At 40.6% G+C, this 72089-nt stretch overlaps 2 long non-coding RNA genes across 2 annotated transcripts; one reads left to right on the forward strand and one right to left on the reverse strand.

Moving 5' to 3' along the window:
- Positions 1 to 498: 498 nt before the first annotated feature.
- LOC148127097 (uncharacterized) lies at positions 499 to 25305 on the reverse strand. The gene is made up of 4 exons (XR_015741927.1): positions 25044 to 25305; positions 2055 to 2301; positions 1412 to 1637; positions 499 to 1315 (listed from the first exon to the last, which is right to left on the reverse strand). It is a non-coding gene; the product is annotated as an uncharacterized LOC148127097 (long non-coding RNA).
- LOC148127098 (uncharacterized) lies at positions 17583 to 35183 on the forward strand. Its single transcript, XR_015741928.1, has 3 exons — positions 17583 to 17653; positions 18872 to 19124; positions 34317 to 35183. It is a non-coding gene; the product is annotated as an uncharacterized LOC148127098 (long non-coding RNA).
- Positions 35184 to 72089: the final 36906 nt, after the last annotated feature.

The following is a 72089-nucleotide window of genomic DNA, read 5'->3' on the forward strand; positions in this document are numbered from 1 at the left end:
TTATGGAGCTGGCAAAAAGCACAATAGAAGGAGTATTTGCTTCATTTCTATGATATACTACTAACAGGCGGGGAGGCTCCACATTTTGCCCACTGTGGCACAAAGCTGTTAATATGCCTATATTTTTTTTTTTAAAAAATCTAAGTTCATGACTTTGTTGTGTCCTTTTCCCAAATCGTGGATGTGTATTTATTTATTTGATTTCTATATAGCTAACCCTCTCATTTTTATATGACTCTAGGTGGCTTACAGTGAAATAAATAAAATAACATAAACATAATGAGTAAAAAAATAAAACACATTAGTAACAGGGCATTATCTAACCAATCGTTTATACAGCCAAGAGATGGGCTCTATGCCATACTCCTAGACTCACGCACAAAACCCTCCATTGCTCTGTAGTATTTGTGTGACATGTGGAAATTCAACAGGAAAAATGTTGGGATGATGATGTACACAGCTCCCTTCTGGGAAATTTTGGCTAAGTTGCATGCTGGTTCAAGGGAAAGGAGCCCTGTGTGCAAGCCCAACTCGCATGTCTGCAAAATAAGTCTTTCTGTATGTGGAAGACCACAAAAAGAGACAGTTCGGTGTAGCGGTGAAGATATTAGCCTAGAAACCAGGAGGCTGAGTTCTAATCTAGCCTTGGGTGTGAAAGCTGGCTGGTTGACCTTGGGCCAGTCATTCTCTTTCAACCCAACCCACCTCACAGGGTTGTTGTTGTGGGGGAAAATAGGAGGAGGAAGAAGTATTAGGTATGTTTGCTGTCTTGAATTATTCCTACAGTAATAAAGATAGGATAAAAATCTAATAAATAAATAGTTACACAGTCCCGGACTTCTGCTGGGCAGCTCTTTCAAAAAAAAAAAAAAGAAAAAAATGCAACTGAGAGTTAATTCATATTTTGGCTCAGGAATCTACTCTGTATCTCCATAAAATTTAATTGTATTTGATTATTTATTTATTAAATCTGTTTGCCGCCCATCTTTTTGGGAAGCCTGTGACGTTTCTAAGAGAGAACCATCCTGCCAATTAAGGAATGATATACTAGACCTATATATCAGATGTAGAGACACAGCAGAAAGATCTGATTCCACATTGGAAGGAGACCTGGCCAGAACAATAACTCCCTCAGAGGTGCAGTAGGCAGCCTATTTTGCAGATAGCTAGGTCAGGCCCACAGAAACATTTAAATATTCTGAGGCTATGACCTCCCACGAGAGAACCACAGATCCTATTTCTTTTTTTCATTTCAAACTTCTTTATTGGGATAAATATGTCGACGCGTTGAAAGGAAGGTTCTGAGGTGCTGAATCTGGGCCTTCCCACCCGATAAAAGAAAATGGAAGAGCATAGATTATTATGAAATTAAAGCAAGTGATGCTTCAAATTTCTTGGAGGAAAGTAGTACATAGCTAGTCTTACTTGTAAGCATGTGGCAGAGTTCTTTATCTAGAATGCATTGGTCTAAAGTGAGAGGTGCCCTTTCCGCCTATTCAGACGTTGTCCTCTTCGGTGTAATCAATCAATCAATCAGAATAGAACTGGAAGGGACCTTGGAGGTGTTCTAGTCCAGCCCCCTGCTCAAACAGGAGACTCCTTAGTTGTTACTAAGTATATCTCTGGGGACGGTGGATCTGTAAATTAAATTAAATTAGCAATTAAAAAAACCCACTTGTGCTCTGTCTTAACAGTTGCCTGACATGTTTATAATTTCTGAGGAAATTTTCCTTCCAATAGAAGAGAAGAGAAAACTTTCCTTGTCAGCTTCTCTATTGTTTCATATAATCTATTGAGAATCATCTATTGAGTGGTCTTTATGTCTAGCCTTCTACATTTATTGCAAAATAAAAGCAGCTGAATTAAATGGGACTAATTTCCAGTTAAGTTCACAATACTGATTAACTAAGCTTCAGTTCTGTATCCACTATTAAATTTTATTATATATTTATTTCTGAGTAAAATTTCATATTGTACACACCTCTCCAAATTGAAATAAGAGTGGCCCTTATTTTATGAGTACAATAACTCTTACCAGAAGAGGGCGCCCTCACCTGTCAATGTTGGTAAAGATTCTTGTCCCTTCCATTGAACTGGAAGAACTCTATTTCCAGCCTGCCTTCTCAGCTTTGGGCTTTGTGTTATCAATCTTGCACAGGACTCCCAAAATTATATGCTATAAGGACGATCCAAATCTCATCCTTCAAGAGGTTTTGGGGATGTCATCCAAACTTAGGTGTAGTACTAGTTTTCACCAGCAGAGGGCGGGAATCCTCTTTTTTTTCTATCTGACTTGTTGCACTGCAGGACAAATAAAACAAGATAAAAAGAATATTCTGTATTGTGAATTATTGTATGATTATCTTGACAGGATAACCAAGATAACCATACAATAATTCACAATACAGAATATGAAGAAAAACCCAGAAAGTGCACATAAATTTGATGCTGAATCAGAAAGGATGAAAGGTAGGCTATTATTATTTTTTGGCTGGCTTCTCTCTATAATGGTTCCTGAGGCTATTTTAAATAGAGACTTTAACGCTATCATTTTTGAATGCTAGCAGCCAGCGGCTGTCAGATAGCCCAGTGCAAGGCTGCAGCATTTATCAGAAACAGATTTCTGCTCATTGGATCACCAGTTATAATTATTGTAGTACAGTGCATTATTTAGTCATCTCAGACGTTTACTAGACTGTTCCAGGTTAACCCATTTTTTTCAGCTTAAAAAATGAATTTTATATTTTCAAGAATGGGGACCAATCATTGTCATTCTTCAGTTGGCCCACTTAAATGTAATCTGAAATTGTTATGACACTCGTACAAAACCTACATTGGATATTGTCTATGCCACCTTAACATGATATATTTAGCTGAGTGTGTATCTGGAGCATAAGATAGCTTAATATGTATACTCCTTAGACACATTGGGTCATACGGTATGCTGCAGCTGCCAAAACAACCAATGTAATTCTAGGCTGCATCAGCTTGTTGCAGGAAATTACAAGACTCAGACCTTGGAATCCAAAAATAAGTTGGTTTTATTTGCGCAAACAGGTTCAGAGTATTTTAGCGAGAGTCACTTCTGAACAACTTTCTTATTGAACAGCACATGCCTATATGCTTCTTCAGAAGGGGCAAAACACAGACATATAACTTGTCAGTCATTCCTTGGTTACTTTAAACACAGCTTTCCACATCCCCTGTTGCTCGGCTAGGATGGCTGGATGTCACAAACCTATCTTGCTAAACTCCCTAGCTTGTGGTTTTGTTACAAGCGAGACAAGGTATCTTGGCAAATATGACTTTGTGACCGATAGATTATCCTTGTGGTTTGGCATTTCACAGTTCCTTGTTCTTTCTCTTGCTAATACCACATATTTCACTATCTATAAAACTTGTATCGTTATTTCTCTAAAATTAATATATTTTTATGTCCTGCCTTAAACTGAGGGGTAATATCAAGGCCATGTGAGAGGTTAGTGCCACTTTATACTGCTTTGGTAAGTCCACACTTGGACTTGCCTACTGGAATCACATACTGGATTCAGTTTTGGTCACCACAATACAAAAAAGATATTGAGACATTAGGAAAAATGCAGAGAAATGCAATTAAATATGATTAGGGAGCTGGAAGCTAAAATATATGATGAATGGTTGCAGGAACTAAGTATGTGACAGACTAGGACTGCTACAAATAGCAGTTCTCCAATATTTGGAGTATGTGTCAGACTAGGAGTGCTACAAATAGCAGTTCTCCAATATTTGAGGGTTTATTCTAATAGCCAGGTCATTTGAAGAACCACCTCTCTCCAATCACATCTAGCCACCCCATCAGGTCTGCAGGAAAGGTATGTTGCAAAGTCATGTCATCTAATAGGTTCCAGGAAGACAGCTGTTCTTTAGAATATCTTTCCTTTCCTCCCCCGTCAGGTTAGCCCCATCCCAACCACCTTTCTGAAAAAGACCTTAAAACACGGTTTTGCCATCTGATCTGGGGAACTGTTAACACAGAGGTCTCCAAACTTGGCAACCCTAAGCATGGCTGGCTGGAGAATTCTGAGAGTTGAAGTCCACAAGTCTTAAAGTTGCCAAGTTTGGAGAACTCTGTTGAACAAGTGGCTGCATTGCTAAGGGAATGGAACACACTGTCCCCAAGATTTTTAAAAAAAATGATTTTTGTTGTTATATTCATGGTTATTTTGTTGTGTTATTTTTGTGTTTTTAACTTTGTACGCTGGTCAGAGTCACATACGTGAGATGGGAGGCTATATAATTTTTTATATATATAATTCTATATAATTCTCTGAGAAGCACAAAGCCAAAGACACAAGCCTGAAGATGATGAATGAGACATCATCGAAACGTCGCCTAGATACTTCCAATTTTATGCAGGAGAAAACCTGAATAACCAAATATATGTGTGTATGTGTGTGTGTTTTCTTAAGTTTTCGCGGGTACTTACATGTATGGTATTCAGCTTTGTTCGGGTATTTTCCCACATCATTATAGTTGTGCTTTTAAAGTTGTAGCAACGTTTCGGCAGAGTCTCATCTGATGATGGCAGATAAGATTCTGCCAAAACGTTGCTACAACTTTAAAAGCACAACTATAATGACGTGGGAAAATACCCGAACAAAGCTGAATACCATATATACATACATACATACATTCATGAAAGCATGAATAGATGACTCCACCAGACTGTCAATTATTTGGAAGCCTGCACTCACAAACAAAAAAATCTCCACACAAGAAGCCAGGCAAACACCTGGGCACAAACAGACTCCCCCTGATACCTCCAGCTCAAACACACCCCAACCAGGCACCCAGATGAAACTTAGCTTCCTATTAAATGATAGCCGTCCATTTACCCGAAGCCAAGCTGCACTAAAAGCCTCCAATACAGGAAACACAATGTTGCCAGCCAATCAAGACAAAAAAAGCTACAAAACAGACAGAAGATATAAGAAACACCAATCAAGCAGAACACAGCAAACTCCAAGACCAATAAACACAGACCAAGACTCCCAATCAATCAGGATGAAGAAAAAACCATTGTGACTCTGACCATATAAATATATAAATTTATTTATGCAACCAAACTTTGTTTATGAATGCATCACTTATTGTGTGATGTGGGAATTGGTTCAGGCTATTTCCTCACTAGTGATTTGTATCATCTGTAGTGCCATACAACACAACTATTGTTGTGTCAGTTTCGCAGTAATGAAGACACACATTATATTGCCACGAAGGTGATTGGATCACACTCTAAATCACAATTCAGGAAACTGTTTTGTTTAATAAATGATTCACAGATGTGATTTTCCAATGATGCCAAGCCACAATTATGCCATGCATATTGCATAAACTCAGTCAATTCTGGCTTGTTTAAATAAACTCCAATTAAGCAAACCATGTTTTCATCGAACTATCCCCATCAACTTCAGCTGCTTTTCTATCACTATTATTTTATTTACAACTTCGTTTCTAGCACCCCACCTGTTTAAACAAACCTGCTGCTGAAGCATTCTGCAAAAGTTTATACCTTCTTTTTGACCTTCGATTTGGCCCGCAAAAGTGTTACTCTGATGGGATTTCGATAACATCTTTTCTTCATTATTTTGTATTCCTGTGGTGAAAAATCCCTTTGCTGGTGAATATATGATCTTGTCTAGTAAATAAAACTAAGCATTTATTTGGCAGTGCACATTAGCTCCTCTGCCAGACACTTGAATGACTTAAGAAAGGGAGTAAACGCCTTAGATGGTTGGGAACAGGGAGAGGACTGCTGCATTCCTGCTCTTTTCCAGACTATCTGAAGGCTGCAAGATGGATCCAACGTGGCACTTCTTTGTTCTGCTGGGCCAGATGTCTTTCTTCCCTCACGCAGATCTGCCCCACTTCATCTGGGGAGAGATGCCAGAGGCATATGCGAACAACCATGCTTGCAGCTGCATCTCACCTGTGGGGTTGGCAAGTGCCCTATGGGTTCCTGGCAGTATGTCTTGAGCTAGTCTGCAACCACACAAAGATGCTGAAGCTTGGGAAGATGCCAACACCTGGTTGGAGGATTATTTGGCCTCATTATATACCAGCTGCCTTGCCAGGAAAAGGATGTATTGGGCCTATCATTTGGACTGCGGGAACAATGGAAAACAGGCAAGAAGCACAGATGGCCCATTGCCAGTCTCTCGTTTTTCACATTCATACCAGCAAACGATTCAAGCCAGCCTGAAAGTACAGGTAGATCCAATCCAGACCAGACTAAGATGTTCCAGATTCAGCCTGGTCCAATATTTGAGCATAAGAAGGTCCAGTTCAGTCTTGTGATGATTTTTTTCCATCTTAACTTGGAAGTACTGAGGATTGAGCTTGGAATGTCTGCCTGGAAAGCAGAGGCTTTGTCATTGTTCTTATGGTCCTTTTTGCCTTTTTAGGCTGGAGGTTTTCCTTCCATCTTTGGATTAAAATTTGTGGCTGGACTCCCCCCGTTGAAAAGGCGGCTTTTCCCGCATGCACTGAGGTGGCACTGACTTACTGCCTTTGGGATAGTATCCTTACTTAGAATGGGAATTGATCTCTGGTTCTCATTTCTAAACTGTGAAAGGATTGCCTAATTTATGACTTATTTATGTTCGGTTCTTAGTATGGGCAATTCAATTGTGTTTCACATTAGCTTGCCCTAATGTGTATCAGAAGCATCAGTGGCTGCTGCTGTCTTCCAGATGTTTTCTACTGCAGCTTCCATTTCCTTGTCATTTGTTGGGGCTGATGAGAACTGCAGTCTTAAATACCCAGCACCTCCATCTCTCAGCATTAAAAATTCCCAAAATGTATGTATTTGGGAAGCATTCCATAGTCCTATAACTTATCCTCAAAAAGTAATGGCTGTTACTCACTCCTTCATTTTGGTCTCCATGTGTAACCATCATTGAATGAGAGGAAACTGAGCAAGTGGCTGGAAGAACTACGTCCTGAAGGCTCCTAAGTCCTATCACTTCTGCTCCAGTGACTATCATGTATTGTTGGTATTTAGCACAAACTTTAGGCTCTATAAACCTTGCTCTGTATGAGATGGCTAAAAACAATATGCCAGAGAATGAAACAGTGTGTGAAACATGCTTAGGACTTCTCAATCACTCTGCCTCCATTTGCAAATCTTATTCTACTTATGAGGTTTATTAAACACTAGACTTGATTATATAAAGCTGCTACATAAAATCCACCCAATTCTCTATTACAATATCAGCGGCTGAATAAAAGGAAAAAGAAGAGATTCCCAGGGTTTATATGACTTTTCCAACTGGGGAACAAATTCATCTTCAGGTGTGAGAGCCATTCACTTAACTCTAATTGCTTTAGACTAGGAGTGGCAACTTTCCTAGCTGGGATCTGCCATTTAAAAGAGATTGTTGGAATGCAGGATAATATGGACAGAACTGAACTGAATAAGCTATTGGCAGAGGCTCTTGAGTTAGGAACACTTAGCAGTACTTAGTTACTTGTTCACCATCACTCAGACCACCCACCAGGGCTGAAGTGCTGTGTTGCCAACATGATTTCAAGTTGCTGTAAAGGCTACATGTTTTCAAGGAATTGGTATTGGTTGGCTTTTTTGTTTTAGTTTGGAGTGTACTATTCACCAGTAGTATCAACTCTGTATCATTATTATATGTATAGCTTTACACAAATAAAGAAAACAGGTCTTTGCCCTGAGAAGTTTATAATCTGGCATCTAGCCCAACGTCAATGGTGGCTAGGGTAATTTTCTATTCATTTCCAAATTGATAAACAAGCAGGAATCCCATTCCTACCTCAAATCTTCTCGTGCATGTTTCTTGGCCAGATCCACGTGTACACAAGGAGGCAAAAGATCTATTGATTTCAGCCCAAGAATAGATATTTCAGGCCAATGTATTTACAGGCTCCTTATGGAAGAGGCAGAGGTCCTTTTGGGGTCAAGGGTAATTTTGAGAGCATTTCATGAGCATCCTCTTAACATGCTGCAATGGAGAATTTACTCTCATAAAATGGTGGGCAGGGTGAGCCTATCAAAACAGGCTCATACTCCATAAGATGAATGAGCATCTCAACGTATCTTTGACCATTTCAGTGAGTACAGGTAATCCTTGACTTACGACTGGTTTCTTAGTGATCATTCTGACCTACATGAAAAAGGCAATTTATGACTTGGATCTGAAGTTAGTCATCTCCTGACTGCACTTTGAGCACTTGGCAATGCAGTCACAATTGTAGCTGTTTGCAGCATCCCACTGTCACGTGATTGTGTTTTCCTTACTTCCATTTTATCATAAAACCATGCCAGGGTGAACGCTGGGTTTATTTAACAACCACAGAATTCACTCTTACAAGCACCGTGTTCATTTAATGACAGTAGCTCCATTACCGTAACTCAAGGACTATCTGTAGTACCTTAATAGGATTCAAAGGCATACGTTCTAAATAAAGAAGATGTAAGGTCAGTGTATTTTCCTCTTTGAAATTATATGAAGCATTATAAGAGCCTGAGGGAACCCCAAGGGAACTTTCTGGATGGCCTGTTACTGCTGGGGGGACATGATATTGTGTATTCCTTGCAGACCTGAAGAAGAACCAAGAGGCTACACGTCAGAGATTTCCCAACAAAGCAAGTTTAAAACGGGGTGGAGAAGCGAGAGTTTCAAGTATATAGATTAGCAAGGAGAAAGAGGAATCTTTTTGACAAGCAGGAAATCTCTAAATAAGGCTGAAGCCAATTATTCTCCTAGCAAAAGTGGATAGAAAGTAGACATTTCAAATAGGCCTCAGATTACGAAAGCAATACAGGTTACTGACAGGAAGTTATTCATACGAAAAGCCTAGCAAATTTTGCTGAGTTGTTAGATTGTTTCCATGCAAAGCTCCCCATAGATCTGCCTCTGAAGGATCCTCTATTTGAATTTTTAAAAAGTATTTTTCTTGTTGTAATCCTCTGTGATTGGTACTTGGATGAGTATAGGAAGATAGGGGCAACGAACTTATCCAGGATTTAGGAACAGAGAAAATTTTATTCAGTTTGGAGAAAATTTACTAGCATAAGTTGGTCTACCTCAGCTGCTGAGCCATGAAACACAGAAATGCTGTTCTTACTTTTATTTTTTGAATTATGAATAATTGCTTATTGTACCCTATGACTATCATTAAGTGTTGTACCTTACGATTCTTTAGTCTTGACGAATGTATCTTTTATTTTATGTATACTGTATACTCTAACCACACTTGGCCAATAAAGAATTCTATTCTATTTTATTATAAAAGTTCTAAGGAATAATGGTGATGGTTTCCTCTGATATCAAACCCCACTCCCACTTCTCAACATGAAATAGAAGTGACAGAAGTGGCAGGTGTTTAGGAAGGAGGAAAAAAACCCTTTTCAAGTGGCCCAAGTGACAGATTTCAGGCACAGAAGCCTTTTGCATTGGTAACGTGTCTTCTGACCACTTCTGCACGTGGATTTAGTGTTCTTCTGAAAAAGTGTTAGACTCTTATTGAGAAATAGCCCAACTAACATTTCACAGGTACAGAAACCCTTGTGAGAAGCATTCTGGATCGTGGTTTACCCTGCACCCTTCCTGTTGCTCTGTCAAATGGATTAACAGGCACAGAAAAAAGGCACAGGGTGAAATAGGAGGAAATTGTTTTATGGGCAAACTGCATCCTTGACTAGCACTGCAAAGGAAGGTGATTCTGGTTCCAAGTGGCTAAAGAAGGCAGCACCCAGAGGTAGTCCATGGAGTAGGTAAAACAGTGTGTGCAAAATAGTGTGTTTTAAACACCCATTGGTTGTTTTTTCAAAAGAACATTTAATCCATGTTTAAAGAATAGGACAAAATGCCAAGCTTATAATGTATATGAAGATCCTGCATAAGAGGTGCCAGTGTTAAAATGGTTAATTGTAACTTGGTTACAGAGGTACAATAACGAGCCGTTGCTTTTTTTTTTTCCGTTCACTATGAGTTGGATAAAAAAAAATAAGTGTGAGACATGGGAATACCTAATTAAAACAGCCTTCTCCAACCCAATGCCTTCCAGATGTGTGGAGGAAGGCTTAATGAGCTCCTGAATTAAAGGTGGGATATAAATCTAATAAATAAATAAAACTGTCCTAGCTAATGGTTGGTGATAGATCTATCTTCCATAATAAAATCCATGCGTTTGTCATTGGTTTGGTTAGTAGCTGTAGTATCACTTTCTACCAGCAGAGGGTGGGTTCATAGGTCCGAAGATCTGTGATTGAATATTTCTTTACTTGTCCATTTTCTTCACTCTTCCTTCACACCAGGGCCAAGGTTTTGTCATTGGCTGGAATTGCAAATAATTGCAGTAAATAAAATCCTGAGCCCTGCATCAGATGCTGCCTTATATGTTAGCAATAAAAAGAGGCACAGGCATTTTGCAAAGTCAGTTCATTTCAGTTTAGAAATATCAATGCATAGTAAAAAAAAAAAAAGATCTCTTACACTTTCAGGAGCTGCTTTTAGAAATGCATGCAGCGGATAGGAAAAACCTCTAGTTTATGAGCTGTCGTTTGCCCGTCCCATTTAGATCCACAGAGCTCTTTATTTACAACACAGCTGGTGCAGTTAGTGCGCTCAACCTAACTCATCGGTTTGTTTGCGGGACAAAACAGGAAAGTCTGGAAAAAACAATGTGTACCGAATTCTTTGAAGGAAGCGCATAATAAAAACAAGAGAAGAATTTAAGTCCTGCAAAATATCTTTCAGGCCTCCTGAGATGACATCTTGAAACACAAACAACAAATCGTGCGTCAGGAATGGAAAACTGTGTGCCTCCTCTTGCTAATTCTCACCGAGAGAGAGAAGCTATCTTAATAACAAATCAGACTAACGTTAAGTCTATGAAAACTACTTCCCCCCCCCCCTAGAACCTGATACAAAACAGAGGCTTCCTCAGACAATGCAAAACTACGGGACTAGCATTTCCAGAGCACAGGCTGAATGCAGAAATTATACTCCGTGTATCAGTTCTGAACTTGGACCCAGAATCCTTTTGCTCACAAACCTTCTCCTGTTTTCTCCCAAGCTTTCTTCATAACTTCAGCCAATTTCTGGAGGAGAAAAGATCTTCTGTTATTGTGGTTGCTAGACTATTGGAACTCGGAACTCTTGCCAGGGCCCTGGAAATCACCCAAGGAACTAACCAGGCCATTATGATTTATCTCCTGCTGATTTGGTCTTTGTGGTAGCAAAATTCTTCTTCTTCTTTTTTTTTTTTTTATGGGCCAGCGACTGAATAGCTCTACGTGACTTCAGCCAGCCAAGCTATAATCTGCAAAGGAAGCTAAAATAAATCCCTCCCTATTTTTACATGAAAGGGTTATATAATAAATGATTATTATGAATCATTTTAAATATAAATAATCTGCACAATGTAAAATAAAATATAAGCATAATAATGGATAATGAAAATTATAAGTACTCTCAAATCTAAACTCAAAATCCCATTCGTTTAATGAATATGCTGCAGGATAGCAATAGCAATAGCATTTAGGCTTATATACTGCCCCATTGTGCTTTGCAGCACTCTCCGTGTGGTTTACAACGTAGAGGCATTATTCGCATATTCACCCGCAACAATCTGAGCCCTCGTTTTATTGATCTCAGAAGTACGGAAGGCTGAATCAACCCTGAGCTCCCTCAGGATCAAAGTCCAGGCTGTGGGCAGAGTTAGCCTGCAATACTGCACTTTAACCACTGCACTACCACAGGCTCTGGTTCTGCATTTAGATTATTCTTGTGCACATGAAGATGGAGATAATGTTCTGGCTCTGGGAGAAAATATTTAATTCTTGTTGGACACTGTGCAGGAATGATAGAGCTAATTGGGATAGTAGTTTAGGTGCTGGCCTAGAGATGATGAGTTCTAGTCCTGCCTTAGCCCTGAAGGCCACCTGGGTGACTTTGGGCCCATTGCTCTCTCAACCAACTCATCTTATAAGGTTGTTGTTGGGAAATAAGGGGCAGGAGTATTAAATAAGTTTGTTACCTTGATTTATATATGAACAAGGTGGGATGAATGACTGTGGCAATAGAAAACAAGGATAGTACTACAAATAATGAGCACCTTTGTGAAACCCCAAAGCATCTGGAGCACTGCTTGAACACCATTGGGCATTGATAGCATCACCATCAGTCAATTGCAAAAGGAAGTTTTACTTGAAAAGCACTTACATCCTACAACAATACTTTTGCCACCATCAAACATCAACATCTGTCTATCCCAGGTCCTTGGGAAGGGCTTGATGGGTGGGCATAAATGCCAAAGCCAGTCTAAACATCTGGCTGACATTGGGACCAACCATGATGATGGTGATCAGAGGTGGCATTCAGCAGGTTCTGACCAATTCTGGAGAACCGGTAGCGGAAATTTTGAGTAATTCGGAGAACCGGCAAATACCACCTCTGACTGGAGATGTTACAGTATCCTTCCCCTGCCACACCCACCAAGCCAAGCCCACAGAACCGTTAATAAAAAAAATTGAATCCCACCACTGATGGTTATGTAGTCATGCTCCCTTATGAGAATCCCTTTGCATTTTCCAACATCAAACAGCAGGGGGCAGCGAGTTGCTGGATAAACAGGGGTCATTCTGAGATAGCTAAGCAACCGCTGTTTACAACACACACACACACACACACACACGCACACACACACGAAGTCCCAGAAATATGTTTGCCCTGCACTTTAAATGGTGTCATCCCAATATCACAACCATGCTGAGTGCTCCACCTCATGAGACAGCAGGTGCGCTTCAGCAGGTGACCTGCAAGAGAGCCCCAAACCCAGCAGCTCCCCAATGCATTCTCCTCAGCCTCACTTGGGTGCTGTTTATTTTTGTGGCGAGTTGCATGAGAATCCAGTTACTGGGAGGAGTTGCTGGGAGGGAGTTTAAGGGTTGCACTTCGAGGGCTTCCCAGCGACAGAGAGGTGCAGAAGAGGCAGGAATTCCCTCTACCCCAGCCAAACCCCGAAATTTTGCCACCGAATGTTGGAGAATGTAACATTTGTGCTGTCACAGGCAGACAACGAGCATCAGTGCTTCAAGGTGAAGCAGATTAAGAAACCCAAGTTAGGCACGCCAATGCAAGTAGTCCTCACTTAACAACTGCTTGCTTACTAACCGTTCAAAGTTATGACAGACCTCCCCAAAGCTATTTCTAACCCATTTTGAAGTTACGATGGTTGCACACATATTCCTGTAGTCTCATGACCACATTGATGGTCATTTGTAGCATTTTGTGGTCAGCTGATCACAATTTTTCAACATTTTTTTGCCAGTTTCCAGCATGTACTTCCGGTTTCGGGGGGAAATAAATTGGAAAAACAGCTTCGCTTAACGTCCACAGTGTTTGCTTAATGTCCACTGCAAAAAGGTGATAACATCAGGTGCAGTCACATTGTGACTCATTTAATGACAGCCATGATTTACTACCATAATTCAGGGCTGAATTATAGCTGCAAGTCAAGGATTTAAGAACTGTAATTCTACTTTTATTATAATGTTACAGTAACAGAATCTTTTAAGTCAAAGTGCCTCTCCATTCCCTACCTTTATCTACACAAGAACTGGGGAGGGTCGGTCTGAGATTATATTTATACTGCAGACTCAAATTACATTTATACCAGTGGTGGGATTCAATTTTTTTTTTTTACTACAGGTTCTGTGGGCGTGGCTTGGTGGGTGTGACAGGGGAAGGTTACTACAAAATCCCCCTTTCCTCCCCACCCCACTAACCTGCTTTCCAGCTCCGTTCTCCTGTGCAGGGCAACAAAAGAAGACCCAGCCAATCAGCTGGGACTCGGGAGGCAGAGAATAGATGGAGCAGGCCCAGTCAGAGGTGGTATTTGCCGGTTCTCCGAACTACTCAAAATTTCTGCTATTGGTTCTCCAGAACTGGGCAGAACCTGCTGAATAGCACCTCTGGTTTATACTCTAGACACAGATTACATTTATACCCTGGGCTCAGATAGTTTTATTTGACCATTGTCTTGGTTGTGGTTCTTCCTCCTATCCCTCCAGGTTAGTCCTCTTTCTCACTGTACCACTCATGACATCCTCAAGCACTCAGAGCTGCTTTCTCAACTCAGGCGACCCATGTGAATGAGTCAAGCTGTATATTACAAAGGAAAATCTCAGATTTTTCCTAGGGGATTACTCAGTTGGTCCCCAGTATAGTTTGGGATGGGTTGTTGAATATATTTATGGACTGGTCCAAACAATCTATGATTACAGACCGTTTGGTTGTTCTTTAATTTCCCACAATGCACTTGAGTGCCCAAATACTCTGGGGTATTGTGGGAAATTTAAACAAAGGCTCAAAGATAGCATCCTGCCATTTTGTACCGTAGACCAAAAAACAAACACCAATCAATATCTGACCTGGTTCAAACACATTCAATAGCTTGTTTATTAATTTATGTCAGGGGAGAAGAAGGAGCTGGAAGCTGTGTCCCCTTTCCCTATTCATGGGGTTTGACTGGGGGAGCTTTCTCCAACTTAGTATCCTTGGAAATTTTAGGGGTAACACCTGGAGGATTCCAAGCTGAAAATGTGACGCTCAAAGAAAAAGCATCATGTAATTGCTGTTTCTAATCATGGGCTGAACCTGTAAGATGCTGCCCCTATCAAAAAAAACCCCGCTGGATATGTTTCAAAACATTTTTAATTATTTCATCTTCACTTGCATTAGCATTCCAAAGCTGTGCACAAAAACTGGGGAGGGTCTTTTCCACATGGTGGTTGCATAAATGCATTTGCATTGGCTAACTGCTGCAGATCGGACCAATGAAAAAGTTTATCTCCTTGCTGTTAAAAAACGTTGCTAGTTAATTCCCGCCTATGAAGCCGACAAGCTGAAAAATGGCCAGTTCTGCTCCCGCTTTGGAGAAGAAAATAATAATAATAAAATTAAATATAATAAGGGGGTGAGAGTCAGTGCTCAATAAGAAAACCTGTCTGTCTTGTATCTTTAGATGAACTGGGACAGTGCCTTATTGTAATGGGGAAAGAGTGGCCGGGAAGATCTTGCAGAGAATAAATGCCGGTACAGTTTGCTTTGATGGATTTATTATTTATTGAAGATTTTACGCTGTCCTTTTAGAAGCCCACTTAGGGCAGTTTTACAAATTAAAAGAGTGCAATAAAACTATCATAAAAAAATCTCTGCAGTACAAATCACAAAGGAGAACATGCAAAAAGGAATCTGACTGAGCAAAAAAAAAAACCCCACTCACCCTGAACCACTAGCAAATCACCTGGGACCTTGTCTCATTCTACCCACTTCCTGACTGCAACATGGCAGCTACTCCAGTTTTGACAGTTCACCAGATAAAGTATTTTTCCCCTAACCTGAGAGTCTATGGAGATGAGAGTCTCAGTCATCCAGGTCATGGTTATCCAAAAAGTCCTTTTTTTTTTTTTTTCAGAAGGCAACTGCACTTCCTTGTTTGTTTTTTTTCTTGGAAGACATTTCGCTTCTCATCCAAGAAGCTTCTTCAGCTCTGACTCATCCCCAACAGCCTGTGTTTGTCTTCAACAGGGAAAGGAGTCAAGGGACGCAGGCAGGGGTGGGATTCAACCGGTTCGGACTGGTTCAGGTGAACCGGTAGTTCCACTGAGCCTTTGGCCCCGCCCACTCGCCCCTGCTCTTTCCTGCGCTTTATTTCCTTGTTTTAGAGCACAGCTGATTCACGCAGCAGAGCAGTTTGCCGCGCCTCCGTTGTTTTATTCACAGGGGCTGCAGGAGAAGGTAAGAATTAGAGATGAAAATGGGCTTTTTTAAACATGGCGCATGCGTTTGGCATGCGTGCTCACTGAACCGGTGGTTACACAGGTTGAATTGCACCACTGCAGAAAACATCCTGCAGCCAAGAAGGCTCCACACACCCATTTGCACTACTCAGGTGATTCTGAGGACACAGATAAACCTCCAAGTGGCCTCAACGGCCCTCTAAAAGAATGCAAATGACCAGCTGTCTGCAAGGAGTATAAATCCTTCCATTCCTCACCATCTAGTCAGAGTTGAAGAAGCTTCTTGGATGAGAAGCGAAACGTCTTCAAAAAACAACAACACCAAAGTCCAGTTGCCACCTGAAAAAGCAACTTTGGGACCCCTAAGCTGAGTTAAACCGATGTTGTCCTTGCCTTACAACCATTCATTGAGCAACCATTCAAACTTGCAACAGCATGGAAAAAAAGTAACTTATGACCTGTTCTCGGACTTATGACCATTGCAGCATCCCCCTAGTCACATGATCAAAATTCAGGGGCTTGGCAACCGACATATGTTTATGACTAGTTGAAGTGTTCAGAGGTCACGCAATCACTTTTTGCAACCTTCCTTCCCAGCCAGCGTCCAAGAAACAAAATCAATGGGGGAAATCGAATTTGCTTAACAACCACATGATTCACTTAACACCCACTGCAAAATAAAAGTGGTAAAGTTGAGCACAACTTACTTAAGAACCACCTTGCTTAGCAACGGGAATTCTTGTTCCCATTCTGGTCATAAATTGAGGAGTACCCATAAAGCTTCCTTGCTGGTTGCCCACCTACCACGGAGCAGTTTCTCCAAAGGCAAAGAACAGGAAAGGTTGGTTTGAGCCTTGCTCACTCTACAGGTAGTCCTTGAGTTGCGATCACAACTGAGCCCAAAATTTATGTTGCTCAGTGAAACATTTATTGAGTTTGGTCCCGTTTTATGACTTTTCTTGCCACAGATGTTAAGTGAATCATTGCATTTTTTTAAAAGCCAGGAACATGGTGGCTAAGTGAATCTGGATTCCCCATTGAATTTGCTCATTGGAAGGTCACAAAAGCAAATCACGTGACTTTGGGACACAGCAACCGTCATCAACATGAGTCAGTTGCCAAGCATCTGAATTTTGATCCTGTGACCATGGGGGATGCCGCAATGGTTGTAAGTGTGAAAAGCAGTCACTTTTTTCAGTGCCATTGTAACTTCGAATGATTACTAAATGAACTGTTTGTAAATCAAGGACTACCTGTATATCCTCCCACTTTTCAGGATGACTTCAAGCTGCTACTGCTACTATACTTGTTGCTGGTGCCTTTCGTCTTCCTTTTTTATTTTTAGAACTAAGGAAACAGGATTGGTGGAGATAAGGGAAAAGGCACCCCAGAAGGAGCAAGTTTTGGGGCAGTAAATGTCATCTTCATCCTTTTTGTTGTGTGGTGGCCTCTAGAAATCTCGCTAAGTTTGGGCTGCAAGTTACTTGGAAGTGGAATCTTGTTTCTATTTTCGGTGGGAAAGGATCATTAAAAGCTGCACAGCTTTTTTTTTTCCTGGTTTAATAATAACATTAAAAAAATAACTTCTCTTCCCCTGAGTTTAAACATACAATAGCCAGCTGCAGCCCCAGTCCCGCTAGTGCGGCGTTTCTCAACCTTGGCAATTTTTAGATGATTGGCAGGGAGATTTTGGGAATTGGCATGTAATATGTTATCGATCGTTTTCTTGCCTGATTGTCCAGCATCCCTTCAAATGCACCCTCGGGTCACCAAAGGTTGCTCACCCTCCTCGTCTCCGGTGTCCAGTTGCAACTGAAAAAAATGCCATTAACTCAGGTCAGCATAAAGTTTGTCAGAGGGATCTACTGAATGAGTTAACCGGGGCTGATCGGAGATGTACTAAAACATATTGAAGGAATCCACCTTGAGATATGCTGTGTTAGGGGTATCCCCATCCAGAGGTGATATTCAGCAGGTTCTGACCAGATCTGGAGAACTGGCAGCAGAAATTTGGAGTAGTTTGGAGAACCGGCAAATACCACCTCTGACTGGCCCTGCCCCCATCTATACTCTGCTTCCCGAGTCCCAGCTGATCGGCTGGGTCTTCTTTTGTTGCCCTGCACAGGAGAACGGAGCTGGAAAGCTGGTTAGCGGGGTGGGGAGGGAATGGGGATTTTGCAGTAACCTCCCCCCCCCCCGGGAGTGGGGAGGGAATGGAGATTTTACAGTGTCCTTCCCCTGCCACGCCCACCAAACCACACCCACCAAGCCACGTCCACAGAACCGGTAGTAAAAATTTTTGAATCTCACCACTGTTCCCATACATTCCAGCTAATAAGGGGAGCTGCAATGGATCAGAGATGTGCCAGGTAGCCATAGAGGTAGCTGCGTGTAAGGAAAGAAGACACAAAGCGCTGCCTTAATGTTGAATCAGAAGAATAATTTGAAGAATTTAAAAAAAATAAAAAGATTATTGTGGACTCCACCCCATTCTTAAGAGGTCCTTAAAAGGGGCGTGCACAAGCACAGCAGCATCCCTACTGCCCCTGTCTTACTGTCCCCATTTATCTGTATTTACTTTCTTTGTTCATGTTTATGTTCATACCTACTCTTGTTATCCTGTACACGTTTGACAAACAAATAAAATAAGTAAATAAAAATAAGAAAAAAAAATGAGATGTTGATTTTGGTTTTGTTGATTAGAAAGATCTGGTGTTATAGAAATGGCTGGTTATATATTAATGTGTAAAAGCAAAAAGTTATATCTTCTACTGCGCTAGGAAGAGTTGGAAGTCAGTGCCCCCTTTTCTTCCTTTTCCTCTTCCCCCTTGTATTTCACACCCCACTTTTCCCCATTCCCTTTCCCTCCCTTAATTTCCCACTTTCTTTTCTTTCTTTCTTTTGTATTTTTTTGTTTTATATATAATAAAAATTAAAACAATTTGTTAAAAAAGAACAATACTTTGCCTAGTTTCAAAATGCTTACAGCAGAATTAAAAACCTACGGTTCACTATAAGATTGGCTTATGCTCCAATGGTTTCTCAATCTAATAGATGCTGGCAATTTATCCAGAGATGGCTTTGTGGACTTCTACCCAAACGCTGTCTGCTTACGGCTCCTAGGATTTCAAGCAGGATCGTTTTACTAATCCTGTCTTAAGTCCTCAGAAGAGAATCTGGGGCTTTCTGCAAGCAAGCTGATACCACTGGATTATAGAACGTCCCTTTTGAGTCTTCTCTGTCATGAAATGCAGCAAAGCACCCCATGACATCTGAAAAACAAATACATTTTTGGCAACCTTCACAGGTAATTCTCTGCTGCATCAGATTCCAATGCATTAGAAACAATGGATTGGGATCCACTGAAGCATAGGCAATGTTGGTTTTAAAATGCCACACAGCTCTTAGTGTTGTCTACTATAAAACTCAAACAGAGCTACCAGTGCCTCTGGTTTCAACAACCACTCGAGAGAATCCTTGACTTGCCACCACAGTTGAGCCCAAAATTTCTGTTGCTAAGCGACTGAGTTATTGGTTTTACTCCATTTTATGATCTTTCTTGCCACAGTTGTTAAGTGAATCTGTCAGCCTTCAAGATTCCTTTCCTTTGCATCTTTTGGCTGCCATAGTAACGGGGGGGAGGGTGAATTCATTGGGCTTTGTGGGTGTGGAAAATGTACTGGAGGTTTTAGAGAATGAACTGTATAACTTGGGGAAAACTATTGTTTATGCTTACTTGCTTGCTTACTGAGCAGTCGCAGCTCTTTATCAAAATAGGCCAAGGTCTACGGCCAGAGGTCTGCATCACCACCTGAAGATGCCCCACATGACATTATACACATCTTCGATTGGATGTCCAGTTTGAACTATTGTGGGTGGGAACGTTGCCATCACTTTGTATATGTGTTTTTCGCGCGCAATTCCTCAGATTCAGAATTACTTTGATGCTACCACTTGATTTCCAGTAAAAGATCTTTTTTTCTATATTAATGGAGTTCAAGTTTTCCTTTCTTGGATTTTGAATGGAGCACCACCTGACAGAATCACTGCAGTTAAATTAGTAACATGATTGTTAAGTGAATCTGGCTTCCTAACTTCCCAACAGTGAGGGCAATTAAACAGTGGAATAGCTTGCCTCCAGAAGCTGAGGGGGCTCTGTCACTAGAGGTTTTAAAGAAGAGACTGGACAGCCTTTTTTCCAAAATCGTATAGGTTCTCTTGCTTAAGCAGGGGTTGGACTTGAAGACCTCTAAGGTCCCTTCCAGCTCTTTTCTGATTGATTTGATTTGCTTGTCAGAAGGTTGCAAAAGGCGAATGCATGACCCCAGGACACTAAAATCATCATAAATATCAAGCAGTTGCCAAGCTACCAAGTTCTGATCACATGACCATGGGGATGCTGCAATGGTTGTATGAAAAAATTATAAATCATTTTCTGTGCAGTTGTAACTTCAAATGGTCACTAAACGAATGGTTATAAGTCATGAACTATCTGTAATGTTTGAATACACCAACTTCAGGGATGCACAGATGAGTTAGTAGTACTCCGCAGAAAGAGACTTGATGTAATGACATCAACAGTGAAATAAAGCAACTTTTCTGGGAACCAGGTAATTCCGGGTTGATTTTTTTTTTTCAAATCACAAGCCGAAGACACCTCTGTCCTTAAATCTCAGGCTGCATACTGTAGAACAGGGGTGTCAAACTCAGGGCCAGATTCAGGCTGTGGGGTGCTTAGATCTGGCTCCGGGCTCGCCCTGGAAACAGTGAAGGACCAGCCCGCGGTGCCTCTGCTAGCGAAAACAGAGCTTGGGGAGGCTGCACACTTCATTTTCGCTGACAGAGAGATGCAGGAGGCCATTGTGGCCGAAAACAGAGCCCAGGCGGGCCACGCACTGCCTCCCCGAGCTCAGTTTTCGCTGGCAGAGGGCTGCAGGAGGCCGTCGTGACCGAAAATGGAACCTCGGTGAGTGATGAGCTGGCCACACCCACCCTGGCCACGTCCCCTGCCGCCCCCCCAGGTCAAACACAACCCTGACACAGCCCTCAATGACATCTCTGCTATAGAACTGTCACAGAAATAAACCACTGCTGCCCAACAGAGTCAGTGCCTGGGATCAGGTAGGCATGATAACGGGACAAATGCCATGTGGTGGGGGGAGTGCCTACAGAATTGAGAAAGCTCAAAAAGCACTCACTCTGCATTCTCCTCCTCCTCCTCCTGGAACAGTTACGCTGCTAAGGAAGCTGTACTAGTAAATATTGATCCAGCTTGGAGAAGAATTTGGATGCTTTCTGTAGATCCTACAAAACTATTTTCCATACAAATAGGCCAAGTTGGCTTTAAAATTCCAGGATTGGCTCTCATGCCCTCAGGGTTGGTGGTTAAGTAATAGAATTACAGAATTTCCCTGTAAGATAATTACCCCCATTTTGATGGGGAAATCAAGCTGAGAAAGAAGGATGGATGAAGCCCTGCAGCAGGCTTAAACTGAGAGGGACCAGAGTGTTACGGTTTTTTGAGGCCATTGAATTACAGAGCGTAGAAAACGGAAAGACCAGCGGCTTCTTATTGCAAGCATGTTTTTGCTCTTGTATACACAGGTTTTTGCATTGCTTGAAAAAACTGCTCTGGGGTAAAAACAACAAAAAATATTCTGGGTTAAAGACAACAACACATCAAGATGAGATAAATAGACAGAGAGACAGTATGGGTAATGCTGCCTTCTCTGAAACCATCTTCAGGCAGACTGACATCCCTCTCATGCTATTTCTTGAACAGAGTACATCCACTTGTAAGTACAGGTAGTTCTCAACTTACAACAGATCATTTAGTGACCATTCAAAGTTTTAACATCACTGAAAAAAAGTGAGTTAAGACCATTTTTTTCACATGTACAACCGTTGTAGCATCCCCATGGTCAGATGCTTAGCAACTGACTCATATTTATGACGGTGGCAGGGTCCCAGGGTCATGTGATCCCTTTTTATGACGAGCACAATCAACAGGGAAGCCAGATCCACTTAACAGCCATATTACTAACTTAACTGCAGTGATTCACTTAACAACGGTGGCAGGAAAGGTCGTAAAATGGAGCTAAATTCATTGAACAAATGTCTCACTTAGCAACAAAAATCTGGGGCTCAATTGTGGTCGTAAGTCGAGGACTACTTGGAGTACAGAAATGGAGTAAGAAGTTGTAAGCCAAAGAAACTGCAGGGCAAGAGATAAAATTTGCTTCCTCCTACCCCAAAGGTTTTGCAGCCCTTTTATTTATTCCTGCAGCAAATTATCAGTGCTATTTAATATGTTCAAGAGAAGAGACTCCAATTGTACGGGGAGATGAAAGTGGGGAGGGGGAGATATACTCCCAGGTCTCTTACAGTGATAGGAGCCCATTTTGCTCCTACCTCTGATACTCGTATAGCTGTATTTTTTTTTCCTTTTGCATCTGTCCACCTTCCCATTTATCAAGTCAGTCCAGACCGATTCAAAGGCACCACACATCCACACGCAACTTATACAATGGATGGGGCACTTGACAATCTGTAACCTCTTAAGTTTGATGTTAGCTATTTCACTGCAGCCAAATCAAACCTGGATCTGATCAGGACCTGCGTGGTGGGCCTATGAAAGAAGAATGAAAATCAGATGAATAGCCTTTGCTCGCATGTTGGAGAATCTTATCACTCCCCTGATTTCTGATAAAAGTACAGATGTTCTCCAAAACAAAGTGTCCAGCTTCCCTTTGGAAACATCTGCTCCAGAGAGTATTTTGGAAAGGGCATTTCTACCTTTTGGGGATTTAGAGACCACAGGCAGAACTTCCAGAGTTTTTGCTGCTGTCTTTTAGTTTCTTGTTTTTAATTAATAATAGCACTTTTGTTGCCATTTTAAAAATATGTCGCTATTTTAGATTTTTGTAAGGCATCTGGTGTTGCACTTGGGTTGGGAGAGCAGTAGATTGAGCTGGGTATTTCTCAGGCTGAGTTTTCTGCTTGTAGCTATTAATCTGGATTCATTCTTAAATATCAAAGCTACAAGGAAGTCCAGATTTTCAGCTGCACTTAAAATTATTGATCTGAAGATCCCTTGAAGTTATAATAGGCTAGCCCTTCCTTATTTCACAGCAAATCAAAACAAAACCAATAATTCTACACAAATATAAAAAGTTCAGGAAATAGCCTACTGGTGATCCTCTGGTCAGTTTTTGAAAGATCAGATATAACTTGCAGGTTGATGGGACTCTTATTTTGTCTGGATGAATTCTGGACAAAATAAGAAATAATAATATTTCACCTAGAAAAATGTATTGTTTCTAGGTGAAATATGAATTTGATGCTTTGCACAACTCTAGTAAATCCTAATGAGCTCAATATGATTTTAGGAATGTAGATTATAATTTACATTCTTCCTTCATCCTTCCTTCCTTCCCCTATCTATATCCTTCCTTCTTTTCAAGATCACAAAAGGGCTTAAGCAAGGATCTTTTCTCATTTTATCCCCACTATACTGAGAGAGATCAAAGTCCTTAGCTAAGTGTGGATTTAAACTTGGATCTGCCAAGTTTAATCTACTTTAACCGTTACACCATGTTTCTCATTCTTACCAATTTTAAAAATCTGTGGGATTCTGGGAGTTGAAGTCCACACATCTTAAAAGGTGGGACAGATGAAAAACATGGCATTGGGTCATATTGATTCCTTTACAGTAACTGGTCATGGAAAATTTAGTGAAATGTTTTTAAAAAATCATGTGAGATCCATGTTAATCCTCCCAAGGGCTCCTTCTTCAATACCTCCAAACCGTAATGTATATCAACTGCGTGACACTTTCTCATTTGCTTAATCATTAATTACTGAACGGAATACATGGTCTCTGCTGCAACACCAAACTCTAGACTAAATCCAAAATGAAGTACTCAGTGATGGCACTTCTTTAGTGCCTTCAAAACTCCCTGCCCTACACAATGTAGTTTTTAAAAGAAAAATGAAGGGGAAACTAGCATACCATCATAGAAGAAAGCATGGGCATTAAGCATAACCAGTATTCATGGTTGAAAGTCTCTTGTCAGAAACAGATGCCAAAACCATTCTGACAAAATTAAATGGTGAGTGGCTGTAGTTCAATGCAGCATTTATCTTCTGGTACATGCAGGACTGTCATAGACCAGAGTTGCCTTATCAGGAAGACTGACAGCAAATAAATGTAATAAATAATATTTGGACTGAAAAAAATCTGGAGGAATACTTGGTGATCTCAAAGTCTCTTTGCTATACACTAATTAATATAAGCATGCCCAGCTGCAGGACAGAAGGTAGCTCACTTCAGCAGATCTTGAAAAGTTAAGGAGCATCAGACATGATTATTTTTTGGGTGGGAGACCACGAGGAAATCCCTAGGCTGTAAACTAGATTGGGGAGTTGAAAGAAACTTCCCCCCAAAAACCATGGGAAATTTCTTTCATAATGATGCCACACATACACCCAATAAATTACATAGAAAGATGAAGCTGGAGGGAATGTGCCCTTACATTTCCCTTAAACAAGAATGAAACAACTGAAAATTAAAAAGTTTTACTAGAGAACTCCTCGGTTCTGGACTAAAAGCGACGACGGATAAAAGAAATCCGGACGACCATTAGTTAGTATGGTAGGGTACTTGCAGCCCAGACCGTGTAGCCCAATGGATGCGTCTGTCTCGGTACTCAGCATCCGTTTTTCCTTTCTGCCTCGCATGCTGGCAGGCGCGCTCCTTCTCCGCCCCCGCCCCTTCCCCGAGGCCTTTGTACGTATCGATTCTTCGCACCCCTCCTTTTCCCTTCTTTTTAGCAGATTTACGGCTCGTCCTTGCCGATTGGCTGATTGGGTTGACAGCTTTGATTTAGGGGAGCTCCGGATTGGCTGGCTTTTGACAGAATTATTGATGGGCGCTGCGCGATTGGCCAGGCTGGACGTTTTGCGGAAAGGAGGGGGAAAATAATTTACGACCCCGGGTCTTGGCTAGGGTGGCGTTGGGCTGCAGCTGCAGTGTGGAATGTCTCCCTGAGGGCTGAGGCTGCGGGAAGGGTTCCGGCTTCTTGTAGGCTGCCCTGTCGTCCTTCAGTTTCTGTACTCCAGATTTGGGAAAAGTGAACCGGATTCGGTTCGGGCTGGAACTTCAAAACCCCACATATTAACGGTGCTTCATTTCACCATCGATATGTGCACACAGACACAAACCTACTTTTGCACAGGGGTCTCTCGATGGCTCGAATGTTTCCTTCTTCAAAAACCCAGCGAGGTTGTTGCTATTATCCGATGTGGATTTGATAATCCAATTTATAGTGGCATAAAGATTCACCTTGTGAGGGAGTAAAGATGGCCTTCCTTTCAATCAATCAATCAATCAGTGTGGGTGAACACATAGGAAAGTTTGAAAGACTAGCCTGCAATTACAAGACAGACTGCACAAGGCACTTGCTATAAGTGGGGATGTACTCGCCCTGAAAAAAAGTTATAATTAAAAAAACCTGAATTGTAAAACTTCTCCGGAAATGTCAGAACTGAGCATGACAGGCAATTTTTAAACTCTCAAAAGAGTTTTTTTTAAAAAAAGGGAAACACTATTTTTCTTCCACAAATTAATGAACTAATTCGACAATTGGTGAGGAAGATGTATGTCAAAGTTATGTTTGACTATGGCACCAAACTGCATGCACTCCTGCTGCTTAAGGGATAAACTGGAAATGTTCAGACAGTTGCATGTTTTCCAGAACTATGTGAGAAAAGAATGGTTAAGTCTTCCTAGCTTTATGGGAGAAGCAGGGAAACTGGACCACTGGGAGTTACTTTTTATAAGTTAAAAATGATGGTTACTTGTATTTTTTAAAAAAACGGCAGTATGTGGTATGTTTGCATGTTCAATTGCCTGGGAAGAAGCTCTTGAGCAGAATGGAACTTATTTTTAATTATATGTGTACAAAAATATTACACCGTTAACGCTGAAGTCTCACCTGAACGTCCCAGAAAGTGCAAAAAATCTTCCAGTCTAAATTAAAATCTTCTAGACAGAAATTCTAGGGCCTTTTTTTTTTCCCTCTGTGGCTTTAAGCTTCCCCAATACATAAACTGGCTGGAAATAGAGCTGGATTAAAAAATCCCTGGATTGGCAGATTCTGCTGTTTCTTTTTTCCCTCTGAAAATCTGCAAACAGGCAAGCAAGCAACGAAACAAAAAAAGGCCCTTCTTATTTTTTCCAGTTACTTGGGCTAGAAAAGAAAACTTTTATCAATTTCATTTGGTTTAAAAAAGAAGGTCTGACTTTCTACTTTTTCATCAATTGAGAAGGAATCTTGGAAAGGAAAAAAAAGACAGGCCAACCATTTCATGTCCTATCAGTGAACTTATTAAAAAGACCCTACCCATCTTTTTACTTTCTGAAATTCACAATATGGCTACAGAAAGAGCAATGACCAATTATCAAAGAGAAGGGGGCATTCCTGCTAACGGTACACAGTAATGACTTGGAGAGGAGGTATTGGTGTAAAATGAAATGAGTGCAGCAAGTGAACCACATAAATTAGAAGTCATCGCTTTGGGCCATATCAGAAAAAGGTGGATGAAAAATGTCTTCTCAGTGGGGTAGAGGGCAGAAATGGGATGAAACTGTATATTTCTGCTCTTAAGAAACATCAGTGGTCTGTACTTGAATAGAAGCTCTCTCTGTTTTATCATGATCACAAAGTGAGATTAAAACATTAAGAACCACCAGAAGGTGAATTTCAAAAATCCTCTGCAAAATGGAGACATCGTCTCTCTTTATTCTGGCTGGATACTTAACAGGGAAGAGGAGAGATTGGAGGGGGGGAGCTATGGCTAACATGTCCCCTCTCCCTCCACATTATTCCTGAAGGAATTTGGCTAGTAAATTGAAAAAGGACTCTCCAACAAGCTTTCTAGAAAGACAGAAAAATCAAGAAGGTTATTCTGAAGAAAAAGGTCAAGGGAAGACAGCAAACAGATTGCTCTGGAATATGGTACCGTTATCTGAACTGTTAATCCAGTCTGTTTTCAACAGCGGCAACTATAAAATGTGTAGACTTCAACTCCCAGAAATCTCCAGCCAGCATGGGGAATTCTGGGATATATCTTAAAGTTGCCATGTTGAAAAACACTGGTTTGAACACTTGTTGCACAACTGTCTCCATTCGTAGATTTTGTTTAGAATTTCCACAAGTAGCAAAAATTGTGGGAAAGAAATTATAAGTTAACAATGCCAATTTTATATAAAGAAAACTGGTTTAAGTTGTTTTATAGATGGTACTTAGCACCGGCGAGGTTGGCAAGGATGTTTAAAGATAAATCAGCTAAATGTTGGAAATGTCACCAAATATCTGAGTCATATTATCATATGTGGTGGACATGTGTAGAAGCCAAAAAATACTGGACAAAAATACACATGTGATTGGAAAAGATGATACAACAGCATATTGATTTAAAACCTGAAATATTCCTGTTGGGGATCTTATCTGAAATTTATTGTGAAAAGAATGTATATTTGATTATTCATGTATTAATTGCAGCTAGAATTGTATTTGCTCAAAATTGGAAAAGTGAAGAGATTCCTACTGATGAAAATGTGATCAGAAAAATATTAGAATGTGCAGGAATGAATAGATTACCACTTGCAATTAAAGAGAAGGAGCAAACTGAATATTACTAGATATAGGAACTATTTTATTGATGGTTGAGAAAAAATATGAAAGCTAGAAATACATAGTGAATAGACTAGTGAAGTATAGAAAATATATTAATAGAATAAAACATGTTAAGAGGACTCTTATAGTAATAGAAATATTATGAATATCAATAAGAATAAGGTAGGAATAGAGAATTAAAATCAAAGCAATGAATTGGGTTATAAAATTTAACTGTTATTGCACAATATATTTGTACCCAGATGACACACTGTTAAATGAAATATGAATCGTATGTATTTTAAATAAAAGAAAAAGCTTATTAAAAAAAAGAATTTCCATGGGTAGTCCAAGCAGAGATGATCGTTGAACAAATGAAACATTTCTTTGACCAAGACAATATTCTTGCCTGGATTTTAATGGAGTTTTTCTTTTTTTACAAGGTCTGAGAAAAAAAACAACTTAGAATTGTTTTTATTCACAACATATTGGGGGAAGTGGAGGGACAAAAGAAAAAGCAAATAGAGAAATTTGGGAAAGAGAATGAGGGAGGCTGAAAAAGCAAAGGAGAAGGAGAATGAGGCGGGGGAGGGAAGGGGAGGGAGAAATGTGGGAAGTGACACTCAATAGAGAGGAAGGAAGCAGACAGGAATGGCGACCACTAATTTCTTTGATATTTGCCTACAATACACTTCACCACTATAAACCATCTCTTTGTGTGCTGAGCAGTGCTTAGGGCTTAGGGCATTGTGGAAAAGGGGTACCACAGAGTCCCCTCCAAGTCTTATGCTCTGAGGTATTTCTTTGCCACACTCAAATTTACAGGTAGTTCTTGACTTATGATCATAGTTGGGACTGGAATTTCGAGGCACCATGCGGCCAGGCTCGATTTTACGATCATTTTTGTAAGGATTGTCAAGTGAATCACCACAATCATGCAATGAATCATGTGATTGTTATGTGAATCCATTCTTCTGAATGGGCTTTTTGTTTTTGGCCAGAAACCAGCCCAAAATATCAGGAAATGGCAAGAGCATTGCAAATTGTCATCATGTGACTGTGGGACTGTTATGCTGTAGAAAATTAGGCAGGGTGTCTTCTGAAATATTTCTTAGGTTTTCCCTAATTCTTTAAGCTGAAATGCTTTTTACATGCCTTTCATCCAGTCTGTGATTTCTACCTCTTGTCTGCCAAAGTCATTCCCATATACAGTAGGTGTTCTTCCCCATGGACAGAGGATCATAATCAAAGAAGTGACTATATTACATTTTGCCTCACGCTGAAGACTGATGTATAGTTACATATCTGACTGCAGAGCTTTACAGCTACTTCCAAATTTGTACACGTTGGGGGGAAAATGAAATTTCTGCTCCCAAGAATGAGCAAAGAGACATTTTAGATGCCACCAAATTAATCCAAATCGCCAAAAGCTGCCTATGGGAAGCCCAAGGCAGGGCATGAGTGTAGTCATATTTCTTTTCTCCACTTTTAAACCTGGGAAAAATGTTTATCTGGACAGCTCTGCATTCAATCAAGTTGTTGATGGAGACTATGGAGTTGCTGGGGCTAAAGCAAATATTGCGGGGGAATAAACCACCCTAAAACTATGTGTGGAAGCTTGTTCTTATTCTTCTCATCTTTCCTCCACACAACCGCTGCAATGAACAGCCAAAAACTTCTTATGAAAAATCTAAATTAACTCTTGTTGGTCAAGATAAGTTTGATGACTATATAAGGAATGTTTGTGTAGCTTTCTTGGCATTAGCATGGAGGTGCTTGCCTTTTATGGGTGGATGTCTTTGAAACAAGTGATACATGCAAGTGAGGATTGCAGATTGTTCATCCTAATCAGCCTAGGATAGAATTATGGGCTACTTAGCATGAGGGGCATTTGGTGCTCTCTGAGCTTGGTTTTCTTGCAGACATTTCAATAAGAACAAACCCCATTCCCTATCAGTATTGATGATGTAACCTAGTTTGGTAATGAAATATCTGCAAGAAAACTACCAAGCTCAGACCCTGCAGTTCAATACTCTTCTATTGGTACTACTTGATGTGCCAGAATTCTAGAACACCTTGGAACTAGGTGTTCATTCACAGTTTCCCTGTTTGCAGATTTTTGCTCTATCCTGATGAATGAATCCACAGTATCTATTTGCTTGTAAGCAACAGGGAAAGCTTTCATTCAGAACATTCACTTAGAAAGAGGACTTCACCCACCCCACTCAAATATCTTGTGACAAAATAAAAAGAGCTGATGTGTGTGTTGTCCCGTCCCCCCCTTCCCCCACAGACACTCCCATTTCAATTTCTATTCAGTTGGGAAATAAAAGGATGAAAATGGGAATGTTTTCACAGCAAAAACAAAATTTTGCCTCTTTGTATAAAATGAAAGGGGTGTGTGTGTGTATGAATGAGGGTTAGCAAAATAGTTTCAGATTGCTTTTCTTCCCAGGCTACCTTGAGAGCAATGAGCTCTCTAGGCAGCTTTGAGTATGTTACTAACAACTTCTACCTGCTTTGATATGCAGTCCGCTGAGGAGTTGCATTGTGTATGCACGGTTGATTGCAGAGGGTAGAAGCGGGTGGGTGTATGAATGCTCTTGCTTTGGCCTGGAGGGTTGCACTTGAAGGCTTCTAGCTTCGTGTTATTATTTTTAACCTTGGGCTGGCTGGAGTCAGCAATGAAGGATGCCAAATTTCTGTTTTCAGATACAAAGGTGAACATAGCTGCCTTGCAGACTCCACATAAGAATGCAAACCCAGTCTTGCCTTGAATGAGCCTTACTCCTCTGGGGCTGAAAGGAATGAAACAGAAACAGAAACTCAGAATGGATTATTGTTCACTCTTGGGTGGTCCAGAAGGACATTGAAAACCTCCAGCCCAATTCAAAAAATAGGGCATTACCACTAATGGAATGTGAGGGGTCCTTAGTGCTCTCTGGCCGGAAAGCAGAAATATGTGAATGGTACATCTAAATGCAGCAAAATCACTTAGAGGTTTTTAAAAAGAATATTATTCAGGCTGGAGAAATTTACTGGCTGGAATCCAATGGTTAAACAAACCTATTGAGTAAAAAGGGTCTACCACCGTATTATTTTAATTGAGATGGTGGATGGATAGATGATAGATACATAGATAGATAAATAGATATTTAGATAGATAGATAGACAGATAACCAGGAAAAGGAGAGAGAGAAAGGATGTAAGAAACATAGATTTTAATATATGTGGATTATAATTTTTCTTGCCTCTACAGATCCTCCCTCCTCCCTTTCTTTCTTTCTTTCTTTCTTTCTTTCTTTCTTTCTTTCTTTCTTTCTTTCTTTCTTTCTTTCTTTCTTTCTTTTTTTCTTTCTTTCTTTCTTTCTTTGTTTTAATTGGTTTTAATGGATTTTATAATTGTTCAGTACCCAGAGTCACTTGTTTCAGATGGGCAGCTGTAGAAATTGCATAAATAAGAACTATGCATGATGTAGGGAAAGCAGACAGGGCAATGGTTTTGTTCTCTTCTTTATTATGTTATATAGCCTATAATCCTCTAATAATTTTGGATTGAGGGGCAATTCCGAATAGGCAGGTGGAAGTTTTCTGCACAGCATAAAATGAAATGATGCAATTTGCTGTCATGGGATGGACCCATGGCTACCAACTTGGAATGAGTCCTCTACTGATATCTGTACTTTAGCTTCAGTTGCGGGGGAATCTGAGTATGGGGAGAAAGAAAGCTCTTATATCCCACTTATGGGCTGCTTGTGAGAACAGAACCCTGTTAGTTTAATCCGTGCACAGAACTTTTCCTATGTTCATATATCCTGTAAAAATAAGGTTCCTTTTGGGTGAGTGCCTGCTAAAGATAGCACAACTAAAAAAAAAAAACACCTCTACTGCAAATGTGTTTAATTGATGGAGTATAATTTATTTGTTCAAAAAAAAAAAAAGAAACTCTTGATCAACTGTATCTCTTTAATGGGACCATTGAGGCAACTGTCTTAATTCGTGTTCGTAGAAATGTAGTGCAGCTAATACAATACTCAGGGTTTTCTGCAATAAAATACTGTATCCTTCATCTTATCTGTTTAGCTCAGTGCGCTGCTCCTAGCAAGAATAATTATCATTGGAAATGAGATGCCCTTATATAGTAATGGCTGAATTCTAAAACCCAGGATCTTTATAATGCATATTGGGGATATAGATCCTTCTACTTGGCAGAGTGGGACATGTGGGAAATTCAATTTGGGTGACTATTAAAGAGCAGCAAATGGTCAATTAATTTGTTATTCTATTTTTATCACCATCAGTAGTCTCATTTAGACTTTCTGCCTCAGGCGCAAAATGTCATGGATCATCAGTGTAATGTATTGTAAGTACGTGGAAAGAAATCAAAAGGCGTTCAGAAGAGAGAAAGCTGCCTTTTGACTGACAGATGATCTGAGGTCCCATTTACTACTAAGCATCAGGGAAAACTTTGATGCTTCAGAAAAAGGAAAGATGTAGAAAAAGGACAAATCCGAGCACTCTGTAGTTTCAAAAGTAAATTCTACATGTACCATGGGAATGCCTCTGAAGTAAGTACATTTAAAAATGCAGCCTGACAATACAGTCCTAACTACTGCTTCTCAGAATTACATTTTCCTTAATTAAACAAAATAGGGCTTATTGTTTTAGATAAACAGAGATAATAAATGGGAGGTTTAATCTTTCCATTAAAATATCTGTATACTTTGCCTAACTGGTCTGTTCCTTCTTGGGCCATTTCATATTAAGAGTGCCACATTAGATGTCCTGGTCTAAATTTTAATCTGCAATATATACTTTTTATAACAATATCAGTATGAATATGTTAATCTCTATAGTTTATATTCCCAGTTCCAAAACTAAGCACGTCCATTAGGCAAAAATGTGTGGAAAGAAGAGGATGTGCATTTGAAAGTTAAAAGAAAGTTAGGAGAAGAAGAATGTCTGAATTCACTTAATCTTTATGTAAGACTCTCTTTGGTTGGCCCTATCCCAAGCCACTTATTTTATTAGTTTCTAACTCTCCATTGCAGGAATGCTATGCAATCTACTCGCAACCATAAATCACATTCTCACTTAAAGCTGGACCAAGGCTCTCTACACCAAATATTTTTTGTACAAAGGAGGGTGACAGTAAAAAAAAGTGTGAGTGGAATCCCAGTTTTAGTTTGGCTTCACAAGAACACAGATAAGCCTTACCTACCTTGGCAGTTGACAGATATGTTGGGATTACAATTCCCAGAATGTCTAAATTCAGAGCTTGTAGTCTGAACATGTTGGGAGGATATTTCTTAAAAGGGAGGCTGAAATAGATAACATATAGCTCTTTGTGCTTTTTGGGTCAAGCTATATACATTCCAGGTTGTCTAATTCTTGCTTGAAATATATGCACCAAAGTATTTTTACACATGTGCTATGTCAGCAGTTTGTTGTTCTCATGTATATGTATCAGGTTTATAGCATGATATACAATTTGTACTATTCTGAGGTAATTGCCTGCGAATGCATGGTCCATTCTAAGCTGTTTGTACCACATCATGGCTGGTTTGAATGAGTAGATGAACATTTCTTACTGTGATTTGACTGGGAGGTTATGGGAGCTGAAATCCAAAAACTGGAGAACAGAAATGCTGCTCTTACCATATTAAATATGTAATTGTTCAGTTTCAAATACAGTGGTTCATGAATCTCCTTTGTCCATATTTGATATTGCATCTGGTGAACTTGCATAATCCCAATGCTCACCTGCCATGGATTCAGGCAACATATACATCAACATTATCCTATGAGACAAGAGATCAAAGAACTTTTATATGATTGTCCCCAATAATCCTGGAATCTTCTGCTTTATTAAATGCATTTCTCAGGATTCTAGAACTATGTTGCTCATTCCACTTGATTTGGTAAATGTTCTGTGCATGTTGATGTTGGCTTCATTGTTTTAAAGATTCCATTGTTTATTAAAACTTGAAGTTTAAAAATCAGTAATCCATCCTCTGGGAGATTGGGTAAATCTCACTTCCAGCACAGCAAATAAATACTAATGGATATCGAAAGTGACCTCATTGAACTTCTCCTTACAATCTGATTACTAAATGTGAGGATATTCTGTTTTCTTAATGTTGAATGAATGAATGAACCACCATTAGGCTTCATCTTCCTTAGTAAACCACTGCCAGAGTCAGATATGCTAAGGGCTGTGGTGATTAGTGGCCATCACAATATATTCTGTGGCAATGGTTGCTCCCACCAAATTACAGGTTATTCAGTATTAGATCAGTAAATCTGTTTAATCCACTGTCCAGCAGATTTAAAAGAACTCTGTCTGAAACTGCGACGGGAATGGTGTGTCTTTCCCTGATACTATCTATATTGATAATACTGTGTGTGTGTTCGTGTGTATGTTCGTGTGTGTGTGTGCACGCAATATGCAACCCAAAGACTTCCCAATGGTCTTGGGTGCCTCCCCCATCCCTTCCTCTAGTGCCGTGAAATTCAGTGGCCTTTTGAAATTATATGTAATGCTTTAAAATATTGTACAATAATTGTCAAGTTTATTAACTAGAAAACATGATATTTAAGGAGATTAAAATAAAAGCACCTTTATCCCAGTCAGTTTTTAAGGGCAGATTCAACATGTTACTTACAAGCAGGGGGCTCTTCCTCATACCTCATTAATCACAACAAGAACATGGTCCTATAGTTGCTTCTTCCTGCCTATATCCTCATGATTTTGCTTTTATCTTACTCCCCCATCTGCTGCAGAGGTGTTTAAAGTGGCGTTCTCTCTTTTTTCCCCACAGGATAATCTTTGTGTCATGCTTCACTGACTATATGGTTGCGGATATGACCAGAAGTTGGCATCTGAACAACTTCTCTTGTCCACCTCAGGTTGCTGCAAACACACCACTCTCTGAGAACTGTCCTCCATAACTGCTTGGGCTACAGAAGAGACCAGACTTATGGCATCTGGTCACATAATGCCTTCTTTCCCAGCATTTTCCATAGCACTTGTCTTATGATGTAATAGGCTGAAGAAATAACCTTGAGGAACCTTGAGGAACAGAAGGAAGAGCAGCAACCAGTAAAAGATATTTGAGCCTAGGCCAGAAATGTAATTTGAGAAAATGTCTCAGATGTGACATTTCCTAGTTCTCACAAAGATAAAGGGAGAGAATAGATAAGCACATTTAGTCTTGCAAGATTTGATTACTGTAAATTTATAATAAAAGTAGTATTATTTGTGTGTTTTTCGTTTCCTCTGGTCTATTGTGTGGGGCTGACATATATACATGGAGTTAGTGAAATTTTAGGTTTAGACAACTTAGAACTATGCCGCCTTTGGTCTGACCTAAGCGTAGTACATAAAATTATCCATTACAATGTCCTACCCATCAATGACTACTTCAGCTTCAGCCACAACAATACACGACCACACAATAGATACAAACTCAAGGTAAACCATACAAAACTCGATTGCAGGAAATACAACTTCAGCAACAGAGTGGTCAATGCCTGGAATACTCTACATGACTCTGTGGTTTCTTCCACTAACCCCAAACACTATAACCTTAGGCTGGCTACTGTTGACCTCACCCCATTCCTAAGAGGTCTGTAAGGGGCCTGCATAAGCGCACCAACATGCCTACCCTCCCTGTCCTAATGTTCCCTTTTATTTGTATCCATTTCATGTATTCATAATCATGTTTATACTTATACCTGTTATCTAATACATGCTTGACAAAATAAATAAATAAAAATAAAGTATTTGGAATGAATGCTACATCTGTGCTGCACACAACATGGATCTATACTCGGAAAAGCAACTAGATTCTAACAGCAAGATGTTTTTCACTTCTGTCACCTTTGGGTGCTTGCAGGTTTCCCTTTATTTCTGCCAACTGGAGGTTCACTCTTTCTGCTACTTGTTACTCTGGACCCAAGGATCATATAGCTGCAGTTAGCTGGATTACATTCACTGAGGTTTCCTTTTTGTTTGAGGGGCACTATGCATCCTCACGCTCACAGTTGTCACTGCATGCAGGTCAGTCACAACTGCGTGTTCTCCATGGCCAATTCACCATATCCTCTTCGTGAGCCTACCATTTTCTTGCAGTTGAAGACCCATTAGTTGAAGACCCATTTACACATTATTGATCATTCCTCACAATTCACCACACCACTTGGGCTACTCTGACATGCTTAAACCCCTTCACCCTATGTTCCTTTAGCGCCTGCTGCCTGCTCGTCAGGTGACTTGACAAGTGGCAAAACCCATTAAACTGAGCATCTGCCTATATTCTCCCAACTATATTAAGGAAAGGAATTGATGATTGTTGTTCCCCCCCCCCCACACACACACCTTGGCCAGTGATACTTAATGGGAGGCAAAATGATGTCAAGGGTATCCACCAATCCTTGTCCTCAGGTTAATCCACATTGTATGTAAGGAGAGCCCTATTAGCTGAGGCCCTTGCTGTGATAAAACAAGGATCAGTGATGGGGGCAGTGCAGGTTATCTCTGCATGCTTTCTGCAAGGGGGTGCGCGGGATAGCGGTTTAACGTGCCATCTGGAAGAGCCCCACAGTCTGCTTCTGAGAGCAAAAAAGATTGCCTTCTCTAGTATAATTCATGTAAAGATTTGGTGCAAGGTCCTTTTCTAAACCTTTTTCTTTCTTGCCCACCTAGCAGTTCGAAAGCATGCAGATGCGAGTAGATAAATAGGTACCACTTTGGTGGGAAGGTAACAGTTTTCCATGTGCCTTTGGTGTACAGGTAGTCCTTGACTTACAACAGTTCACTTAGTGATCGTTCAAAGTTACCACAGTGCTGGAAAAAGTGACTTAGTATGACCATTTTTCACACTTACAACCTTTGTAGCATCCCTATGGTCATGTGATCAAAATTCAGATGCTTGGCAATTGGTTCATAGTTACGACCGTTACTATGTCCCAAGATCATGTGATGACCTTTTAGAACCTTTTAACAAGCAAAATCAATGGGGAATCCAGGTTTTCTTAACTACCATATTACTAAATAATCAACTGCAACGATTCCCTTAACAACTGTGTCAAGAAAGGTCTTAAAATGGGGCAAAACTCGCTTAACAAATGTCTCACTTAACAACAGAAATGTTCAGCTCAATTCTGGTCGTAAGTCAAGGGCTACCTGTATAGCCATGCTGGCCACATGACCATGGAAATTGTCTTTGGACAACGCTGGCTCCCTCAGCCAAGAAGCAGAGATGCCCTAGAGCTGGACACAACTGATAAGAAAACCCCTTTTTTTTTCTTTTCCAAGCTGTGGATTACTTCAACTCCTTTAATCATTCAGTCCCTAACAGAAAGCAATGTATGTAATTACTTCGGGCCTTATTATTTTTATTTTTCAAGTCCAAAATCTGGGCTGGAAAGCATCATCCCCTCACAACTGTGCTGTGGACAGGAAACGGGGAGATAAAAAGGGAGGTTGAGCTAAGAGTCATCCTCTGTCAGGATGTCCTTGAGCCCAGCCTGCCTCGACAGCCCCTTGATCCAGATTCCCTCTATTATTATTCTGAAAGCGACTCCAGAGAGTCAGAGATGGGGGACGAGGGAAGAAAAAGCCAACTCAGCTTCATCTCCTCCAGATTTTTTTTTCTCTTTTTTTCCTGTCTCCTGGGCTTCCCCCCCACCCCCCCTCTCTTTCTTCCCCCTTCCCTCCTTTTGATGCTGTTCATGAAAATGAAATTACCAGGTTAGAATGAATGGAAAGAACTTGGAGGAGGGTGGAGGCGGGAAATGGAGGAGGGGAACACAGCAAAGCGGGGGAGATTTATGGGGGACTCTCAGAATGCCAGCACTGGGGAGGAAAAAAAATATCCCTTCTCCTTTGCAACATTGGCGCAGGCGACTCTGCGGAGCCAGGGGGAATTGTGTGGAGGAGGGGGTGGTGGCAGCGAGGAGGCCAGGAATGTGCCTTTGTGCCTTTTTAATTTATGGGCTACTTGGATTAGATTGCAGGAAGAGGGGCTGGGAGCCTGCAAAATAATGCGCGTGAGAATGTGTGCAAATGTGTGAGACGGTTGCTCTGTGTGTGTGCGTGGGCGCGCGCGCGTACACACACACACACACACACACACACACACAGGTATTTGAACCTGAAGACCTCCATTTCTGATTTCTATTTTTATTTACTTATTTAGGAAATTTATATTGCCGCCTGTTCTCACATGGCGACTCCAGGCGGCTTACAAGAATATAAAAACTTCATATAAAAAAACAATAAAACTAATACAAGAGAATCATATAATAAATTAATAAAATAATATAATATAATAACCCTCCACCCTGGCGACAACACATCACACGAGACATTTAATGGGCTTCATCTCGCTCTGGGTTCTCCAGGCCCGCTGGCAGAACCAGGTCTTCAGCGCCTTCTGGAAGAATGTTAGAGTGAGGGCCATTCAGTGGTGGGATTCAATTTTTTTTACTACCGGTTCTGGTGAGTGTAGCAGGGGAAGGATACTGTAAAATCTCCAGTCAGAGGTGGTATTTGCCAGTTCTCCCAACTACTCTAAATTTCCGCTACCAGTTCTCCAGAACTGGTTAGTATCTGCTGAATACCACCTCTGGGGCCGTTCTAATCTCTGGAGGAATGATGTTCTATGACAGGGGGTGAAAGTCTTGAGGGACAAATAAAACCTCCATGGTTAGGAGCAGTAAGCTCTCCCATCCACATACTATGGGGCAAATGACAAGGGGGTTGTTCTCTTTGTGAGTTGTTTTATGTGAATTCTACAGGCAATGGATCTGTCATGTTGAAGAAACATGCTCTAAAGCAGAGATCTCCAAACTTGGCCACTTTAAGACTTGTGGACTTCAACTTCCAGAATTCTCCAGCCAGAATAACTGGCTGGAGAATTCTGGGAGTTGAAGTCCACAAGTCTTAAAGTGGCCAAGTTTGGGGACCCCTGCTCTAAATGGAGTCTAATCCTAAACTGTTAGAGTATGAATTACAAATGACAAATTCTGCCTTCAATTACAGAGATGTGGGAGTGTAACATGCTCATTAATTTAAGTGATAGGAAAATATTTTCTTTTGTATATTTGTTTAGGTCCGACTCTGAACCCTGGTGGGTTTCAGGTACATGAAGTCAGGAACCAGGATATAGTTCAAAATTTCTGCATGTTTATTTCATATTACCTATACATACAAAAAGTACTACCAGTCAAGACAAATTGTCACCAGATAGAAAGTAAATGTAGTTTAAGAGGAGCTGGATTTAGGTCATAGAGCAAGGGTCTTCAGACTTGGCAAGTTTAACACTTGTAGACTTCAACTCCCAGAATTCCTGAGCTAACATGACTCGAGGAGGGATTTTGGGAGTTGAAGAAGTCCACAAGCCTTAAAGCTGTCAAGTTTGAAGACCCCTGTCATAGAGGCCCCAACTGATTATGTGTTTGATTCAATCCTCAGACTCCAGTCTGGTCATCTCCTACAGTTGGTTTGCTAGCTGAATCCTTGGGGGATCATCTTGGTTCAGTGTTGCCTAAACTTTTTTTTCGTCTTCTGTAGCTTCTGGGTTTCCGAAGAGGTGTTCTGTGTAATTGTGCAATCTATTAATCTGTTACTGCACGTTTTTGCAAACTGTGGGTGTGGGATTCCAAGATAGGCCAAAAGGCAAAACAAAAACAAAAAAACCTGACTCTAACATGGTTTATCATTAGATCTTTGCCTCTTGATCAGGGGTTCCTGTTTTGTTTTTAAAAAAGAAGCAAGTTCCACAGCCTGAAAACATTTGAAATCCTGTTCTCCATCTTTGCATCGTACCATACCTGTTATCCAATAAGCATCCACTGACCCTTATGCATGTTGGCAATGCACCTGGAAAACCTTGTTCTGCAACCATGAACCCATAGCCCTGTCTCCAGGATTTAATTCAGAGATGGATAACCTGCATTCAGCAGTCTTGGAGCTTGCCAGATTCCTTGAAACCTCTGCCACTGTCTTTTAGATTATTTACTCTAAAAAACAAATTGAGAACTGCAAGTTGCGGTCCTCAGCTTAAAACCATTCATTTAGGGGCCATCCAAAGTTGCGATGGCATTGAAGGAGGTGACTCGTGACCGGCCCTCACATTTACAACTTTCACTTGGATCCCCACGGGCAATCCCTGATTTAAGAATTTAAGCATTTGGCAAACAGCATGTATTTAGGACAATTGCAGTGTCCCAAGGTTATGCGATTGGCATTTATGACCTTCCCAGCTGCTTCTGACAAGCAGAGTCAATGCGGGTGGGGGGAAGCCAGATTCAGATTTAACAGATTAACGGAGTTGGAAGGAACCTTGGAGGTCATCAAGTCCAACCCCCTGCCTAAGCAGGAGACCCTGCAACGTTTCTGATAAATGACAATCCAGTCTTTTCTTGAAATCTGCCAGTGATTTGCTTAATGGCCCTATGATTTATTTAAGAGCTGCAGTTTTCTACTTAGCAACCATGGCTAAAAAAAAGGATTTTGTTAAATGTGGATTCTGTGAAGACCTTGCCCACAGCCATTTGACAAAAGTGCCCAGGAATTGGGGTCAATAGGCCACAGGTGCCCCTCTATTCAGAAAGCAAGTCTGTCACTCCATTTTATATTACATTGGAATGAAAACAATCGACTTAAAGATTTTTTAGAAAGTACTTTTACTTTTTTTGCTACTGAAGCAATAGTGGCATAGTTAAATCTGGGGTGGCTTTTTTTTGGTGGGGGAGCTATTTAAATTGCCATATATAAGTTCCCAAATGAGAGATAGCTGTTGATTGAGGAAATAATATCCGGTATATATTTTTTGTCTTCATTCAGGCACTTCCAGATATATTGAATTATATTTCCCATCATCCCAGTAATATAGCGGGAGCTGTTATTAATTGTCCCATTTAAACTGTCTGCAATTACCACTGACTCTAAATTTATATCACAGCTGATCTGAAGCAGCCCGCTCTGATTTCTTTCCTTTCATTATAGACCCTGCAGAATAATTTCTTTTCCAGTGATTTTTATGCCACTTTCTGTGAAACACTTCACATGGATGCTGTTTAAATGGCCCTCCAAACTCTCAGAACAGAATCAAATATGGTTAGACTATGGATTCTCCAGCCCCTTTGCAGGTTGCAGTTGTAGATGGTCTTGCAAAGTTGTTAGATGGTTGCTACGGGAAGGAATGTTCATAATGCTAATTGTTCTTCCTCCCTTTTGTATGACACTCCTAGGATCCTGCCTGCCCTTTTATTCTTTCTCCAAGCAAGTGGACTTACTTCTATACAAAGCCTTCCATAATTTGTATTTTCTAAAAGGTTTGATGGAGCCTCTTTGAGCCGCAGAGGCACTCTTGAAATTAAGGGGATGCATTGCCATGTTGTTGCTATTGTCACGGTGTCTCTGGTTCACTGCATTGGGAACTCCAAGGCTGGATCACATTGCTTCTTCAATGAGGGATTTTGGCTGGAATTTGTGTGGCCTGTCCTGAAAGGAATAGAGTAGCCAGAGAAAGGGGAAATTACATCGAAGTAATTGCAGTATGGAAACGAAGGCACGAAATAGAATCAAAACAAAATATTTGCGGTCTTAGATATTTTTCCAGGAGAAATTTCCATCCCATCCCATTCAATGCCTAGGTTTTGATGCCAAAAGTGAAAGTCAAGCGTAGCTGGTAAGTGTTCTACTTCATTTGACTATCCACTTATAAAACCCAGATTCCAGAGAAAGAACAGAAGATTCCAGAGAAAGAACAATGTTCGTATTTCACGTCCTATGCTGTCCAGATCTGAAATCTGAAATTCCAGGGAAAATTATAGAAGGAATGGAACAGGCTAGTGGCCAGTAATGGGTAGGCTTTTCAGAAATCAAAGTTAGATCTGTCTTGTTCATATTGACCAGCACTTGGTGCCTTTGAAAGTTTTCAGGCAGGAGTAATTTCAGTTCTACTGAAATGTTGGCTATCCTAGGATCTTCTCAAAGAAGAACTGGGGCTCTGTTGCTGAAGAAGACACCCCAAAAGCTAAGAAGTAGTAGCTCTGGGAAAAAGAACAAGACTGAGACACTGAAGACGACATCGTATTTTGCTCCTGGTATCCTTCTGATTTCAAAAATTTAACAAAATTGTTATCAATACAGTGTCTGATTGAACACATACCTGTGCTCTTATCCCCCCCGCCCCCAATCCTAGATTATTTTATATGGCCACCCATTTTACAACAGTGAATAATCAGTTCATGATATTAAAAAAGACCCGGGGTCGATTCACTACATGGAGCTGTAGATAGTATCTACAGAAGCAATTTTAATCCAGGAAATTTAACTAACATATGGTTTTGCTTGGGAAGTACATATAATTACTTTCCCACTGGCAGAATTCACTGCAGTGCACTGATTGGCACCAAGTCCTGTTTTAAAGAAAAAATTCTCATTCCATACAAAAGAACCTCCAGTATCCTTTTTAAATTTCATATGGATGAATGCAAAAAATTAAATAAACCCAAAGTGATTCCTATTACGAGAACAGCACTTAGTACTAGCACTTATATAGCGCTTCACAGGGCTTTGCAGCCCTCTCTAAGCGGTTTACAGAGTCAGCCTATTGCCTCTGACAATCTGGGTCCTCATTTTACCACCTCGGAAGGATGGAAAGCTGAGTCAACCTTGGGCCGGTCAGAATTGAACTGCCAAACTGCTGGAAGCCGGCAGCCAGCAGAAGTAGCCTGCAGTACTGCATTCTAACCACTGTGCGCCACCAAAGCCCATGAAGCCGAAAAAGGATCAAGTGACATTTCCCCTTGCAAGTCCGGAATTCCAGGTTTAGGAATTGAAATAAAGCAAGCTTTTCTGCAGAGGGGTGGGATTCAATTTTTTAAACAACCGGTTCTGTGGGCGTGGCTTAGTTGGTGGGTGTGGCTTGGTGGTACTGTGACTGGCTGGGCATGGCCAACTCAATATCACTCACATCGAGGCATGCATCTCCTCGCCTGGGCTCTCGTGTTTGTGGGGATGCTGCAACAGTCGTAAGTGTGAAAAATGGTTATGTCACGTTTTTCAGTGCCATTGTAACTTTGAATGGTCACTCCACACAAGCAAAGTACCAGCAAAGGAAGGGAAAAAAAACTCCAGAGAAGTTCCTGAGACAGGAAGTCTAGTCCTGCCAAGAATGTAATAAGGGTTAACAGAGAGGCAGTTTCTGTAAGCAACACCTGAATGTTTCCTTCCTGCCTTCCTTACAGGATTAGGCCAGTAATTTCTTCTAACAAGTGGTTATACGAACTGCTTAGAATGTTAAGAATCCCACTCCTGTTTCTGCACTGGGGAGATAGTTCTGTTCCCACCAAGAGTCTGGAAAGCCAGTTTTCCAAATAGTCCATGTGGTGAGATTGAAGTTGCTTGACTTTTGGGTGTAGAGAATAAGGATGCTGACCTTGATGGAAATACGCAAGAAGTGCTACCGAAGCAAAAGACTTTGAAATCGTTTTTTTTTTTTTAAATTCCAAAATCATAAGATATCATTTAGAAGCAGCTTGGGTAAATGCCCACTAATTCACTGGGACAGTGATGGCTAACCTTTTTGGCACCAAGTGCCCAGAGAGTAAGCATAAGCGCGAACCCCCCAAATGCAACATGCACATGTGCCGCACGCACCTGGCCCCCCCATGCATGAACACATGACCCCCTCACACCCCTGTGCATACATGCATGACCCACGTCCACGCGCACCACACCCCATGCATGCGTGTGACCCCTGCATGCATGCACGACTCCTGCGTGTGCACCTCATGCCCCGCGCCCCCTGTGCATGCATGGCAGAGACCCGAAGAGCAGCTGGCCAGGTGGGAGGCGTGCACACGCATATGCAGCAGAGCAGAGCTGGGGCCATGGCTCGCATGGCCCAGAGAGAAAGCTCTGCGTGCCCCCTCTGGCATGCGTGCCATAGGTTCACCATCACAGCACTGGGATATAAGAAGCAGGAGGAGGTACATAGGGCAACCCTACTTGCAAGGTACTGGTATTACAACCAGCCTCAATTATGGTGCAGAAGTCTTAGCCTTCTTCTGGAGTTGATTCCTAGTCTGGTGTCAGGCCCTAACCCAAACATGACATAGCGAGATTATTTGCTTACACTTAATCGTGAGAAACCAAAGGAATAACCTTCTAACCTACTGGTACTAGATGTATCTTGAGAGATTATAGGGTGTAGGTATCCTGAACCTTTTCCTCCTGCCTCCCTCCAGCGCAGGATTGTACAGTCTCGTAACCTGGGAAAGTTCTGTGTTGCCAAAATGTCTATCTACTGATTCTCCAGTTGCACATTCCATCAGATCTGGTCCACCTAGTGACATTGCTTGAAAAAAAATTATATGAGAGAATTACTATCATTTGGAGGATACTGCTGTTTCATGTAGGCCAGGGGTGTCCAATCTTGGCAACTTTAAGACTTGTGGACTTCAACTCCCAGAATTCCTCAGCCAGCTTTGCAAAGCTGGCTGAGGAATTCTGGGAGTTCAAGTCCACAAGTCCACAAGTCTTAAAGTTGCCAAGGTTGGACACCCCCGATGTAGGCTTTATGACTTAAACAACAGACCAGGTTCCCTTTCCCAGTCCTTTTACTTATTTATTTATAAAATTTATGGGCCGCCCATCTTACTTCAAAGTAACTCTTTTTCCTTTTTCACTTTCAAGCTGCTGAACATTTCTAGAAATCACAGGGTGTCCTGCTGATTTTGTAATGCTTTAATTATTCCTAATAAAGATATCGCTCAATGTAAATTTTATGTTATTTCTTAAACACTAGTGCTTCTGCTTTTGCTTTTTAATAATTCACCCATCTTCCATTATCTGTAATTCTGTCCATTTGTTTGGCTAAGATAGTCATTGGCTACCCATGAGCAAAATCTTTCTACAGTGATGTACAAATTTAAAACCATTTTAAAAAGAAGAAATCACAGTGGGAAAGCATAAATGCATGCTGAATAAATTGCCCATTTCCGAAAAAGAGGCTTTTCATTAGAAAAAATAAGCATGGCTTCCTTTCATTTTTGCAAGTTGTAATAGAATGCGATGACTATAAATCTTCCTTCATTTCCTAACCCATAGATTACAGTGGGTAGCCCACTCCGTCCCATGAAATGATATATTTAGGCTCACTAGAAAAGCTATTTTAACTGAGACAACAGTGCAAGAAAAGGAAACCAGTTTGGTGTACTGTAATGGTTAAGGTGCTATAATAGAAAATGGAAGACTGGGAGTTTTAGTACTTCCTTAAGCACAAAAGCCGGCTGGGTGACTTTGGGCCAAATAATTTCTCTCAGTGCAACCCTCTTCACGAGGTGGGCGCCTTAGGTAATATGCCTTGAATTGTACCAAATAAATCTGTTATTGAATAAGAAAACATTTTACTTCTGTATATTTTAACAGAACAATACACTCTATGCTTTCTTAGAAATTATATTTTCACTGGTTCAGGCAGAGTACACAAAAAAATAGAATAGAGTAACATTTTTATCTATTGATGTAGGGTACCCACCAGTGGTGGAATTCAAAAATGGTTACTTCCGGTGCTGTGGGCGTGGTTTTGTGGGCATGGTGTGGCTTGGTGGGTGTGGCTTGGTGGGCATGACAGGGGAAGGTTACTGCAAAATCCCCATTCCCTCCCCACCCCACTAACCTGCTTTCCAGCTCCGTTCTCCTGTGCAGGGCAACAAAAGAAAACCCAGCCAACCAGCTGGGACTAGCGAGGCAGAGAATAGATGGGGGCTGGGCCAGTCAGAGATGGTATTTGCTGGTTCTCCCAACTACTCAAAATTTCTGCTACCGGTTCTCCAGAACTGGTCAGAACCTGCTGAATACCACCTCAGGTACACACACAGACATTCTGAGTTGGAGGGTTTTCCTCCATGGTTGAAGTCTTAGGCTTTTGGTTGGTGATATGGGCAAGGCCAACTGTTCAAGCAAAGCCATCTGGTAGGTTGTTTCTTGCTGACCAACATATTATCCTTTTTTGTAAGATGCACAGCTGTACAAATTTTCTAAATAAATAAATATTCAAAAATGAATTTTAAAAAATGCTGCCCAAATCATTTTCATGCCCTTCACATACAGACTGAGCTGCTTTGCTTTTCATGTGGCTTTTTAAATAAGCCTTTTACATCTTGATTTGATGAGAGTTGTGAATGGCCTGAAGATTGATTTATTTTAGGGATTTGTGTTCCATCTTTCTACCTGAAAAGGGTGAAATACAAAAATAAGCATTTCTTTTTTTAACACACTTTAAAAATACAATTCAAAAGAATTGTATAACAAACATATAAAACCAAACATTCATTCATATGGACTAGTTTCAATTATTATCAGAAAGAAAGAAAAAAACTTAAATGGATCAACTCTTGATAATCTTTCTAAATAAGAATGAAGATACAATATAGTGCCCAAGGAAGCCTTTAATCTGAACATTTTGGTCACACTTTTTAGTAATATATTAATCCTGGTTAGTAATCTATTAATCCTGGTTTCAAAACCAGTTTGGGGTAGTGGTTATAAGGCACTAGCCTTGGAACTGGGAGACTGTGAGTTTAACAGATTTAACAGATAATCAGAGTTGGAAGGGACCTTGTAGGTCATCTAGTCCAACCCCCCCATCCAAGCAGGAGACTCTACACCATTTCTGACAAATGGCAGTCCAATCTCTTCTTGAAAGTCTCAAGTGATGGTGCTCCGATAACTTCCGAGGGCAAGCTGTTCCATTGGTTGATTGTTCTCACTGTCAGAAAGTTTCTCCTTATTTCCAGGTTAAATCTCTCCTTGTTCAGATATGGCCCAGTGTTCTAATCTGTCTAGATCCATCTGGATCTTGAGCCTATCTTCTTGGGTGTTAGCTATTCCTGCCAGCTTAGTATCATCTGCAAATTTGGTAAGTTCCCCTTCTATTCCCTCATCTAAGTCATTAATGAAGATATTGAAGAGTAGTGGGCCTCAGACAGAACCTTGTGGCATCCCACTGCTTACTTCCCTCCATGTAGACTTAGACCCATTAAGGACCACTCGTTGAGTATGGTTTGCCAGCCAGTTGCGAGTCCATCTAGTGGTGGTGCTATCTATTCGACTTTTTTCTAGCTTACTAAGAAGTAGGTTGTGGTCTACTTTGTCAAATGCCTTGCTGAAATCTAAACATATTATGTCCACAGTCTACTAATTTAGTCACTTGTTGAAGAATGAAATAAGGTTGGTTTGGTATGATCTGTTTATAACAAATGCGTGCTGATAGCTAGTTATTACATTACTTGTTTCTTGATGTTGGCAGATCTGTTTTTTTATTATCTTTTCCAGTATCTTCCTGGGTATTGATGTTAGGCTGATTGGTCTATAGTTTCCTGGGTCTGTTTTTTTTCCCTTTTTTGAAGATGGGAACCACATCAGCTCTTTTCCATTCCTCTGGTAGTTCCCCGGTGCTCCAGGATTTTTGAAAGATATGGTGCAGTGGTTCTGAGATGACCTCTGCCAGCTCCTTTAAAACTCTGGGATGTAATCCATCAGGCCCCGGTGATTTGTTTTCATCAAGATCAGACAGGTGGACTTCTGGGTTGAGCCCTCCTCGCTGATGGACTGTAGATCACGAATGTCCATGGCTATGGTCCGTGCTCTTTCGTTGGAGAGCCCCGATCATTGCGATTAGGGGCTGAAGCTGCCTTGGAGGGGCAGTGGAGTAAGGGGAAGCTGCAAGCCAGGTTGAGGGGAGCCTCATCTCCCCTCCTGGGCTTGGTCTTTTTCCCTCCGGAGACGACTGAAGCAGTGGTCTAAAATGGCCACCCCAAAGAGGAGGACTCAGCTGGACTAAGATTTGTGCAGGAGGGAAGAAAGAGGTGGATAACATCTGAACCAGGACGATTGGGTGAAACAACTAAACAAAAAGTACCCCCAGATTAAGGTAACATTGAACTTTTAAGAAAAGAAAAGTGAGCGGCAGAAATACAAAGGGATAGGAAAAAAAATAAGAAATTTTTTTTGACAGCTAAGCGGGGCTTCGAACCGGGAAAGGAAGAAGCTGGAACGAAAGACTTAATTAAATTGGACTAAAATATTTCGGCAATAAACAGGCATAAAATAAAGCTGGACCTAAGTTAGTCAAAAAAAATAATAAAATTTACAAATTGGAGACTGGATTGTGCTGGAATATTGAGGTTCGAAAAATGCTAAATAAAAAAATAAGGGAAAAAGGTGAGGACTTTGTATAACAGAGAGTTCCATCTTCTGACAAAAACTTGAACTCAAACGAAAGGGAAAGCATCCTATTTCTGTATAAACTTGTGTTGATATAATGTTAAAGAAATATTGAAACAAAGTAAGAATCTTAGAAAGTGAAAGCTGAACCAGAATAAAGAAAGAAGCAAGGAAAGACTGATTGTGGAATTGACTGACATTTTTGGTATGGGCCGGAACAACTGAGAACTTTAGAAAACTGGAAGAAGAAAGAAGGAAAGTAAAAGTGTTTTTTGCGGACTTCAATGATTATAAAATATAAGAGTGTTATGATGATATTTCTTCACGAATTAAAAATAGAACTTAAAAATATAAGAGAACTACTACAGGAAAGAGGTGAATCACTTTGCTCTGTGTTAGAAGAAATGGAAATGGCGACTGAAGAACAAGAAGAAAGAATTTTAGAGGAGGAGTCAATTCAAAGAGAAGCCATCTTAAATAGACTATTAACACAAAGAACACTATCAAGATGAGGGGAAAGAAGGAAGGCTAAAACGTTGAGATTTAAGAAGGTAATCAACCTGTGAAATTAGGAGAGGTAGAAAGATCCAGCAGAAAAGGGGAAAGGAAGATATCAAGAAAGAGAGGGATATAAACCGGAATGAGAAAAGATACGGGAAAAAGAGGGGGAAGAGAGGCAGTAAGAAACAGGTGCATGAAATAAAGAACTATGGAAATAGTAAAATGATGAAAAGAAATAATTTTTTCAGAGATAATGGTTGATGAATTAAAAAGGGGATTCTGCAGGGTGACAAGGGGTAACAAGAATATATTTGTTAGAAAATGGGGTAATATAGATTATTAAAGGAGGGATAGATACTGATAACTTTTATTAGATGAATATATATCTTTATTTTTATTCCCAAAAGAAAATTAAGGTTTATTGAAGAAATTGTAATAGTTGAAATGGATGTGAAGATGTTAAAAAATGAGGTTATTTCAGTGACCAGAAATTGAATAGTCAATTTTTTCCCTTTTACTTCTTTTGAAATTAGAAATAAAATTAAGGGGGGAAAATATGTTGTGGAATCCAAATGAAAAGATGTAATGATTATTATTGTAACTACTTAAAAATAATGGTTTATTGGGAATTAAGATGAGGGAATAAAGGTATATTTTAAGCACTAAGGTGTCACACTTAAAGCAGTAAAAGTGTGGAAACCTATACTAGTTTCTTTTTCTTTTGTGTTAAAACTTGTATTAACCTAGAATCTATAGAAAGAATGTGTGATGGAAAGAAAATATGACAGATTAAAGAACTACTTAAATTAATAAACTAATACAGACTATTAAAAGGAAGGAGAGACATTTCTAACTTTTTTTTATTAGGCAAACATATATTGTTACTTTTATTTTTAAAATAAATATTAAAGGATTATATTTGAAATAATTGAAATGGAACGAAAAGATGTTTTGATTGAGATTAATGTAAGAGACTAGGATTAATTTGCTTGTTTCTCTCCTTTCGGAAAGTTTGAAATGGAAAAGGTAATAACAGAATTAAGTATGCATATATGAATGTATAACTATTGTCATATTTGTATGTAAAAGTGATGACCCGGAAATACGTTGTCCACTAAAAAGAGCTTTTTGTTTTTATGTAAAATTTGAATAAAAATTGTTGTTGTTTTTTTTAAAAAAAAGATCAGACAGGTGTTCTCTTACTATTTTTTTTGCTTATTTTAACTTTTATTTCTGGTCTGTCTTTTACAGTTATGTTTTTGGTGGGTTGAGCTATAGTTTCTTTTTGCATGAAGACGGATACAAAGAATGAGTTAAACAGTTCTGCTTTCTCTCTGTTGCCTGTTACTTCTTTGCCATCTTCTCTCTTTAGTGGACTGACTGTTTCCTTGATTTTTTTCTTGTTATTTATATGTTGGAAGAAACTTTTGTTTTATTATCTTTGACTTTTGTTGCAAGTCTTTGTTCGTTCTGAGCCTTTGCTATCCTGACTTCGTCTTTGCAGATTTTGGCTATCTGCTAATATTCTGCCTTAGCTATATGTCCTTCTTTCCATTTTTTGTACTTGTCCTTTTTTATTTCAATTTGCCAGAGAGATCTTTGTGTAGCCATGCTGGTTTCTTCTTGGACTTCTTGTTTTTCTTTCTCAGTGGTATTGTGCTGGTCTGGGCTTCTGTGATCATACTTTTGGGGAGTTTCCCAGGATTCTTGAGTTGTTTTCCCCTTTAGGATTTTCATCCATGGAATCTTTCCCAAGTTCTCTCTGAGTTTATTGAAATCAACTCTTTTAAAATCCAAGACTCTGGTGTCATTATGTTCTGTTGCTTGTGTTTGTGTTATGTTGAATTCTAGTATGACATGGTCACTCTCACCCAAGGTTCCTGCAGTTTCAACTCCCTCTATCATTTCTACTCTGTTTGTAAGAATTAAGTCCAGTATGGCTGTCCCTCTAGTTTCACCCTCTACCTTTTGGACAACAAAGTTGTCAGCTAGGTTGGTTAGGAACTTATTTGATTTCTCACTTGGTGCAGAATTAGTTTTCCAATTGATATCAGGATAATTGAAGTCTCTTATTACTATTGTTGTGTGTTTCCTACATATGTTTGTTAGTTGGCTGGCAAAAAAGACACATATTTTTTCTGCTTGATTGGGTGGCCTATAATATACACCTATGGCCATGTCATTCTTTTTTTATTTTATATTGACCCATATACATTCTAGGAGGTTTTCATCTTTGGTTTCATGCATTTCTGTAGCAATATAGTGGTCCTTTACATACAGTGCAACTCCACTTCCTCTTTTATGGGGTCTGAATAGTTTTTTGAACAGTTTGTATCCTTCTACCCGTATGATCCCACCATAGGCACAAAACCAGCTGGGTGACCCTGGGCCAGTCACTTTCTCTCAGCCTGGGAAGCTGACAAGGGGAAACCATTTCTGAAAATGTATATGGAGATTTTCAATCATCCAGATCACAGTTGTCCCAAAGATGCTTTTTTTCAAGAGGCAACTGGACTTTCTGGTTTTCCTTGAAGACATTTCACTTGTCATCTGTTAAGTCTGGGCGGTGGGTCCCAAGGAGAGACGAGACTCAAAATAGTGACAACAGCTCTTTATTAGGAAACCAGATACTGAGACAAGACTCCCAGCCGAGGCAGCTCCTTTTATAGAGCTGGCTGCGGCTAGGCAGCCTATGACATGCATTTGAGCTTGCGCGCTTGGTTTTACCCAATCGTGGCAGCCGAATAAGAACCAATCAGAATGCTTAGTTCTGTCCAATCACAGCCCGGCTTTTCCAGACCAATAGGAATGCAGGCCTACAAGCCTGCTAGTATGGAACATCATCCAAGAAGCTTTTTCAGCTCTGACCCCACCATCCAGTCTTGGATGAGAAGTGAGACATCTTCAAAGAAAAACCAGAAAGTCCAGTTGTCTCTTGAAAAAAGCACTTTTGGAACATTTTTCTGAAAACCTTGCCAAGAAAACTGCAGGGACAATCCAGGCAATCTTCAGGAGCAAGATTGATCTGAAATCACAAATAAAACGAACAGATTCCTAGTTTAGATGCAGAATGGAGTTAGTGCCAATACCGTGACTGCCAAAACAGCACAACAGCAATAGTAGTCATACATAAATAATATGGTAAGTAGATGATAAAGAATCCATTCATCAAAACACAAAAGCCACACAAAAGTAAAATAAATAAATACAGTAAAGGACAATACAATACAATAATAATAAAGAAAAAAAACCCAGCTTTCTCAAGAGCCCAATCAATTCTGCTAGAGCAAATTGATCCCCAGAAGGGCTGGTGAACAGTGGCTACTATATTTAGTTAGTGTTTAGAGGCTCAGATGGATAGCAGCTGCAGCCAAAAAGCTCCAGTGTAAAAACAGGATTTCTTTGATAGAGTATTGATTTTCCTCCATGTGCCCATAAACCAGCAGCACATTGGATGTCAGGGAGGGGGCAGAGGGTAGAAAAAAAATATATATTTCTATATAAAATTAATTTGGAGATCAAAGCCTGCGTGCCATTTTGCTTTCTCTACTTCTGTCCAGCCACGGAATTCATCTGTGAAGAAAGGAAGGAACAGAATAGAAAGAATAGAAGAATAAAAACCAGGCAAGATGGGAAGGAGCTTTGGGTTTTGGGTGGGGAGGCATTCTGCATTGTGTGCCCTATTTTTAATTACACTCTTCCCCTAGTCTGAAAAAAGGAATCAGACAAAGTTGAGTCCATTACATCAGGAGCATGTGTGGTATAGTGGTGAAGGTGTTGGACTGTGCCGCTAGCCACAAAAACTCCCTTGGTGATTTTGAGCCAGTCATTCTCTGTTGGCTCAAGGTACATCCCAAGAGTGTAATTTCCCAAATGAGAGGAAGGAATGCTCCGCTTCTAGATGCAAATGGTGGGATATAATTTATAAATTTAATAAAGCACAAATTAGGTTATAGGTGTGGGCAGGGCTGGAATTGTCAGTGTTATTCCATTTTAGTCAAGGGAGGGGCTTTAAGGAGCAAAATGGGGCTTTGCACACTTATGTGACAAAATAAAATAATCATGAAACTGCCAATCAGATTTTTTTTTTTTTACCAGGTTTGGTCGTCAAAGCAGCTCTCTGGACTATATAAATAGGATTTATATAGGGGGGCAAATGCCTACCGTAGATCTGAGCTCTCTCCCCTCCCATAGCAGCTCCCTTCCCATGTCTAGAAGAATGACTTTTAGCTGAAGATTGTATCTTCAGATTGTAGATCGTATCAATTGAAATTATGACATTGGAATATGGTGAAGAGATACAGTAAGAGGAGGTTAGGTGCTTCGAGAACATCACCAAAGAAATTTGACTCTCAGCATGAGCAAGGTGAGTCTAACTGGACCAGGATTGTCCAGGCAAGGTAATTTCAAATATCAATATGCAAATGTTGGACTTAAATAGTGCCATTAAATTAAATTGCCATTGCACAATTCAAAGCTGGAAACAATATATATGTTTACCTAGAAGGAACTGTATTTCCTCAAAGTCACACTTTCAGGAGCTTATGTTGGCAGTGAGTAGGCCAAAGCCCTCCTTTTTCGTTTGAAACCATCAAACTATCACATTTTTTACCTCTCTTTCTAAAAATGTTTTGAAAAATACAAAAAAACCCAACACCCTCCCCTTCTATCCATTATTTATTTTTTCTTTTGTTTTTCCTGTCTTCTCTTCATTTCATCCCTTCCGTTACTCTACTTTACCTCCCATCTTTAAAGACTTGCCACCTCATCATATTTCTCTGAACTGCAGCAATTTAGCTGTTGCCAAAATGAAAATAAGACTTAAACCATGAGACAGGAAACAGCATCTGTGAAATCAGCAAAAAGGCCAGATGAAGTGAAGTATTTACAGTAGTTTTCTTAGCTGCAGCTCATACTTAGCCTGTTTTTCTATCTCTTTGTAAGTCAGCTTCTACGTTTGATGTTTCAACATAACATAATGAGTGATTGGGGGGGGGGTTCTTTCTCTCTCTCTCTCTCTCTCTTTCTTTCTTTTCCTTCTCTCCCTCCCTTCTCCATTTCCTTCCTCCCTCCCTTCCTCCCTCCCTCCCTTCCTTCCTTCCTTCTTTTATAGCAGAACAATTGCATTACAAATTTTACAGCAAAATCAAGACATTATGAATAAAATCACGAAGTGTTTACTTAATAAAAATGGAAACTCAGCAGAAGTTAGGTAATAATTCATTTCTAGTCATCTAACTGCCCTGAACAAAAACCAGAGTGGCTTTACAAGTAGGAAGCTTTTAATTAAAGATACAGTAGTTGTTCAAAAAGTTCAGTTATAGTTTGACTAGTTACAATATACTTGGCAAGCTTGTACTGTAGTGCAACTGCACTCTATAAAACATTTATTATATAGCAGTGGTTCCCAAACTTTTTCGGTTCACTGCCCCCTTGGTGCTACAAATTCATCCTCGGTGCCCCCCACCCAGGGTTGGGATTCAAATTTCTGTGAGTGTGGCCTAATTTGAGGGTGTGGTTTGCTGGTCACATGACTGGGTGGGCGTGGCTTGCTGATCATGTGACTGGGTGGGTGTGGCCAGGTGATTGGCAAACCAAATACAAGTGGTCCTCACTTAATGACCAGTTGTTTAGCAAGTATTCTAATTTATGACTGGCCTCCCCAGAGCTACTTGACTGGTTTTTGGAGTTTTGACAGCTTTAGATCAGGGGTCTAAATCCCACCCCTGCCTGTGTGTGTGAGAGAGAGAGGGAGAGAGAGAGGTTGGATCAGATCTCTCTCTCTCTCTCTCTCCCACCAACGCCAGAAAGCCACCGTCAGTCAAAATTCATATGAGTGGTCTCCAGGATTTAAAAGTATGAGTTTGGTGGTCCCTGAGGTCCAAAAGTTTGGTGACCCCTGATCCAAAGGGATGAGCCTGAGAGAGGGAAAGAGAGAGAGAAAAGAAAGAGAGAAAGAGAGGAAGAAAATAAAGAGAAAAGGGAAAGAAAGAAAAAGGGACAAAGAAAGGGTGGGGTGGAAGGAAGGGACAGAAAGAAAAAGAAAGAAAGAAGGAGGGAGGGAGGGAGGAGAAAGATAATGAGATATCCAATCTAGTCCAATCACCTGCTCCAGCAGGGTTAGAAGGAAGTATGTGTGTGTGTGTGTTCTCCTTGTAGTTTACCAGTACATTTTGGTTTTGCCTTCTTCAGAATTGGCACTATAATACATTGAGGAAAAGTAATTTAGGGTGGAGATCTGGTCCAATGGATTCTGACTAAAGTCTCAACAAAATGTGAGAGCTTCCTGATGGTCTTGACCATGTTTCGTCCACAAAACCTTTAATAGAAGCCAAAGATGTTTCAATGTGGAAAAGGGACTCAATCTAAACTAGGCCTCATTCAATCTGATGCATCAGGTCTCTCTCTTTCTCTCTCTCTCCCTCCCTCCTTCTCTCCCTCCCTCTCAGACTGGCTTTGCTCTACTTTCCTGATGTCCCTGTGGGGCCAGCGCTTCAAACATGGATGGATGGATGGAGAGAGAGAGAGAGAGAAAGAGAGAGAGAGAGAGAGAGAGACAGGCAGGCAGACAGACAAAGTGTTTACTTAATAAACACTTGGATGGATGGATGGATGGATGGATGGATGGATGGATGGATGGATGGACGGACAGACAGACAGAATTTGACAGTTTTCCCAACATGCTGCTGCATTCAAGGCACCGGTTCTGGAGCATTACTACAGTCAATGGGTGAACCTGTAGGACCAGCGCCTCAAATGCCCCGCTGCCACCTCTTAGCGTCCCCAAGGGGGCTGGCAGAGGGGGGCAAAGAGGCAGCAGGGGGGTGTTCAAGGCGCCGGACGGCCCTGCAATTTCACCCATTGACTAGCACTGCTCCGGAGCCGGCGCCTCCAATGCGGAAGCAGTGGCACGGTACATGCTGCCACAGCCACGTTTGATGTGCTGCCCTCCTGCCGCCTCTTAGCGCCCTTCTGCTGGCCCCCTTGGGGATGCTAAGAGGTGGCAGGGGGGCGTTCGAGGCGCTGGCCCTGCAGGTTCACCCATTGACTGTACCACCGCTCCCTAGCTGGCGCCTCAATTGGTGAACCTGCAGGGCCGGATGGCACCTCAAACGCCCCCTGCCACCTCTTAGGGCCCTTCTGCTGGCCCCCTTGGGGACGCTAAGAAGTAGCAGGGGGACAGTGCACTGAATGCTGCTGTGGTGGCACATAATGTGCCACCGCTTCCGCATTGGAGGTGCCAGCTCCAGAGCGGTGCTACAGTCAATGGGTGAACCTGCAGGACTGGCGCCTCGAATGCCCCCCTGCCACCTCTTAGTGTCCCCAAGGGGGCCAGCAGAGGGGCGCTAAGAGGCGGCAGGGAGGCGGCGCATTGAACACGGCTGTGGCGGCACGTAACGTGCCACCGCTTCCGCACTGGAGGTGCCGGCTCTGGAGCGGTGCTATAGTCAATGAGTGAACCTGCAGGGCTGGCGCCTCGAATTGCCTCTTAGCGTCCCCCTGCCAGCCCCCTTGCCTCTTAGCGCCTCCCTAAGCCATCTCCCCCCCCCCCAGGGAGTGGTACTGCCCACTTTGGGAACCGGTGTTATACAGTATATCCATTCTAAGAAAAAGCATGGAGTGTTTGCAGAAGAGTGAAAGTCTATGACAATGATGTCATCTGGGAAACATAATGAATTAATATAGGACAGGACAGCCTTTGGCACTGACCAAAAAATAGCCAACATCCTAAGAAACCCCAAAGACAAGATCCAGCTAGAAAACCAAGGAGTTTATGAAGTACCATGCAACAATTGCCCAGCCACATATATTGGACAAACCAACAGGAGAATAAATGCATGTATCGCAGAACACAAAAATGCAGTCAGAAGAGAAGAAAATACTTCCTCCCTCTTCCAGCACCTTAAAGCCACAGGACATGAAATTAATTTCGAAGGAACCAAATTAATATCCAACACTGAACACTCCAGCGAGAGAATAATCAGGGAAGCCATCGAGATAGGGAAACACCCCCATAACATGAATAGACGGGATGACACCTCCCACCTACCAGATATCTGGAAGCTAGCCCTCACCAACAAACGAGTCCCAGCCACGAAAACCAACATCAGACCCGAAACAACATGGGACACCACCGCCAATCCCCCTCATCAGACCCAGGCTCATCCTATAAACGAAGGACAACCACCATCCAGAAACCAGACCATGGCTGCTTCGCCAGCTGTCACACACCCTGACCCCAAAACCAAACAAGCTGTGCATCATGCCCTGCAACATACATTGGACAGACCAATAGAAGAATAAGTACCCTCCTGGATGAACACAAAAATGCAGTCAAAAAAGCTGGAGCACACTTCCTCACTAGTCCAACACATGGAAGCCACAGGTCATAGCATCGACTTCAATGGCACCCAAACCCCAGCCACTATAGAAAACCCCAGCTACAGAATTATCAGAGAAGCCATAGAGATTGAAAAAAGACCTGAAAGCATGAATAGAAGAGATGACTCCACCAGACTGTCAATTATCTGGAAGCCTGCACTATCAAACAAAAAAATCTCCACACCACAAGTCAGGCAAACACCTGGGCACAAGCAGATTCCCCCTGATACCTCCAGCTTAAACATACCCCAACCAGGCACCCAGATGAAACCTAGCTTCCTAATTAATGATAGCCGTCCATTTACTTGGAGCCAAGCTGCACTAAAAGCCTCCAATACAAGAAACACAATGTTGCCAGCCAATCAAGACAAAAAAAAGCTACAAAACAGACAGAAGATATTAGAAACACCAATCAAGCAGAACACAGCAAACTCCAGGACCATTAAACACAGACCAAGACTCCCAACCAATCAGGATGAAGAAAAAACCATTCTGGCACAACAGTAGGCTAGCACCAAATTTAAAACAGAAATGGCTGTGAAAGTCTGACTTGCAGACAAACACAATACAGAAGCCTGATGATGGCAGATGAGATTCTGCCGAAATGTTGCTACAACTTTAAAAGCACAACTATAATGACGTGAGAAAATACCTGAACAAAGCTGAATACCATACATATAAATACCCTCAAAAACTTAAGGAATATATATATATATATATATATATATATATATATATGTATGTATGTATGTATGTATGTATATGTATATGTATATGTATATGCATATGTATATGTATATGTATATGTATGTATACACACACACACACACATACACATATGGATACAGATAAGAAAAATAAAAAGAAACAACAGGACAGGGATGGTAGGCACGTTGGTGTACTTATGCACGCCCCCTACAGACCTCTTAGGAAAGGGGTGAGGTCAATAGTAGAAAGTCTAAGGTTAACGTTTTTGGGGTTTGGGGAAGAAACCACAGAGTCAGGTAGAGTATTCCAGACATTGACCTCTCTGTTTCCGAAGTCGTATTTCCTGCAATCAAGTTTGGTGCGATTAACCTTGAGTTTTCATCTATTGTTTGCTCTTGTATTGTTCTGGTTGAAGCTGAAGTATTCATTGACAGGTAGGACATTGAAATGTATGATTTTATATACTATACTTAGATATATGTAAAAACATGATTATTAATACATGAAATAGGTACGAATAAAAGGGAACGTTAAGAAGTAGGCACTTTGATGTGCTTATGCACGCCCCTTACAGACCTCTTAGGAATGGGGTGAGGTGAATAGTAGACAGTCTGAGATTAAAGTGTTTGTGATTAGTGGAAGAAATCACAGAGTCAGATAGAGTATTCCAGGCTTGATTTGTTGCTGAAGTCGTATTTCCTGCAATCGAGTTTAGTGTGGTTTACCCTAAGTTTCACCTTGAATTAAGCAATTCAAGGCTGCCAACATACCTAATATTCCTTCCTCCTCCTTTTTTCCCCACAACAACAACCCTGTGAGGTGGTTTGGACTGAGAGAGAGTGATTGACCCAAAGGCACCCAACCAGCTTTCGTCCGCAAGACAAGACCAGAATCCACTGTTTCCTAGTTTCTAGCCTGGTGTCTTAACCCCTAGATCAAACTGGCTGTCTTCTAGCAATTGTCTGAAAAGTTGGTATTCTTATTCCTTTCCAAAGAGCAGGGGAAAAGCCCAGAGCAATCATTACAGGCTGCTTCTGACCAGCTAAGATTGTCAATATTTCTACTGGCTCAACTGAAATGCCTTTTACAGCAAAAAGACCCCGAGCAGCTCAACTTTCTTCCCACCCTCACTTTGTCCTCATGCCAAGAAACCTTTGTCTTCTTCACTTCTCTGCCTCTGCTCTTCTAAAGGGATACAGTCCTAGCCGCTTCCTTTTTTCCCGCCCCTTTTCTTGGTTACCACAATTCCCTGTCTTTACACTGGAGTGGGGCAGTATATTTTCTTTTGTAAAGCATCTATATACCGCAGTATTAAGAACAATATTGTAAATTTTTCTTTGTCCATCAAAAATGCACCTATCCTAGCTTAGAAGAAAGAGGTGATCTGTGAATGACAGGATGAATGTTTTGAGTTTGTAAATCTCCATCTGTGAGATTCTCCCCCTCCCCAAACTTGGGATGGGGTGGGGTAAATATGTAAATCTTGGATAGATTTATTGGAAGGAGGGTAAGAAAGCATACAAAGATATAATAGCATCAGTGAGACATTGTTGGCTGCTGTGTCAAACTTTGGCACCCGTATTTTCTTTGAAACAGATGTTGGAAAAAAAAACTGAACTGGAGAAGAAACGGTTGAAGAATGATTTGAGGGCTTGGAAAAAGCCAGGCTGTAATGGGATCACAGGATCACAATCCTTTTCAGCTTGTCAAAGAAGTGACATGATTGCTACATGTAATTTACCTTTGTGAGGAGTGTGTGGTGGACGCCTTTTAGAAGAGGGCAAAAATATAGTGCAATATCACACAGGGCCTCGTTGTTAAAGTTGGAGAAACTCATGTTTCTAACAAGGAAGATGACTGAGCACAGAGGCAGTCTGCCCAAAGTGGCATCTTCACTTTCATGTCCCATCAAACAGAGCAAATCAGAAGCAACTGGCAGAAGGACAACAGAAATACCCAAAATCTCAGCCTCCTCACAAGGTTTCTATAGATTTAGGCAAAATCACCTAGCACTGTGTGGGGTTATCCCTTGCGACCTGAATTCTGGCTCTTCTCTTCCCAGTATAACCACGTAAACATAGTCCATGACTCACAACAGTTCATTTAGTGACAGTTTGAAGTTACAACAGCAATGAAAAAAGTGACATGAGCGTTTTTCACATCTCCATGGTCACGTGATCAAAATTCAGATTTGGGGGGGCAATTGACTCATATTTACAATGGTTGCTATGTCCTGGGGACATGTAATCGGCCTTTTCTGACCTTCTGATAAGCAAAGTCAATGGGGAAACCAGATTGACTTAACAGCTGTGTTACTAACTTAACAAATGCAGAGATTCACTTGACAACTGTGGCAAGAAAGGTCGCAAAATGGGGCAAAATTCATTTAACAAATAGTTACTAAGCAATAGAAATGTTGGGCTGAATTGTGGTTGTGAGTCGAGGACTACCTATATACTTCTCAACCAAGGTTTCATGGAGCTACATGGGAATCTATCTATCTATCTATCTATCTATCTATCTATCTATCTATCTATCTATCTATCTATCTATCTATCTATCTATCTATCTATCTATCTATCTATCTATCTATCTATCTATCTATCTATCTATCTATCTATCTATCTATCTATCTATTCTTTATCTGTTCTCTATCTATCTATCTATCTATCTATCTATCTATCTATCTATCTATCTATCTATCTATCTATCTCTATACGCCCAACGTATTATAGGGATCCCACTTCCTGCCATTGTGGATATACAGAGGAAAAGATGTCTGCGAAAAGCCCACATCATTGTTAAGGACTCCTCCCATCCAGCCCGTAAACTGTTTGCTCTGCTTCCATCAGGGAAGAGGTTCAGGTACCTGCAGTCCAAGACCAGCAGGCTAAGGAACAGCTTCTACCACACAGTGGTTTCCTTACGGAACTCCTCAATTTGTCTGTCCCCACATGCACACTGTTATTTCTCCTGACAATATATAATATATCTTGTATGAACTCTCTGTGCATTATACTTATATTCAATATGTGTGCATTATACTTATATTCAACATGCTCATAAACACTCTGTACAGTTGTATATATTTCTTTCATAGATATATATTCTGTATATTCATAGATATTCTGCATATCCATATATAGTTATATATTCTGTATATTTGTCTATACATATTTCTATTTCATTGCTGTTTTGCACTTCTGGTTAGATGCTAACTGCATTTCATTGCCTGTGTTCATGTGCAATGACAATAAAGTTGAATCCATTCTAATCTAATCTAATCTAATCTAATCTAATCTAATCTAATCTAATCTAATCTATCATCTATCTATCATCTATCTATCTATCTATCTATCTATCTATCTATCTATCTATCTATCTATCTATCTATCTATCTATCTATCTATCTATCTATCGTCTGTCTGTCTATCTATCTATCTATCTATCTATCTATCTATCTATCTATCTATCTATTCTTTATCTGTTCTATATCTATCTATCATCTATCTGTCTATCATCTATCTATTCTTTATGTTCTCTATCTATCATCTATCTATCATCTATCTATCATCTATCTATCATCTATCTATCTACCCTTTACCTGTTCTATATCTATCTATAATTTATCTATCTATCATCTATCTATCCTTTATCTGTTCTATATCTATCTATCTATCATCTATCTATCATCATCTGTCTATCTATCATCATTCTATAAAGGCACACATCGCAATGAAAGAATGGATGCACACATGCTAGAGAGATACATATGCCCACACACAAGCACGTATTGTTCACACATCTGTTTTTCTTTTGTTGCAATCATTATCAGCATAACAAACAGTTTGAAAAATAATTTTAGAAATTCCTGCAGAGACTGGTGGTAAGTACGATGATAATAATATGGAAAATGTCCAGTAAGTACTCCCCACAGCTGGCTTTTGGTTAACACATAGGACATTTGAAAGGCTGCCTGCTCTTCTTAGATCACAAGACTGTCTATGTTTAATTACAGAAGGAAAAGCAGCCATACCACTCCTGCTGTCTTTAAACAACTGCACCTTGTTTCTACTTTTTAAGAACTTTTAGCACTGGTTGGCCCAAGGAGCAAGATGGGCTTCAAGGAACTTCACAGGCTTGTGATGGTTCCTTTAGAAAATGGATCTTTATAGAACAAACAGCTTCTTCTCTCATCTGGTCCCATTGTGAGATACAATATACTTTCAAAGCTGCACTTCTAAAAGTGCAGTTTGTTGAAACATACAAGTCATCACATTACTTGGCTGAGATTATATTTTTATCAGTTTCAGCTGGTGAACAGCTGAAGGCCATGCACTTGGCAGTTTATGTGTTTTTATTTTAGGCTGAGAACTGGTTTCTAACCCAAAATATTCAGGGAGCTTCATGGTTGTTTGGAAGCTGAGTCTTCTCTGTTCATCGCTATCCACGGCACATTTCAGGCAATGTTTAAAGTATCTAAATCCTAGTGACATAGAAAGCATACACTGTTTCTCCCTTTGGAACCTCAAAAATGAACATGCATGACTCTCTAGCTCACCTGGAGTGATAGCACAATTCAAACAACACTGAGGTTCAAACACTATCACAACACAGTGCAATTCTTGACATTAGGAATGCAGTGAAAATTGGTTTACTTGACAACGTTCATTTATTTATCTGCCAGTCTGAACCAGCCAGACACTAGGTTGGGATGTATGTCCCAAGGCAAGGTTGTGATGATGCATTTCTTTTGTCCTTGAAACACAAGTTATGGCATCAGATTATCTATTAGCTAACCATCATTTCTGTTGGTTGCCATTGAAGGGGTAAAGGAGAAAACATAAAACCTGATAACCCTGGGATGCTTTTGCCAAGCTTTTCAGAAGTGTCTGCCCTTGCCTCCTCCTTAGGGTTGAGAGAATGACTGGCCCTAAGCCATCCTCTGGCTTTGCATCCCAGGTGGGACTAGAACACAAGGTCTCCCCATTTCTAGCCTGGTGCCTCCACTGCTGCATCAAACGGACTTCCATAAACAATAATAGATAATAATAGTACCCTGCATGTTGCATAAACCAGGCTTTTTTCAAACCTGTGTCCTCTGGGTGTGACTGGATCTTAATTCCAGGCTCAAAAAATATTCTGTGATATCTTAGCGATAAACAAATGCATTTTCATATCAACTTCCAAGGCTTAAGCCTGCTGCAAATGAGTGAAGGAAATGGGGCAAGACTGAGATCGGGATTAAGACACAATACAGGCAGCAGAACTGGAGATTCTGGAAGTTAAATATAATTCTGGGGCACCAGTTTGGAAGTGACTGCTCTAGATTCTAAACCAATGTTTCACATAGGTATGTGACACAAATATTGACAGTTCTGTCATTGTATTACTTCAAAATTCAGTGGCTGCAGAAGAGAGAGGGAACAGGATGGACTCTATCGACTAAATGGTGTACTTACATTGGGGAAAGATATATTTGAATGTTTGAATAATATTTGCTTAGATTTTACCATCTACTAAATAAAAGTAAACCAAAACACGGAGGTTTTGTTGAGACACTAAGAAATGCAACGGATTTGATTCTTCTTCAGGGCAGTCTTTGCTTGTAGTTCCTTGTTCAGGCAAGGCATGTTTAAATAGTTCTGTAAATTATGCCAGTAATTCCAAAAGAAAAGAAGCAAGGTGTCAGTAAGGTATGTACATGTCTCCTGCTGTAATAAATGGGAAATAAACCCTTTATTGCATTTTAAATTGGATTGAGTTCACATTCTCTGTAGAATCAAGCATCTAGCCTCATCCAAGAAATATCCCTTGGATGAAGTAACACATTCTTTCTTCCCCTATCACAAGGTAGGAGACTTATACATCTGAAATGGATGAAAGAAACAATATAATCTACAAAATTAATTCTATGTGGGACAAACATTATGTCAGTTAAAAACTAGGATCTACAAACCCCAGCTGGCAGTCAAATGCCACGCTCCCAAATCCTTAATCACACCGACACCAAACGCCACCAGTTCAATTGGAGCAACACAAAAATCATTGGCCACACTACCACCCACCATGCTTGTGAATTCATCGAAGCCTGGCACTCTACAGACAATTCCATCAACAGACACACTGACCTACAACTCGCCTACGAACCCCTCAGAACTCAAACTAACTACACAGCCAACCAGAGACAGCACCAACACTCAACCAACCCATGCAATGTACAACCCCAACCCCCCCACACACCAGCAGTTCACCTCCCAATGATTCTGGCCTCCCTATCACAAGATGTGTCACAAGATTCTCACAGATGACACACTCTTGACCCATCACAAGACCCACACTTGACGCATCCACACCTAAAGCCTTTATAAACAGAAAAACATTGACCCTGACATTCCCCTAAACTCTGCTGAAAATGTTATCTAACCTGGTAATGAAATGCTTGGAAACCAACCCACAAGCTCAGAGAACGAGCCTTCACCACCACCACCACCCCATCCTATACCTGAACTACAGATATTCCCCACTATTGCAAACTTACATATCTGTTGGCCTTAATCTATGCCATTGTTTGGATACAATTCTAAAAAGGTGTGAAAGGCAACTGCAGAAATCACAGAGAAAGATACAGCTACTTTAAAGAGTTGCAGACAGGTCCAGCATTCATATCCCTGGGCACTACAAAACACTTTTTTATTTTTTGCATTGAAGGGAAGATGCTGCATAGCTCTTTCCCCATATTGGTAAATAGTAATGCATTGTTTCTTCCAACCATGAAAGTTCTCTCTAAGCTGGGTGAGTTCTTTACTGGGTAGCTTCTCTGGGGCTTTAAAAATAGGGCTCTTGGAAAGGGCAGCACAATTATTGAGGCCCGCTCTGGAGCCCTGTCTCTTTAAAAGCAATCTTTGGAAAGGAGGTGCTGATGTCAGAAGATTAAAGAGTTGCTCTGATGGAGATGGATGTTAATGGAAGTGGTTCACTAAGTGGCTGGCGCTGAGCGCAGCCCAGAGGCCAACGACATGGTGAATCCGTCATGATAACAGCCTTGCCAGCCTGTTTGTAAATCACCCAATCACCCTCTCTTCCAGAAGTAACCTCCCCACCAGATCAGGAATCTCTGCCCTGTACTCGGGCTGAGGCCCAGCTTTCATGTGCAGTGACTGTCAGGGAAGCCATTCAGCAATTATATGTCAGTCTTTGTAATTATTTTGCTGGAAATAGTTCATTTAGGATTCTTCATATTGGGCTAGTTATTCTTCGTAGAGGTCATTGGGGGAATTATGACAATTGAGGGCATAAATTACACGAGAGAAGATAGGTGGGTGTTGGGTTGCTGTTATGAGGTTCTCCCAGGAAGTTGCCAGGGTAGATAGGAATGCAGACTTTGAGAATATCTTTGAGAATATCTTGGTTGGGATTTAAAAGATTTAGCTGCCTTCTTGAACTGACAGACATTCTTGATGTTGTCTTCAACCAATTGGCAGTGACATTTTCTCATTTGTGTTACCAGCACTAGACAATCAGCACTATGCATAGCATACTAAAAACTCATAGAGTTGATCTTCCCAAGCCTTTGGGTACCGCCATGCAAATCCCACTCTTGATGTTGTCTTCAACCAGTTGGCAGTGACATTTTCTGAATTGTGTCCAGGACAAGGGAAGAGGCAGAGCGCTATTGCAAAATTGGAACAGATAAAAACATGGCATGAAACTGCATCTGCTGTGGTGCGTTGGGAATGAGGGAAAGAGAATTACGATTAAAAAAAGCATTTACTAGGGTATGTTTGTGCTATGGTTAGAGATCTGTCCCCTTGCCTATAAGTACCACACTGAGACTGTCTTCCAATACCAGCTAAAATAATAGCGAATTTAATTTGATTTTTTTTTAAATCCCAAAATCTCCCTAGATGTAATGCATTTAAGTCTTTATAAAAAAGATTTAAGGGTGCGTGTTTGTATCAATTAAGGGGGTAATCTGTCTGAATAGAGCCCTGCAAGAAAACTTTCACAGTAATTCCACTCTGTATATTTTATTTATTTAATTAATTTAATTTATATGCTGCCCATCTTACTATTGCAGTGACTCTGGATGGACCTTATGTGATACGTAGTTTGGATGACTGATATCTTGTTCACTTTGGCCCTAAGACAGCTGGACTATCCATCATTTTCTCACATCAACTTGGTGTCTCCTTGCTATGTTTTTCACTGGTTGATCTTTCTTTCTCATTTCTTCCACGATGGCAGGCATGCTACAAAAGTAAGCAGGCCAGCAGTTCTCCATGGCTGGTACTTTGCTTCATACCATCCCTAATCACATTAAATAAATAAAAAATTTTAAAAAAAAATCAGCATCTAAGATCAACTTCCCAGTCAATGGTGGTGTTAGATCGGTAGATCAGTTCCCACAGAGACGCGAGACCAAAGTGTACATTCAGCTCTTTATTTCAATGTTAAGACCTGTACAAGATTTTGGAGCTGCGGCAGCCCTTCATATAGGGATTGCTTGTGGTTCGGCGGCCAATGACAGGGCTTTGAATCTCCCACGATCGGCTTGGCCAATTGCGGTTGATTCTTAGTGCGCCAATCATGGCCGTTCAGTTGACCAATCGGGTTGCGGTCCATGTGGACCAATCAGTATTCAGTATTTGGAGTATGCTGATATAGAACAGGTGGGGATTCTAATTTTTTTACTAGGGCTTCTGTGGGCGTGGCTTGATGGGCATGGCAGGAGAAGGATTCTGTAAAATGTCCATTACCACCCCACTCCAGGGGAAGGATACTGCAGAATACCATTCCCTCCACATCCCACTAACTTGCTTTCCAGCTCCGTTCTCTTGTGCAGGGCAACAAAAGAAGACCCAGCCGATCAGCTGGGACTCGGGAGGCAGAGAATAGAGGCAGAGAATAGAGGCCAGTCAGAGGTGGTATTTGCTGGTTCTCCGAATTACTCAAAATTTCTGCTACTGGTTCTCCAGAACCGGTCAGAACCTGTTGAATACCACCTCTGCTCCCAGTAAGCATGTAGGTCTTGAACATTGCCCCATGGCTGCTGCTTTTTAAAATGGTCTTAGGTCTGTGCTTTGAACAGCAGCTTGACAGAGACGTTTAGCAAATTACACTTTTCTTGCTAACCCATTTCCCATTCGCCCTACTATGAATAACAGAGAAGCTTCATCCGTCTTTTTGTTGTTTAGTCATGTCTGACTCTTTGCAACCCCAGGGACCACAGCACGCTGGGCCCCCTGTCCTCCACTGGCTCCCAGAGTTTGTGCAAGTTCATGTATGTTGTGTTGATGACACTATCTAACCATCTCTTCCTCTGCCATCCCTTTCTCCTTTTGCCTTTAATCTTTAATCTTCTCTCAGGGCCTTTTCCATTAGGTTCTTTTCTCATTAGGTAGCCAAAGAATTTGAGCTTCAGCTTCAATTTCTGTCCTTCTCATCTGCCTACTACGGTATATACAAATCAGGCAACGTCTTCAGCTCAGGAGTGACTTTGATTTCTTTTTATTCCTTCTATATTTCTATACAGGCAAATCAATAAAGACTTTACCGTGCCCTCTTCTGAATCTCTGATTAAGTTTAGCTAGTTGGTTAATCCATCATCCCACAAATTGCAGATCTGCATAAAAATCCACATATGCTGTTTTACAGATATGGCTGTAAATCAAGAAATTATTGGTGCAGCCCACATACAATAATGTTCTTCATTATGGAGAAGGTTGTGACCGAATGACGTGCATATTTGCCCCACTTGAGGCGTCTTCAAAAGCCCACTTTGTTTTTATTTCTTAGGGCCCTTTATGTTTAAATCAAAGCTGGATGGTCCAGTGGTTCACACAGAGGGCTGTTCTCTATAATTTAGGACACAATTCATAATTAAGACGGCCTCTATTCTAGTTGGAGGGAGTCATAGTTTAAAATGGAAGTTAATTTGCACATTAAATAAGGTTTTCCTGCTACTTCAGAGTTCCTAAAAAAGGACTTTTACGGAGGTTAAGACCATATGCAAATATGTTTACAGTGTTTGTTTGATTAGCTAGTTTTGCCACAAAGAAAAGCCTTACCAAAGATTGCACCCACAGGCACATGTACTCATGACCTTATTCACACACAAACAAAAATTAGAAAGGGATGGGTTATCCTTTTTTAAAAAAAATAAAACAAAAATAAACATATTAAAATTTATGGGACAATAAATCAACATGACAGAAACTCTGGTACATTAAAAGAAGGAGGGGGTAACACAAAAAGGCAATATTTAATTACTTTAGTTCCCAGGTGTATACATGTATGTGTGTATCTGGAACATGAATACCTCATTCCTCAGCCAGAAAATCTTCCATATCAATTTACAGACTGAATAACAACCAAAACAAATATTAAGAAGGTCCCAGTACTGAGGCAAATCAAAAGACACCCTGCTCAACTCACAGAACTGTGGAAAAGGAATGGAGAGGAGAGGAAAAACAAACAAACCAAACCAGCAGACTCAAACACCAATATGAATGCTTTGTATTATAAGTTCTTATAATGATCTACTGGCCTATAAGTAGGCACTGTGAAACACCACAAGAACCTGGTCTTTCTCAAAGTAACTGTACCAAGGTTCCAACTATTGCTCTTCAAAGCTTGGATTTTTGAACCTAGCTTGAATTTGTCTCCTTCTTGTTATTCTTGCTGCAGTATGGTCAGCTCTGATGTTGCTCCATTCTGCCTGCTCTAGGAAATGGTCCCTCAGTAGTGATGGGGACAGAGGACCTTTGTGAGGGGGTAAAGTTGAGTTGGGTAGAGTGGAGAACAGCAGGAGAGTATATTGCTCCCTGGTGCTGCTTTTCTTCTTGTTTTCCATCGGTGCGTGCCGCTTTCTCTGTCAGTGACTCTGAACACCTCTTGTGTTATTTTGTGTTTGTTATGTTAAGAGATCAGAGAACTTAGAATTTGCTTTCCAGTCTATGCGGATGGGAAGAAAACTGCAAATTTCAACTGCCTGGAATTGGAGAAACATTTCTTCGGCTGCCGTGGGGGGGAAATAGTCCTTTCCTCACGAAAGGAGTGTATTAAGATACTGGAAAGGCAGGATCCTGTCCCTCTGGAACTTTCTCTGTTTCAGCCAATGTAGTTTAGAGCAGGAGAAATACACCATGGTTTTCTCCTTCAGTTTTTTATTTTTTTTTTAAAGCTTAGGTTCAGTTTTGAGGTCACGGGAGATTCTCCCACACTAGCTTTTTTCTTTTGGCGTTATTCACACAATCATTTATCTTGAGGAATCAGCCAATTAATACAATGATGTGCTGTTTGTTTCAAACACTTGCATTCTCGATGTCCCTTATATTTCCTGTGTGGATAGGATGTGGACTACTTTACAGAGGCCAGCCATCTGTTTCAAGGCCTGTTCAGCCGAAGTTCAGGATTAAAATCAAGAACCAGAGAAAAAAAAAAGAGAGAAAGGGGGATCCGTTCAGAATTAGCCCCTGGATGGTAAACTGAGAAGACTCAAGTGGTCAGGTGGCTACAGTCTTCCCTTACTGTGATGAAATCTATTGTATATCTAGTTAAATCATACCAATAATCATTGTGTCTGCAGCTAAAACACACTTATTAGTAGATGAAAATTCTCTGCAAAGCCATGGCATCTTATGGTGATGCACTGCCTTTTTTTAAAAAAAAGTCTTGTATCTATCCTATTTCAAAGGTATACAATAAATCAACAGCTCTTTCTTAAAAAAAATATTATTTTTGGTAGCAACTTACACTCTTTCCTTCACTGGGGCACTGGGCAGTACAGATGCTATTCGTGCTGTGCATGAAGAATCCTTGACAGTGTTTTTCCATCCAGTATTTGTATTCCCACTATATATAAAGAAGCCATCATGATGGTGTTTGATTAAAGAAAGCATGGTTAACATCTGACTTACTAGAATACATGGATTGTTTCTATTTATTACCAATCTGTTCTGCCACTTTCATGCAGATATGCTTAAAATGAAGCCCTGGGGTTATTTGTTATAACTGAAACCAGCTTTTAGAATAGCTGGTTTAGCACAAGACGTAAAATTGGTGAGGGACATGCACAGTCCTTGCCAACTGCCTTTTGTATTTTATTTTTTTTTAATGTTCACTGGTGAAAAAAACGAAACACTCTTTTTAAATAAGTCCATTGATAGCATGAGTAAATAGTGAAAGGACAGGTCTATTTTTTGTTCTTGTTTCTTCATTTTTTAAAAACCAGGATAAATTGACAACAGTTTTACAACTTTCCTTTTGCAGCCGAGAGGAACAGGAAAAATGGTACTGGGTGCTATATTCTTTAGTACAGATATTTATTGACCTATGATCTCAATTGAGTCAAAACTTTCTCTTGTTAAGTGAGACATTTGCTAAGTGAGTTTTGTCCCATTTTACAACCTTTCTTGCCACCGTTGTTAAGTGAATCACTGCAGTTGTTAAGTTAGTAACCCAGTTGTTAAGTGAATCTGTCTTCCCCATTGACTTTGCTTGTCAGAAGGTCACAAAAGAGAATCACATGACCATCTGAATTTTGATCACATGATCGTAGGGATGCTACGAAAGTTTTAACTATGAAAAATGGTCCAAAGTCATTTTTTTCAGTGCCGTTGTAACCTTGAATGGTCAGTAAATGAATTGTTTTAAGTCCAGGACTACCTGTATACTTTCTGAATTCAGAGAGAGGTAAAAATCAAGGGGAATTACCAACCATGTAGAGTCCAGATGGAACTCCAGGTCATTACTATGTATAAAGCAGAAAAGGAGATGAAATCCAGGAAGGCAGATTCATTTCCAGCTGGTTTTCAATAAAGGAGTCCAGTAATTTAAGGCTTCTGGGTAGAAAAGCCCTAAGATTCATTTTAGTTTCTTATCCCATACGAAATTCCAGGGCTAAGTTTAACATCAGAAAGGTAAAGTTTTCCCCTATGTGCAGTCATGTCTGACTCTAGGGGGTGGTGCTCATCTCTGTTTCTTAGCCGGGAGAGCCAAGGTTGGCCCAAGACATTTCTGTGGTCATATGGCCCTCATGTCTATACGCCAAGGCACATGGGACACTGTTACTTTCCCACCAAAGTGGTACCTATTTATCTACTCACATTAGCTTGCTTTTGAATTGCTAAGTTGACAAGAGTTGAGGCAAGTTAATGGGAGCTCACCCCATATTATGGCACTCAGGTCTCAAACCTGAGCTGTCAGCTTCCCACGTCTTTAACCACTTAGCCATCATGCTCCTTAGTTTATCATTACAAACAAAGAATTGGAAAACAGCTAGTTTGTTTGTTTTTTAATTTCACTCAAGCTGCTCCATTTCTGAGTGAATAAGCAGAAACCAGGGAAAATATACCATATAACATATGTGGCTAACTAATGAAAGTTACCCTTTCCAAAATTGCGCTGCACACTCTTGAAGTGCTTTATAATATAGCTGAACCATTCACTGTCTGGTAGAGTGAAGCCAAATTAAATCCAGATCATCATCATCAACAGCAACAACCCTGGAATTAAAAACCCCATGCTGGGCTTGTTTTTCCTCCTTGTTTTCATAAGAAAAGTATCTGGTTACATCAACATAGCTACAAGGTCTTGTTACGTTTTTGTTGGAGACAAGCAGGTCCAGAGAAAGGGAGATGTGATCTCTTGGCCTTTCAAAATGTGGGTTTTAACTTATTCCCCTGCGGCATGGGAAGGATCTGTACCACATTTCTTTCCTCAAAAGGGATTTTCTGTTGAGCTTCAGAATCGGTTCAAGAACCAGTGCTACAACAGCAAGGGATGCGGGAGAAATCAGGGGGGATCAGAAATATTATTACGAAGCATTTAAAACGTGTATTTAAACTCTTACATTTAAGGACCGTCAAATAATTTTAAGCAATGGGTGCTTTAAAGCATCACAGAAGCCTGAAAAGAATTGGATTATTTTAACAAGTAGTACAGCTGGGCTATGTTCATGTATGAGGTCCAAAGTAGTTCTTCCAAGTCTTTTTCCAAAGTGTGCGTGATCCTTGGATATTCTTCCCCCGCAACCAAAAAAAAAAACAAAAACAGAAATTTTCCCAGTTAAAATCAGGCCTTCTTCCTAGTTGTTACTCTGTGCCTCCTATTTGGCAGAAAATATAAGAGACCCTCAATCTTAGCTACACCCCTACTTTTGCAATGTCGGGATAATAACATTATTTAACACCCACAGTTCGTATAAATCAGATCTTGTGATCTACAGTAGACCCATCAATAAGTGAACCAAAGATTTCTATGATTAATCGACTGATATAACTGAAATGTTAGCCCTCCAAATAACTATACATTAAAAAGAATCGCTAACACCTTTTAACCAGCCAATTATTTTTCACATTTTGCTGGGATCAGGGCAAATAAGATGGCTAAACAGCTGAAGCCATTCTTCACCTATGCATTTTAATGGCCATTTGATTTGCAGCAATTAGCAGGGGGATTCCATTTATTACAAGCCCAGGAAAACCTTCAGATATTAATGCCCACATATCAAGAGTGCTCTTAAAAGCATCAGACTATGGCAATTTTTGTGTGTGTTTTCCTGGGTAATTCTGCGAAAGACTGCTGTAACCATGAAAGACAAATGAAGTTGTTAGCAATAAAATGAGTCATAGTTTGGCTTATCAGACTCACTGTAAACCCAGGTTTACAAGTCACAGCGGTTTAGCCTGTACTGTAGCACAGAAAGCCCAAGCCAAGCAAGCTAAAATATGATTAAAGATAGTCTGTGAAC

Source organism: Pseudonaja textilis, chromosome 2 (assembly GCF_049901715.1).
Source record: "Pseudonaja textilis isolate UNSWEBS1 chromosome 2, rPseTex1.2, whole genome shotgun sequence".
Lineage (NCBI taxonomy): Eukaryota > Metazoa > Chordata > Lepidosauria > Squamata > Elapidae > Pseudonaja > Pseudonaja textilis.